Source organism: Phragmites australis, chromosome 6 (genome assembly GCF_958298935.1).
Source record: "Phragmites australis chromosome 6, lpPhrAust1.1, whole genome shotgun sequence".
Taxonomy (NCBI): domain Eukaryota; kingdom Viridiplantae; phylum Streptophyta; class Magnoliopsida; order Poales; family Poaceae; genus Phragmites; species Phragmites australis.
In genome coordinates, this window is record NC_084926.1 from 32966449 (window position 1) to 33038537 (window position 72089).

Genomic DNA, 72089 nt, shown 5'->3' on the forward strand with positions numbered 1-72089 from the left:
CATCAGACTTTGAACACTTAGTAGCTGAATTATCCTCCTCCGGCTGCTGCTGTAATTCCTCTTGTCGTCGGCACCCATAGAAGAGGGCTGGGCTGAAGCAGGGGCCGAATTGCATGTAATATGGGCCTAAATTCTACTATGTACTAACTGATAACCAATATTTTTTTGTTGGGCCACAACATACGGTTGTTCGTCGTTGTTAGTGGTTGTTGGTCGCAGGTAGTTGTTGTCTCTTTTTCTTTTTTTATTATAATCTTTTAAGCTATATTTTTGTATTTTTTTTCTTGCTATATCAATAGAAACGGATATCATCTGGTGTGTCTTTTGTCATAACAAGCTCTACCATTGGGATTACTTTTGTCATAACAACTGACCCTGTGTCTTCCATTCCCATGACATAATAAGAGTTAACTATGCATAACATAGTTGGTTAAATGAAGTATTACAAAACAAGAAAATTGTGTTCGCTGGGTTTAAGGACAGGAGTAGAGAACAACATGTCGACAATACAAGCACATCACATGCATGGGGTGAGTGAAACATGTCACCTTTCGTGGCGCCCGCCCGCCCACGGTCAAAGCACGGTTGGACTCCAAAATTATTTCCTTTTGTTTCTGACTCGAATACTGCGTCATCTTCGTGCTCCCCATATCCATAAATCAACTACTACTCAATGTTCCGAATGATATTGCTCTTGTTCAATCCTTTGCAGACCGGTGATAATGGCAAAGCACACGCGAGCGCTCATGGATCATTTCTTCCCCATTCTCCTCCTCTTTTTCTCTTCTTCCTCTTCCATGCCTAAAAATTACAAGAGCGGCTTGAGGGCTCTCAAGAGTTCCCAAGGGTAGAGGGGCTGAAGTCCCCCTGGATCCACCGCTGGCGAAAAGCACATGCCTTCGGCCACTCCATGGATGAGACAATTACTCAATGGCCAATGGTCCATCTGATCATTCCCAGTTTATGTGCATCACATGATAAATCTCTATCTGGAACGGGGTCCGTGATAGCGTCGACATTGGCCCGAGGAAGCTACCAGTGCATCCCAAAGGTCGATCGGCTGGTGGGATGTTTGGCATCCATTAGTCCCTTCTCCCTCCCTGTCGCTCCACAAGCAAACAAAGTTCACAATCACTGCAAGTAACAGAACAGAGTTGAGCAGAGCAGAAAACACTGACATCCTAGGACACACACAGAGCCCTCAGAGCTAACTCTACAACCACCTCCTCCCGGGAAGCCACCCATGCAGCGTGCCGAAAGCTCGCATCACCATCGCCCTCATCCTTTTCGCCCCATCAAGCAGTGTGTCCAACCGCAAAAGTGGCCAGAAACCAACTTCATCTGCATTATGATTGTCTGCATGTTCACATCCCGTCACTACGGCGCTACACGGAGGACGAGGAACTGGGGAAGAGTCTACGCCTGTGCCATCGCCCCAGTTGAAGAAGCACTGGTGGTCCACAGCGTCCCAGACCAGCTCCGTCCAGATGGAGCCGCTGCGGCGCAACGTCGCCGCATTGCCCAGGACCCAGAGGCAATGCATGCAGCCGAACAGAGGCAGCAGAACAGGCGTAATCGAGAAGGTGAATTCTGCTCTTCTTTTGTCTCGTCTTCCCGACCTGAAATCGTGGCGTCGTACCTTTCCCTTGTTTAAGGCGACGTTGGCGCGCCGGCGATCGGAGTGGAAGCCGACCGATCCTGCGACGTTGGACCTGATGATAGACAGGATGATGATGTCCTCTTCACTGCCCTGTAACCCATCGACAGAGTTGATGTGCAGAGCCAGAGGGCGCATCGCGATCACATCCCCGATCGCACGCTGAATCGCCTCCACCTGTGCAGCATACGGGAATATGATGCTGTCAGGGCGACTGTATCAGCTCCGGCAAAGAGTGAAGATCAGGAAGGGTTGGTCCTATGGGCCAGCGCAGAGTACCAGAAGCGGACGTCCTAACATACGGATGATTGGGCCTGAATGGCTCTGTAATAGCCGAGTGTGCCTAGCCCGTGAGTGAGGAGGGAGCGAGTGCTCTGGCGGATAAATGCTGGCGCTGAGTTGTAACAGATCAGAAAATGACTATCACCTGAACTGAGTTCTTCCTCCTCTCGGCTCCGACGATCTCGCCGTCAAGAGAACAATATATCCGGCTACCACCTATACTCTCGAATTCTTTTTCTCTCCTTATCCCATTGCTAACAATTCCGGTATCAGAGACACCGACCCTGGCAAATCCAAAACCCCACCCCCATTTCACCTGCTTCCAGAAGCAACACGGCGCCATGGATCCTCAAGTCAAGATTCTCAGCGACCGGATGTCCGCCCTGCTCACCGAGATGCAAAATCTCAACGATCGGTTCGACTCCGTCGCGAAGCACGTGGATGGCGTCGAATCAACACTGGAGGTCAAGGCCAAAGTGTTCGATGACCTCACCAGTGGCATCCAGGAGTGGAGGCCGCAGATCGACGCCTCCGTGGAGGGTCTGCGCTCGGAGATCGGTGTCCTGCGCAAGTACGTGGAGAGGACGATCCCTGACGCCACCCTTGTCACTCCAGGCATCTGGACGACTCCGGAGATGGCGGCCGCGTGCCCACCTGCCGGCGACACAGCCATCGGCCCAATTTGGCACCGCATCGACATCGTCACCGGGAGACTGGTTTTGGGTCGGTCACGACCTCGACCTCTCTCCCGGTCAAGGGTACGCATGATTTCCCTCTCCATAAGCCTGGCGGTGTTGATTTGCATTCGGGTTTTCGCATGGCGGGTCATTCGTCGCAGAGTCCACCGATCCCATCCCCTTATCATCATGGCAAGATTCCCAAAATTCACTTTCCTCAATTTGACGGTAGCCAGCCTAAATTGTGGAAATCTCGCTGTGAGGATTCTTTTGAGCTATACTCTGTAGAACCTACCATTTGGGTCAAGGTGGCTTCAATGCACTTTTCTGGTGCCGTTGCAAGGTGGTTGCAAGCACTGGAGCGTCGCATTAGGCATATTAGTTGGAATGACTTCTGCGACATGTTGCATGAGAGATTTGGTAGAGACCAACTTGATATTCTCATTAGACAACTCTTTCATATCAAGCAAGTTGGTTCTGTGTCCGAGTACATAGAGCAGTTTTCAGAATTGGTTGATCAATTGACTACTTATGAATCGATCACTGATTCGCGATATTATATCATGCACTTTATTGATGGACTTAAAGATGAAATCAAGTCAGTAGTCTTAGTTCAGCGTCCTCAAGATCTAGATACTGCTTGTGTGCTTGCTTCGTTGCAGGAGGAGCTGCTGGAATCCTCTCGCCAGAAGGAGTACAAGAAGCCTGATTATTACTCACCAAGACCAAGCTCCAAGGGAGCTTATCCCTTACCTTCGCCTCCCCCTTCCAATCAAGGAATGACCAAATCAGTGGCTCCAACTGAAGATAAAAGAGGTCTTGAGGCGGCACGATCTTCTTCAGTGGAAGAAAAGATGTCCACTCTGCGAGCTTATCGCAAGGCTAAAGGGCTTTGTCACAGATGTGGTGAAAAATGGAATAGGGGGCATCGATGTTCACCTACTGTGCAGTTACATGTCTTGCAGGAGCTTTGGGAACTCCTGTCAGATGAAGAGAATAGTGCCATGGAACAACAACATCAAATGCATGTTGAAGCTCAGCTCTCTATGACATTGTCTAAAGCTGTTGTGTCTGGTCAGGAGGCTCCTTGCACCTTGAGGCTTATTGGATCTATTCAGCAAATTTCATTATTGATTCTGGTAGATTCGGGTAGCTCACACTCATTCTTAAGTGCCAAGATAGCTTCTAATCTCCAAGGAGTTTCAGTTATGCCACAGTCTCTGAAGGTTAAGGTGGCCAATGGGGATATTTTGCAGTGTTCTAGAGAATTGTGTCAAGCTGACTGGTATGTGCATAAATATCATTTTAAGTCCACACTTAAGATTCTGCCACTACACACTTATGATTTGATCTTGGGAATGGATTGGTTGGAGTCTTACTCTCCCATGAAGGTGCATTGGTCTGATAAATGGATGTCCATCCCATATAAAGGTTCAACAGTGGTCTTGCAAGGAATTTTATCGGTGTTGCTTGCTGTGACCTTGATTGAGTTTCTGCATATTACTGAAGAAATGCCAAGCCAAGCTGATTCAGCAATGCCCCAATCCATTCAACAACTATTACAAGAATTTGCTTCTGTGTTTGCAACCCCAACTGAACTTCCACCTACAAGATCTTGTGACCACCACATACCTTTAATTCCAGTGCAAACCCAGTTAATATCAGACCATATAGATATGCTTCAGCCTTGAAAGATGAAATTGAAAGGCAAGTGGCTGAAATGCTTCAAACTGGTATCATTCAACCTAGCTCTAGTGCTTTTTCTTCTCCTGTCTTACTTGTCAAAAAGAAGGATGGTACTTGGGGCTTTTGTGTTGATTATAGACATTTAAATGCCTTGATAGTCAAGGAAAATTTTCCTTTACCAGTGATAGATGAGTTTATGGATGAGTTGGCAAAAGCTAGTTGGTTTTCTACATTAGATCTTCGAGCTGGTTATCATCAGATTAGACTAGTCCCCGGAGAGGAGTATAAAACTGCATTTCAAACTCATTTTGGACATTTTAAGTTTAGAGTCATGGCATTTGGTCTAACTGGAGCTACAAAGACCTTTCAAGGTGCTATGAACAAAACATTGCAGCCTTTGTTAAGAAAGTGTGTTTTAGTATTCTTTGATGACATACTAGTATATAGCAAAATCCTTAGAAGAACATGTCCAACATCTAAGGCAGGTCTTGCAGCTCTTGTTGAAAGATCAGTGGCAAGTCAAATATTCCAAGTGCTCTTTTGCTCAGAGAGAAATCTCTTATGTGGGGCATGTCATATCACAGCATGGTGTCACTACTGATCCTGCAAAAATCCAAGCCATCAAAGATTGGGTTACACCATGCAATGTCAAGCAGTTGAGAAGTTTCTTAGGATTAGCTGGTTATTATAGAAAATTTGTGAAGCATTTTCCTATAATAAGCAAACCACTAACTGAACTTCTCAAGAACATGCTATTTTTCAGTGGACTGCTTGTCATGATACAGCATTTGCAACACTGAAGCAAGCCTTAATAGATGCACCAGTACTAGCTCTACCAGATTTTACTCAACAATTCCAAGTAGAAACTGATGCCAGTGACAAGGGAGTGGGTGCTGTGCTGCTCCAAGGTGGTCATCCTCTTGCTTTCATTAGTAAGGCACTTGGACCTAAAACTACTGGTCTATCCACTTATGAGAAAGAATATTTAGCCATTTTGGTAGCTATTGAGCAGTGGAGATCTTATTTATAGTTAGCTGAATTTATCATATATAATGATCAAAAGAGTCTTACTCATTTGACTGACCAAAGATTACATACTCATTGGCAACATAAAGTTTTTACCAAATTGGTTGGTTTGCAGTACAGGATTGTATACAAGAAAGGTACAGAAAATAGAGTTGCTGATGCCCTTTCAAGGCACCCCAATCCTCCTGCACAGTTGTTGGCTATTTCAGGTAGCACTCCTCTTTGGTTGGAATCTGTAAGACATGAATATCAAGCTGACCCAAAAACTCAACAGATCATTTCAGCTCTAGCGCTGGATTCTCAAGATGTCCCTCATTTTATTTTCAAAGATGGTATTCTCAGATACAAGAACAGAATTTGGCTTGGTAATAATCCTTCTTTGCAGTTGCAAGTGCTGTCTGCAATTCATTCTTCAGCTGTTGTGGGGCACTCAGGATTTCCTGTAACATATAGGAGATTGAAACAACTTTTTGCTTGGCAAGGTATGAAATCTACCACTCAAACATTTGTGCAATCTTGCTTGACATGCCAGCAAGCTAAACCAGACAGGACCAAGTCTCCAGGGCTCTTAAATCCTTTACCTATTCCCCAAGGAGCTTGGCAAATGATATCTATGGACTTAATCAAAGGTTTACCTCTCTCAGGTACTGCTAATTGCATTATGGTGGTAATTGACAAGTTCTCTAAATATGGTCATTTTATTCCTTTATCACACCCTTTCACGGCTGTCAAGGTAGCTCAAGTGTTTGTGGACAATGTGTACAAATTGCATGGTTTGCCTCTTTCCATTGTTTCTGATAGGGACCCAATCTTTACAAGCAAGTTTTGGTAACAATTGTTCACTTTAACTGATGTCCAACTCCGAATGAGCTCTGCATACCACCCTCAGTCTGATGGCCAGACTGAGAGAGTTAACCAGTGTGTTGAAACCGTTCTGAGATGCTTTATACACTCTTGTCCCAAACAATGGATTAAGTGGTTACCTCTTTCAGAGTTTTGGTATAATACTAACTATCATTCTGCCTTGAAGCTGTCTCCTTTTGAGGTGTTGTATGGCCATCCACCAAGGTAGATGGGTCTGGATTCTCTATCTGCAGCACCAGTCTCAGATGTGCAGCAATGGCTCACTGACCGCAAGCTAATGCAATCAGTGATAAGTCAACATCTATCTCGTGCTCAAACTCGAATGAAATCACAGGCTGACAAGAACAGAACAGAGAGATCGTTTGACGTGGGAGATGAAGTTTCTCTGAAACTCGAACCATATGTTCAATCCTCTGTATCTCCTCGTTCTTGTCAGAAATTATCATTCAAGTTCTTCGGATCTTATCGTATTGTGGATCGGATTGGACAAGTAGCTTATAAACTTGAACTACTAGTCAACTCTTCTATCCATCCAGTGTTTCACGTATCTCAATTGAAGAAATCCATTGGTAACCGACATGTACTTTCTTCTTTGCCTCACTCTGATGTCCAGTTTCAGGTGCCGGAGGCTATCTTACAGAGGCGTGTGGTGCGTCGGGGTGACAAATCAATCTCTCAAGTTCTTGTCAAGTGGAACCGCATGCCTTCGGAGCTGACGACTTGGGAAGACACTGAAGCTCTCCAACAAGCTTTCCCGGATGCACCTGCTTGGGGGCAAGCAGGCTCTCAAGACCGGGGGATTGTCAGGGCGACTGTACCAGCTCCGGCAAAGAGTGAAAATCAGGAAGGGTTGGTTCCTATGGGCCAGCGCAAGAGTACCAGAAGCGGACGTCCTAACATACGGATGACTGGGCCTGAATGGCTCTATAATAGCCGAGTGGGCCTAGCCCGTGAGTGAGGCAGGAGCGAGTGCTCTGGCGGATAAACGCTGGCGCTGAGTTGTAACAGATCAGAAAATGACTATCACTTGAACTGAGTTCTTTCTCCTCTCGGCTCTGGCGATCTCGCCATCCGGAGAACAATATATCCGGCTACCACCTATACTCTCGAATTCTTCTTCTCTCCTTATCCCCTTGCTAATAGATGCCGACAGAAACTCCTTCTCCCTTGTCAGTACAGGCTGAGTATAGGGCAAAGAAATGGCATGAATTGTGGGTAGACCATGATCTTACATCACCAAGGTATGACGCAGTTATATGGGAAGTTTTTTTGTAGCGAAGACCTTGTTTGAGTCTAGACAGAAAGCTCAGCCATGTTCCACTTGCCCTGTCCAGGATCTTCTCTTCCTTCAATATTGATGAATGAGCATGGCCCAAATATTGCACCCTCAAGGTAACTACGCTCGTGCCCGCTCTTCGTGACATTCGGGCAAGTATTTTATTGCTGTAGAAACTTGTGTAAACGGGAAGGTGCTTATGGAAGGGTGCATCCTGTACTAAATGTTGAGAAGGTGCTTCTCATGTCCCAGCAAACTTAACCTCTCAAAGAGGCTCCTACCCAGTAATGCACTCCCTGCAACCTGCAACAAACAAGACGGCTAATGATTTGTCCGAAAGAAACTACCTGCTTGGGAGGAGAACAAATTGTACCTTGCTTTCGACAGTTGCTGGCACTTGGCACTCATCTTCAATGAGAACAGCGTGCTTCAGCCCATGGAGCTGCAATGGGATGAGGGACTCGCATTCCTTCAGCTGCGTGGCCTCGTCGATGAGAAGCAAATCCATTCTCTGACCATTGAGCTTCGCTGATCCGGACACGGTGCAGAAAACAAGGGACGTGCTTTCAAGGAGGAATTCCTTGATCCGTGCCTCTGATCATGTCAGTGGAAGCTTCAGGTCTCGGTTAAGAGCTCTCGTGATGAATAGAATATCCACCTTATTTTGCCGAAGATTTTGAAGAGTCCACCATGTTTAAGCTCATCTCGGCTCGCATCTCCTCCATCAGCAGGAGCCTGAACGTGTGCTTGGTCCACGCTGAGAACTGTTAGCTGAATATTAGGCATGATAGCTGCATGTTAGGAGAGTGGTGAGTGGATCTTGCTAGTGGAGTCATGGCTTAGATGTAGGGGCAATTTGGTTCGCACTTTGCATAATAAAAGGAAGAGAAAACCCCAAAAAAATTCTGTGAACTCATTGCGTCACAAATCCTCTCCCGAGTGTTCTCTGAACCTCTATTGTTCACCATCTGAAAAAAGCCTGAACTTCGTCAATCTTGCAGAATCAAGAGCAGAAAGAGTGAGCGAGAGTTGAGAGAGTGAGTTTCTTCCGACAATTGGCATCAGAGCCAGGTTTCACATCTGATGTAGAGACCCTGCGATGGCAGGCTCCTTTCAATCCTCGTCGCACTGACGCTCGTCATCGCTAGCGCGTCCCAGGTTCTGCGAAAACTGAGTATGAGGCAATGGAGGCCACGACCTAGTGGTACACAAGGTGGTGAGGGAGGTCAGCGGCTCTGCGGTGTACCCGACCCTAACCTGCACCAATTATGGTAATTGGTCCACGATGATGAAGGTGATGTTGCAGGCAAGAGGTCTCTGGGATGCTGTGGATCGTGGTAGCGTTGAGCTGTAGGAGGACAGGATGGCGCTCGAGGCCATCCCGTGAGCTGTGCCGCCGGACATGATCTCAGCCCTCGCCAATAAGCCCGGTACCAAGTAGGCGTGGGATTCCATCAAGACGATGCGGGTCGGCACTGATTGAGTCTGGAAGGCCAAGGCGCAATAGCTGCGGTGAGAGTTCGAGGACTTTGCATTCTGTGATGGTGAGACTATTGAACATTTCATGATGTGTTTATCAGGTCTCGTCAGCTCCCTCAAAGTTCTTGGTGTTGACATCGAGGAGGCGAGGGTGGTTCAAATGATGCTTCGCGCTATGCCACCACAATTGATCAGATTGCATTGTCAATTGAGACTTCTATCGATGTGGAAGCACTGTCATTGGAGGAGATTGCTGGACGATTAAAGGCAGTGGAGGAACGATGCGGCGAACATGGTGATGGCACACGTGCCAACACCGGAGGCAAGCTTCTTCTCACCAAAGAGGAATGGGTCACTCGGTACAATGAGCGGCTGTGAAGGGGAGATTCATCCTTGAACTCCAGAGGTGGTGGCAGAAACCGGTAGTGTGGGCGTGCTGATCGCAAGCACGGCGACAATAACGCACGGGGCAACAACGATGGCCGCGGTAACAGTGGCGGCCGCGATGGCAAAGATCGCTCACATCGCGATGACAAGTGTAGGAACTATGGCAAACTCGTCCATTGGGATAGAGAATGCTAGTGGCCAAAGTGCAGGGACGAGGCGCTGTTGGCTCAGAATGATGACAATGAGCTTGAGCTTCTCATGGCGCATTTCTGTGTTGTGTTCACGTGAACTGCAGCGAGGCACAAGGAGGTACCAACGACAACACCTACAACATATCGACCATGACCATGCGAGTGGCGGCACTGACATTAGTGTCTAAGCAGATGCTGCATGGGATGGACAGAGCCGACCAGGATCATACCTGGTATGTGGACACAAGCACCACGAACCATATGACAGGGCGTAGAGCCTTCTTCACCGAGCTCGACACCAGTGTGGAGGGCGCCGCCAAGTTTGGAGATGGCTCGCTCGTCGACATCAAGGGCTGCAAGACGATCATGCTTGCCGGACATGAGGGAGAACATAAGGCACTCATCAGTGTCTACTTCATCCCCGATCTATGCACCAACATCCTCAGTGTAGGCCTACTCGACAAGCACGACGCAAAAGTGGAGATAGAAGATGGGGTCCTGCAGATATGGGACCTCCATCGCTGTCCATTAGCTGAGGTAAAGTGAAGCTTGAATCATTATACGTTCTGAATCTCCAGAACGCTCTGTTGGTGTGCTTGATGGCGTAGCACAACGACGTAGCTTTGTGGTGGCATGCAAGATACAGCCACCTCAACTTCGATGGGCTGCACAAGTTGGCGTGCCATAGCATTGTCCATGGGCTACCCATCCTCAAGCACCCTGACCTGTTGTGTGACATGTGATTGGCTAGAAAGTATAGGAGAAATTCATTCCCTCAGAAGGCACGCTTCCGCGCAAAGGATCAACCGGACCTGATCCATGGTGACATATGTGGTCCAATCTCGTCGGCAACCAATGGTGGTTGACGTTACTTTCTACTATTGGTTGATGACTTCAGCTGCTATATGTGGCTGGAACTGCTAACTCAGAAAGATAAAGTACCGACGGTGATGAAGTGCGTACATGCGGCGGTCGAGAACAAAACAAGAAGGAAGCTATGTGTGCTGCGCACTGATCAAGGGGGTGAGTTACCTTTGGTCAGTTTGAGCAGTACTGTGAGAACTTTGGCATTGCACGACACTACTCCTTGCGTTATACACCGCAACATAATGGCATGATGGAGAGGCAAAACCACATGGTAGTCGGAACGGCGAGATGCCTCCTGAAGATGATGGCTATACTGTCAGAGTTTTGGGGGAGGTCATCGCCACGACGGTCTTCCTTCTCAACCAATCCCCATCACGGAGCCTTGACGGCCTAACCCTACCACATCCCAATTTCATAAACCTATCATTAAGCATAATCATGCATCATGTTTAATTGTTAAGCATTGAGGAGTGCTTGTTATTTCTAATGGGTGTTTAAACAAATTTCTTTGAGTTAGGAAAATACCTAACGTTAGAATTTTCTTCAGTTTAATCTCCGCTTATGTGTTGTAGATGAATCCAATTAATAAGGTTTCATCTCATTTTGTAATCATGTCACAAAAATTCCTAGAATTTTTGGAGCTTAAATCTTTTTGTTTGGACTAATAGGGGAGAGAAGGAATAGAAATTCTGCTGAAATACTTATCTCTCTTGCAAATGGGACCCACTGGCCAGCCCCACACCTCACCCCTCCCTCTCTCTTAGCTGCAGCCCCACCCCCTCCTCTCTCCCACCTCACTCTCTCTCTCTCTCTCTCTCTCTCTCTCTCTCTCTCAGCTGGACAGAGCAAAGGCAGCGGCCCCTATCTTCTCCCTCAAGCACTCTCTCCATTCTTTCCCTAAATCCCCACCTCAAGAGCAAGAATCAAGGTATGCCATTGAGTTCCTCACCTCTCTAGCTCTCTATCCATCTAATTCTTGTTCCCATGCATGAAGGTTTGGAGGTTTTCCAATTCAAATTTGTCACCCTTGTTGTGCTGCAACTTTCAACAAGTTTGCTCTCCCTTCTCCAAGAGTTTTCCTTCGGTTTTCCCCCAAATCGACGTCCTCAAACCTTGGCAAAGGACTTTGGGTAAGTACCTTAGGGTTTCCTTGATAGCATCACAAGTTTTAGCTCGGATTTGGTTGAATTTGTGGACATAAATGGAAGATTAGCAAAGCAATGTCGTGTTCTTGAGGCATTAAAGATGAAAAGAAGGTTTTGATGAGATAGCTTGTAAATCAAGGGTGTAGAGTGAGTGTATTAGGTTTTAACCAATGTATTAGTGCCATTGCATGTTTATGTGGTTTATATTTTAACATGCAAGTCAATTCGATCAACAAATCATCGCAAACAATTATTCTGTAGAACTCTGGAGATCCGAAGAATTATGCGGAGACTCTAGAAAAATCCGAAGAGTCCGGAGAATTATGCGGAGACTATGGACTCCTGTTACTTTCTGACGATGTTTAGACTACAAACTTTCGTTGTTTGTATGTATGTTTTGTACTTTTAGCTTGATGTTAGGATACATCCACTACTGATATGCCATGCAACACATTTCATTGCATCTCTTTCATGCTCATCATTGCACGCGTTCTTCTTTAGTGAATGAAGGACCAAAGGGTGATATGGGCGTGATCGAGGGCGATCCAGAGGTTGTTTCCATTGCTTGTGAAGCTAATCAATAAGGCAAACATCTAAGCATTTTCATCCTATTACTTTGGAACATATATTGTTTCAATTGATAAGTTATGCCTTATGTATGTTTGCATGTTAATGAGTCTTATGTCGGGTTTTGGGTTAGATCCTATTTGTTACATTACCCTCCTTGACATTGTCTATCGTTTGATCTTTTGTAATCTGGGTTGTTCATGTCAAGTAATGTTGTAACTTAAAATGAATGTGTTATACTTGGCAAGCCTTAGGTCGCTGGTAGAAGTCGAGCGGTGGTTCGGCTATCGTTCGCGAGCTTAGAACTTACTATATTTCACAAAGATAATAATGATGGAGGATGATGGGAAGTGTGAGATCATGAGGATGAGGGGAGGTTCGGGCGGGCAATAGGGATGGCTCGAGAAGGGAATTTTGGAGGCTATAGGCCCGCTTAAACCGATTAAGCATCGTCTATTATTGCAATTGGCTCTAGCACTTGTTCGTACTTACCACGTATCTGTATATAGGACGGATGAGCCGAATACCTTATGTAGCTATGACCTTTTGGTGTGCTAGTCTTGGGTGTTGTAGGTATAATAGGCTTGGAAGGGGTATCTAGTTTGCTCCAGGAGTAGTTCTAGATAACACCCGCATGTTGAGGCGTATGTCCAAACAATTGGGGCTTATTTGGGAAAGGTTGACATGAGTACCCCTTGTGTGGAACTGTGTGGTCACACAAAACCGTATGGTCCTCAAGTCGTGTGGGTAAAGAGGTACTCTATTGCAGGGCATATACAACAATTCAAATTGCCGCGCTCTCAGTTATAAACACGGTTTTGTCCATTTGCAGCAGTCGTAGAGTTTCCGTTTGTGATCTTGATGGTATGATGGGAGATAGATAGCGATGTTGATGGTGGGCGGTATGGTTCGTATTACAGTTACAATTATATTGATGATCTTAGGATAAAAGGTTGCTCATGGTTAGATGTAGGTGCATACACTTGAGTCAAAATTGCATTTGCTTAAGAACTTACTTAATCTTGAGGCCAAGTTCTTGCTAATTATCCAAATTGCATTTTTCTTGGAGTCATGCTATTTATAAGTGCCCACTATCGATTAAGTCTTGTGAGTATCTTCGTACTCACATGCATTGTTTGCTTTTCAAGTGAGGAAGAATTAGTTTTTGGCTACTTTATGCTCGTCAATGTTGACAACGAGCAGGAGTAGTGCCTACTACTCGGGTGTGGATATTTTGGGGTGGCGCCTTAGGGTAAACGGCGCTACCCACCTTTTGTAGTTATGCACTTTTTGTTGTGTAGATACTCTATCAGTGTTTGGATCATGTATTTTATCGTAAAGTTTAATTTGCTTAAAGACTTATAACTTATTTTTAATTACTTGCTCTTTATTAAATCTTGTGATGATGTGCTTGTTGCAAAGGCGTGTGTTCCAATCCTGAAAGAAAAACACATGCCGGGACTACTGAAGTGATATTCCGGTTAGTCATGAGAGTTGTCACTACACAAATGATTGACTTAATGACTAATTGAAATATTATCTGCACAGTTCCCCACAGACCCCATACGAAGCGTTGCACGGGCGAAAGCCAGCAGTGCACTTCTTCAAAGTTTTCGGCTGTGTCGTGCACGTGAAGAACACCAAACCAAAACAGGCCAAGCTCGAGGGTCGGAGTACACCAATGGCCTTCATTGGGTACTCGACAGATGTCAAGGCATACTATGTCTTTGATCCCGCAACAAATCGCATTCATGTCACATGCGATGTGGTGTTCGATGAGAGTCATGGCTGGGATTGGACTGTGGTGTCCACGGAGAAGATTTAGTTCACCGCTGGTGATTTTGTCATCCAGTACAAGGTGGATCCTGAGCAGGATGCGGGGACTACCACTCAAGCTATCCCTGGGGTTGCTTCTGCTCCGAATGACCCCAGCACGTTGGATCACAGGGCCCAGAGTATAGCACCCACAACGACTGGTGTGGAGTTTGTGTCTTCGACAACCGAAGCATTGGCCACACTTGGTGCCGATGATGACGAAGAGATGCTACCATGATTCCACTTGGTGGACAACATGCTGGGCACCTCACACCCTATGGACGAGCTACATCTGTCTCTAACTAAGGAACCCTCTTCATTCATTGAAGCCTGGAAGCATTTGCATTGGAGAAAAGCAATGGAGGAGGAAATGGAGTCCATTAGAAGCAATCAAACCTAGGAACTGGTGGATCTTCCTCAAGGACACATACCGATTGGTCTGAAATTGGTGTTTAAGATAAAGCTTGATGACAGTGGCAATGTGGTGAAGCACAAAGCTCGCCTCGTCACAAAGGGTTATGTGCAGCAACAAGGTATTGATTTCGACAAAGTTCTCTCCAGTTGCTCAAATGGAAACAGTGCGGCTGCTGTTGGCAATGGTTGCATAGGAGCGATGGTCAGTATATCATATGGATGTTAAATCAGCTTTTCTGAATGGAGAATTGGAAGAAGTGTATGTGGTTCAACCTCGCGGCTTCATCGACAACAAGCATCCACATAGTGTTTTGCATCTTTGTGAAGCTCTGTATGGACTTCTCCAAGCTCCCAAAACCTAGAATGCCAAGCTTGACATAAGCCTTACTTCTCTTGGGTTCACACGGAGTGTGTCAGAACATGGAGTCTACACTCGTGGAGTCAGAGGTAATTGCTTATAGATGGTATCTATGTGGATGATTTAGTGATTACAAGATCAGATCCTTCATGAATGAACAAGTTCAAGGGTGAAATGAAGAAACTATTCAAGATGAGGGATCTTGGATCACTGAGCTTACCTTGGTGTTGAAGTGCAGCAAGGCGAAGACGGGATCATACTGAATTAAAGTGCCTGTGCAAGGAGATTGCTTGAGAAGGTCGGGCTGGGTGATTGCAACCCCTGTGCAGTTCCCCAGTTCCCCTGGAACCCCACCTGAAATTGACTCGAGCAAGTGACTGAGCCAAGGTGGATGCCACACTGTACCAAAGCATTGTGGGGAGCCTCAGGTATCTTGTCCACACAAGACCAAATATTGTTCGCAGTTGAATATGCAAGTAGGTTCATGGAAGATCCCAGAGAAGATCATTTGATTACAGTCAAACATATACTTAGATATGTAGCATGGACATTGAACTATGGTTGTCACTTTGTCAGACAGGAGGGAGAAAGCCCAAGTCTGAATGGGTATTGCGACAATGATCTTGCAGGGGGACATTGACGATCGGAAGAGCACCACTGGTGTAATCTATTTCTTTGGAAAGAGTCCAGTTGAGTGGCAATCTCATAAACAGAAAGTAGTAGTGTTGTCCTCATGTGAAGCTGAGTACATCGCATCTACTACGGCTGCCTGTCAGGGAATTTTGTTCAGTTGCCTTATCGGAGAACTGAAGAATGAAGAGCAAGTATCAGTTCTGCTGAAGATGGACAACAAATTGGCATTGGCCCTTGGCAGGAATCCAGTATTTCATGACAGGAGCAAGTGTTGTATTTTCTTGAAAATTTTAATGGGCTCATTCTGTCGGGCCTTCCTCTTCTATTTGGGCCGAGCTTCTTGGCTGGCCGGCTATAGGAGGTGCCTAGGTTTTCTTGTGCTCGGTGCATCCCTGGGAAAGCGGGGCGCTCTGGAGAGGAGCTGGCGGCTGCTGTGCTCTGGCGGCGGCCGGCGCAACTGCCTCCGTTTCCTTCGGGAACGGGGGCTGGAAGGCGCCGGTGCGCAGCTGCTATTTGGGGACACCGGCCTCCTCTGCTGCGGAAGAGTTTTTCTTCCCCTCTTACTTCTGTTCTTCCTCACTGGTTTCTTCGGTGGTTCTGGGAATCATCGGCTAGTCCACCTGTGCAGGGCTTGGGCTGTGATTTGATTCAGGAAGGAATCCGTGAGGGAGTCCTGGTTTTGGAGCTTTTGGTGCTGCGATTGTCTAGGCTCGCCCGCACGCGCCGTCAGCGGTGTGGTGAGGATTTGTACCTCCGTCTTCCACATCGGCGTCAACGACGGCGAATTGGATTTCTGGGGCAGCGGCTTCATCGCCGTGCTTATCCTCTGTGACTGATTCACTTGCTTCACTCTCTCTGTGAGTTTCCCTCTCTGATCTGAACTGTAGAATGCTCTTATACCATGCTCTGTGATGATCCAATTTGATGAGATTAAATTAGAATGTTGAGTACAATAGATGCATTCTTGATGCTCTGTTTAGTTTAGGCAGTGACCTGGTTTTGAACTTGTTCGGCAAGATCACTATCAGTTTTTGGATCTAGCATTATTCTTTTGCTGTCACTGTCTGGAGCACTATACTTGGGCAGGAACATCATGCTGTGATCTATTTGTGCTATGAGAATTGAAGACCTGATTTATACCGCAGCATGCCATGGGGATGTTTCTGTCTCTGAGATGTTTCAGTCATCTTTGGATTGTGCTGTTGATAGACATTTTGGTTCATCTGCTGTGTATTCATCTGTTTATACAGGTGCTGTTCCTTTGCCCAAGTATATGCCATGTTCAGAGCACACTAGATCAAGAATGCTATCTAGGTGTGATCTCATATTCTAATTTAATTAATGATATGTTAATTAGATCAGTTATGGTACAAATTCTTGAAGGTTTGAGGCCAACTGATATTAGTGATCTGAGAGCCATTGCAATAATACATCCAGTCCAGTTCAGTTTCAGATGCAATTTTATTAGGTTCTGTTATTTCAGTATTACAGAACTTTTTGCTAGATTTTTGTATTTGCTCAGAAGTTCCTTCTGCTCATTGTATTTGTTATCTGGGATATATATATATATATATATATATGCTCATTATATCGCAAATTATACAACAGCAAGCACATTAACATTTGTTTTCATTTTATCTGCGATTGCATCGACCAGGGGAAGATAGCAACTGACTTTGTCAGAACTGAAGATCAGCTAGCTGATATCCTGACCAAGGCACTAGGACGAGTGCAATTTCAGGACCTCCGTGGAAGGATAGACGTTGAAGAGATCAATTGCAGCAAGGATTAAGGGGAGAATTGATGAACTAATCTTGTGCGTAGTGATCTTATCATTTGTTTTGTACCTAAATTAGTTTGTGAGTTGAGCATGAATTAGACCGTGAGTCTGTTAGGAAGTTCAGATGTGTGCTTGGTCCACGCTAAGAACTGTTAGATGAATATTAGGTACGATAGCTGCATGTTAGGAGAGTGGTGAGTGAATCTCGCTAGTGGAGTCGTGGCTTAGATGTAGGAGCAATTTGGCTAGCACTTTGCATAATAGAAAGAAGAGAAAACCCCAGAAAACGCCGCGGACTCATTGCGGCACAAATCCTCTCCCGAGTGTTGTCTGAACTTCTACTGTTCGCCATCTGAAAAAAGCCTGAACAACGTCAGTCTTGCAGAATCGGGAGCAGAAAGAGTGAGCAAGAGCTGAGAGAGTGAGTTTCTTCCGACAGATGTCTTGGAGGGACCAGGAGAAGATGAGGCTGACGAGCTCGTCGTCTGGGTCGGCCGCCTTGCTCTCACTCCTCTCCCTTCGTTTCCCTTCCACATCCTGCCTTCGCCGGCCACCGCGAGGTTCTACCCCATGCTTCATGTCTACACGCTCGGGCTCTTCAGTCTGGAATCTGAAAATGGAGCATGGCGTAACTCTGAACCACTGAACACGCTTGGCACGGAGCTCGCTGGAGTAAATATATGGCATCGGCCGGACTGGCTGTCTAGGATACGGCGCCGCCCGGCGAATCCACCTCGTCACCTCAGCACTTAGGTTTGGAAGGCCAATAAAATGAGTACTTTTATAATCTCAAGGTAAATTTCGTTTATAAGGGAATCTCCGTAGCCTCGTCATAAAATTCAGGTCCAATAAATATGGGCACCAAGCCCCTCCTAACACTCTCCTTATAAAAGTAAGTTTTACTTTGGACAATGATCTCTAGTTACTCTACCTACAAAAGTTCTTCGAATAATGACCAGTAATTCTATTTTTTTTAACCGACCGAGCCAGTAATTATATTGTTTGGTCTCGAAAACCACAACAAAGGTTATGCATAACCTTCAATAGTTAATTATGCATAAATTTACAACGTAAATTATTTACTAGCCACGGGAAATAGTGAAGTGCTAAGCTTTTTTGAACAAGATTTTAGTCAAGATAATTTCGATTAGCGAACGTAGTGCATATTCATATCTACCAAAAAAAAAAGGACGTAGCAGTATGTTTCCCGTGTGTTTTGACTAATGGCCGTGATTCGAGTCCCACTAATGAACATTTTGAGGTGGGTCTCTTTTGTGTACTTATCTTTATTGAGATGTATGTACTAATTAATTTAACCAAAAGACGAAGCTATTGAAAAAATAGACAATTAACTTATACTTCTAACATTCCCCTCATATGAAGACACTCTCAAGCCTCAGACGTGGAAGTAGAAGTCGACTATAATTTTTTATTTAATTGCACCCACGAGTACTCGAACTTGAGACATCTGACCATGATACCAATTGAGCTAGATGTATTAACCAATTTATCAAAAAAAACTAAGCTAATGAGAAAAAATAGATAATTTACAGGATAATTGCTCAGTTGTCACCCTTACAAAATAACAATTGCTACTGAAGATAACATACGAGCCACCCTGAGTCTATGTATGTGGGGTAAGGTGGCAAATGAGATGCTATCCGAAGGTCACCAGTGGAAAAAAACGAATGCCCCATAATTTACTTAAACTTCAACAATCTTGTCATAGATTCGACCTAGTTATTTGGTTTGGGGAAATACTAGGTGCAAACGGACTATCTAGTACAAAGGTACAAACAGCAAACTCCCACCCCCAAATTCTGATCTAAAAGGTAATGTTCATCCTATCATCCCACTTAGACACAAATGTCTACTTTATTAGATGAGGCAATCCTGCCCACCTAGACGTAATCTGCTAGATAGTTGTCATCCATTGTTTGCACATTTACACCATGATAATCTATTTGCACCTAATATATCTCCATTCAATTTGGGGTCTCCTGAACCCCTCGAAATGAGAAGAAAAATGGGGGATCGTGTAGTCACGTAGTAAGAGTGTATATTAGTCCACAAAGAGTATGCATTTTCTTTTCTGATGTGTCAGCAAAGAGTAGGTTAGCCGCTTCCAAATTTGAATGGGCGTGCCAAGACTTGAACCAGTCTCAGCACCGGCCCCACTGCTCATATATAGTCCCTAAGGCCGGTCCCACAGCACCTCACCCGTTATAAAGGGTCAAACCATTGTTTGACATCAAAATCCCCTTATTTTAAGTCGCAAAAAAAAAACCCTTCTTTTATTCGAACTCGAATACCGCGTCGTCTTCGTGTTCCCCTGTCAATCGACTGGTATAAATCCAGCTCGTGCCTCCGTTCCTCCGTCTCCGTGTCCGCCTCGCTCCAGCATTCAGTTATCCGATTGGTCGAGGCGGCCGGGCGAGTCGCTACAAATAAAGCCTCGTCTTGTTCTCCTCCGATTCCGAGTTCTGGTTGATGATGATATCGGCGGAGTGATCGAGGAAGGCACCAGCGAGAGGAGAGGAAGGTAGTCCCGGCTACTGCTGCTGTTCTTGTTGTTTTCTGGAGCGAGGAGGAGGATGCCGTACTGCGTGGTGACAGCGGCCGCCGCCGGCGACGAGGAAGTGCGGATCTTCTACCAGCGCTACGGCCACGGCGCCACCAAGGTCCTCCTCATCATCGGTACGCCGCCACTTGCTCATTCTTGTCTTCTCTTTTTACCCCCTTCCTTCGTTTGTACAATGTTTCGAGCAAAATCATTTTCACAATCTTTCGAGCAAACAAATTTGAGATTCGTATTGTAGCATTCCGAATTTTTATTCCTGCTTTCCCCCCTGATTCTCTCAACCTGAACAAGGAAAAAAAGTTTGAGATTTGATTTTTCTCCCCCCCCCCCCCCTGCACGGCGGCGGCGATTCAATTGATCAATTCTGGCGTTGTGAGTCGCCGGTCAAAAAGGATGGAACTGCTTTCCTAACCAGGAGGAATGTGTGGAACGCAGGATTCGCGGGCACGTACGAGTCGTGGGCCCCGCAGGTGAAGGGCCTGACGGGCGCCGTGGACCCCGTCGACGAGGAGTCTCCGGCCGACGACTCCGGCAGCGACGGCGCGTCGGAGGGCGTTGAGGTGTGCTGCTTCGATAACCGCGGCATGGGCCGCAGCTCTGTGCCGGCACAAAAGTCGCAGTACACGTGCGAACATAACCTTTCCATCTTTTATCCTTCTCCACTCGTTCTGTTTGCTTGGTTCCCTTTCCCAAGCCCAATATTCCTAACGACATTGTTCTGTTCAATCCTTTGCAGGACAGTGATCATGGCGAGAGACGCGCTAGCGCTCATGGATCACCTGGGATGGCGAAAGGCGCATGTCTTCGGGCACTCCATGGGTGAGACAGTCTGTCTTCAATGGTCATTGGTCTTGCTGATGATTCTGAGCTTATGAGCATCGCCTGACAAACTGTATCTGAAACAGGATCCATGATAGCGTCAAAATTGGCCGCGATTGCACCGGACCGGATCGCATCGCTGGCGTTGCTCAGCACCACCGGAGGAGGCTACCAGTGCATCCCAAAGGTAGGCGTGGTCGCCCAGTCATACAGATACCGCAAATCGTATCACCTTTTAGCCTTTTTCTGTACCGGTTCAGAAAAGCTCCATTTGTCTGAGACTTCAGTCACAATCAGATGGACGTGTATTTCAACAGTTTTTGTTGCATGTCAACCGTTGCTTTTTGATTCTCCAGCTTCTGGATGGCCAATTATTGGGTCGAAAAAATCGGCCGAAACATGATAAATTAAAAAATTAATCAAACTCTGCAAGCAGACGTCGACTGGAACAAAGAGGAAGAGTCAAAATTGGCTAGAATCAACAATTGGTACTAACTTTGCCATGTGGAAGGGAAACAAGGGAGAAATTTCTTGTTGACAGCTTTAATTTCAGTGGTACAATGCGGACTTCTCTGCTAGACAAACAACAAATTTGATTTACCTTTTTATTTCGAGCTATTGATATTTGGTGGGAGAATAGGATATTTTCGAACATGAGAGTGACATCTTTAGCTACACTAAATTTGAGAAAACTATGTTGATAGAAAATGGATAAAGCTCGTTGCCTTCTTGTACATACATATCTACAAGTTATAATGATTTGTTGGGTTCTTTAAGCTGGGTTAGAATTCAGAACACTACATACATGAACATAATCTTGCCTTCGTTAGGCATTTTTCCTCGAAGTTTAGATCGTAATTGAGGTCTGACATTGTGTATTTTAGAACTTATAAAAACAGTTAACGTTCTTTGTAACAAGTTTGCATTGAACTCTTCAATATCATTTAGACATTGTCAAAGGTAATGTTTGGTGAACAACTACTTTCTTTGTCTCACCCCTTTTTATTTATAGATAGAACAAATAATAAAGCAACCTGCTCCTAATGTCAAATGATATTTTCCTTTCCAGGTTGATTGGCACACGATATCTCTCGCATGCCGTTTCCTAAGAGCAAGAACTCCTGAGCAGAGAGCTATTGTCGATCTTGAAGTCCATTATACGAGGGTTGGTGATCACTGATTTTTTTTCTTTGAAAGTATGGCCTGCTTATATGCAAAAGAAAACTAATTTACAAATCATATCACGCTGTAGGAATACCTTGAGGAAGCTATTGGATCAAGTACCAGACGGCAAATGCTTTACCAGGTAAGAAGTTATGAACCCTTGTAGCCTTGTAGGACAAGGTAGCATGCATTCATAGTTGTGGTTGTCACAGTGAAGGGAGTGAACTCGAACCCATATTTGTTGACATAATTAATTTCTGTCGTAAATAATGAGCATGGGATTCTTGATCTGTAGTATGAGACTAGATTCAGTTGTAACGAAAATGAGACAGCTGAAGTAGTAGCCTGAAAAAGAATGCCTAGAAGCTAGAGATGCAAAACAACCCAAAGATCTTGAACATGCCATTTGTCGTATACGCATATCTGACTGAGTATGACTTCTTCTCAGGACTATGTGAAAGGTTTGTCATCAGGTGGCATGCAATCCAAACAAGGATTTGAGGGGCAAATGAATGCTTGCTGGACACATAAGCTCTCACCGAAAGAATTAGACAGGATTCGATCAGCAGGTTTCCTTGTTTTAATTATTCATGGCAGGTAACTGAATGATCAGCTAATCCATTATTTTCCATTGATTCACACGATGTACTGATCTCCTATATGGTGACATTTCATTAGGGATGATGTTGTTGCTCAGTTGTATCATGCAAGGAGGCTTTCAGAGAAGCTCCAGCCTGCTGCCAAGCTGGTTGAGCTCCATGGAGGCCACCTAGTGAGCCATGAAAGACCGACTGAGGTAAACATAGCATTTGTCAGAGTTCCCTATTTGTTGATTTTCTCACTATACTTCTCCAGATTATCCTGAAAAATATTGTGATTTATGTAGCTACAGAGCTAGTGTAGCTTAAGTTTTAACTGACAAGGTCCCTTGCAGGTTAATATGTCCCTCATGGAGATGATAAAGGCATCAAAATCAAACACAGAGCTAGGGGAGTGGTCAAACCTTCCTAAGAAGTCCGATGGTATGTACTAGTAAATCTCATCTTGAATGGAGCCTATAAGAATACCAAGACTTCAAATATGAAATCTTTTTCCTTAGCTAGATAACTGAAGTAATTTCTGATCTCTTGTGAAAACCAGGTCCACTTTTGACTGGATCAGCTTGTTCTCTTGTGAAACGAGATGATAACAGCGTGAATTACCTCGTGTTTACATATAATCTACTCGGAAAGCTGCACCTTATCTTGCTCTTCTTCTTTGGAGCATTCTATATTATTCTTGAGCATGCAAGGAGAGTCCTAAGAATTTTAAAGCCTGTGAGGGTCTCAGATTTCACCTTATAGGTAAATGTGTGACGCCCTCTATTCTGATTGATCTCCTTGTTGTCTTTATTTAAGTTCTAAAGTTGCTATTGGTAGACGAGCTGACTAGGAAACCTTTTCTGCAGATCAATTAGTTGGTGAACGATTACAATCCCATTCATTCATTCCTCGGGAAGTGTGCATTGAAAGAGATAGAGTCATATGATACTTTCGGCAAGATTGTTATTGCGAAGGTTAGAGACTTCAGACTGTCCTCCAAGGAATTGTTTTCTATCTTGTCCCCTGGTTTTGTCAGTGTGGGAGACAAGTCATTTTCTGCAATCCAGTGAGGATGTGTATTGTAGTGCCATACAAATGAAGTGCACTTGTCTCGTCAGATGCTCTGTGTTTCCTGCTTGCACAAAAAGATGAAAGCAGAAAGGGCACACCTGATTATTCAAAGGCGGTAAAAGAGTTATTCACTTGCAATGGTTGGTAAATACAATATTATTTGGGCTTCTATGAACTCCGGTGACAGCAATGCTTCCTCGGTTGCATATATTCTACACATCTGAACTCTGAACTGGTAAACAATATCAGTAGCGGATAGACGTATAAATGGCAGTAAATAAGCATTTCCAAATTCCCACTTAAAAGGAATGGTTGAACCGAAGCTTCATACACCATTGGATCAAAATCAACATCTAATCAGATATCATTGCAGTATCCAAACAAATTGAAAGGTCACCACAATTAGTTTGGACTTCAGAAAAAATATACCAGGCAACATACAAATAGCAAAACACAATTTGTCAAACGAATGTGATAAGCTTTCGATCTTATTTCAGCCATAACATAACATAGCTGAAATTCTCAACTTATTATTCTCAATCGTTTTGAACCAGTATTCAGAACTTTTACAGAAGACATCGGTCACACACATACACAAGCACGCAAGCTATACAATATCAAAAACAAACATTGCAAAATTAGTCAAGAAGCACCTTAACAACATACACAGCGCACTCCACGGAGATGCCAGACATTGCCTTGGATGCCATACTCAAGTATAGGTCACCCTGCCGGGCCGCACGCCGACGCCGAGCCGTGGCGGCGTCCACTCCCCTGTGCAGCTCGAGTCCGGGCTGTACTCGGCGAGTGCACCGCCGTTATGGCTCGCGCTCTGGCCCGAGCTCAACGTGTCCCCGGCAAGCAGACCGCCGGAATGGGTCCTGACGTGCGTCGGTGTATCCGACGGCTGCGCCGTGCGCGCCTTGGCACGCGCCGACCGCGTCGCGGCCATGTAGCCTGGGATCGTCGGTGGCCGCCCGTGCGTCGTGGCGACCGGGTTCAGTGGGCTCCGGAACGACGTGTCCATCTCCACAGCCTTCTCGGACATACCGCCGGCCAAAGCAACAGCTGCCGTCACGTCGGACGTCGTCCTGGTGGCAGCGCCGTTGTACGTCTTGGCGTGGTCCGACGCGTTCTGCTGCTGCGCCTGCGTCGCTGCCATCCAGCGCTCCAGCCAGTGGAAACCGAGGCCGGCCTTTCCGTCCTCTTGCCGCAGCCACTGCCGCTGTTCAATCATGCAAAAGTTCGTCAGATCGAAGCAAACGCAAATTCATCCATGTCAACATCGGCGCCATCACGCCGCAGATGACGCACCTGCTTGTAGGCGTAGGCGTAAGCGAGCGCCCGCTCCCGTCGTGCGGCGGCGTCGTGCCGGCGCGCGCCTTCGGCCCTGGCGTCCTCCAGGGTGCGGCTGCTCCCGTCCCAGCCCGCTGAAGGGCTCCTTCCGCCGCCGTTGTCGTAGCCGCTGCCAAAACCAAGCCTGCCCCTGCTCCCGCTTCGCTGCTGCTGCAGCACGTCCGCCACCACGCCGTCGTCACTGACATCTTGGTCGCCTGCCAATGCCAACTCGAGGAAAGGGTAGTGTCCTCCTCGTCCGGCTCCTAGTGGGGAGGAGCCATTGGCTGCAGGGGTCGACGGCGGGAGGAGGAGAAGCGGGAGTTGGGTGATGCGGCGCGCGCGGACGCGGGCCTGGGCTCGGACGAGGGCCTGCATGCAGCGCATGGTGAGGTGCACCTGCCGCCGCACCTGGTGACCGCGCACCAGCGCTTGCAGACGCACCAGGCCGCGCAGCGCACGAAGGGCCCGCCGGGCCTGAAACGAACGAACAGGGAAAGCATGAAATTTGAGTACAGTTCATGGAGATGCTTAGATAGCTCAACTGCGGATTTTCACGACATAACATGTACCCAATACATACAAAATACATAGTTTTCTTCGAGGGAGGAATCACTACTAGCTAATGCAACTTCCAGTTGACTAAATTGTTCATTAATGTTTCATAGATAAATAGTTTGTCAAAATCGTAGATCCTGAATAAGATAGGAGATGTTCCGGTAGGATCGCGAATCAAAATATTCCATGTAGAATATGAAATTGTATCTTCTGATCCTACCAGTGAGTCAATATTACAATCTGGCATGTATCTTACCGCTAATATATTATAAAGTTGGCAAAGTTATCTCCAGGACACCTAAAATGTGTGGTTTGGTCTCTAGAACACCCTAACTCTAGATGTTGTGTGCTGGACACTGAGAATGTGTGATTTAGCCTCCAAGACATTATGCCTCTATCTTCACACTTCATGATTTTTTGTCTCCATGCATAGATTATGATCAATCCTAAATTTTGCAAAATGATGCAATGCTCTATTCCCCATGCCTGCAATTTTTGTTAGATTTTTCACAGAAAAATTGCAGAATGAAACTGAGGACATAATGGTCTATTTCCCCTCCTCTAGTGTCCTCCCTGACGCACACCTCTTTCTTTCTATATTTGGGTGCTTGCACTCTCCCCAGACACCACCTTCCCATTTTGGCTCAAGCGCTTCGAACTCCTTGCGTGCAGCAGGCGAACCCATGGGCAAGCACGCAATGTATTCCTTTCATGGACTAGTCTAGCGTGGGCGGTGACGGTTCTGGAGGTAGAAGAGAAGTTATAATCGAAAAGCAAATTACATCATTTGAAAAATATATATATATGTTTGAGAGAAATTTAGAACAGATTTAAAGGCAAATTCGTATCGCTCCTTAGGAAAAAAGTTCGCCAGAAATGTGGTATGAAATTTGGGAACAAACATTGTAGCAAAAAATTACAGTGATTTTTGACTGAACCAGCATAATTTCCCGAGAAAAATGAGATAAAAATCAAAAAAGCAAATTGATCTTAATTTGTGAGCAACCTGATGCAAATACGAGACTAAATTCAAAACTAGATTAAATTTCAAAGAAGAAAATTGTGGGCAAATTTGGAAGCGAATTGAGACAAATCCATGTGCAAAGTCATGCCAAATACGGAAAAAATTGAGGAGCAAAGTTAGTATAAAATTCAAAGAGCAACTCTATGCACGGTCCAGAGCAAATTTATGCAAAATTTAAGAGGAAATATTTGTACATTTGAGAGCAAATCGAGATAAACAAATAAAAAACCCAAACAGGGGTGCTCCATCAAGCCACCGATAGCTGATATGGGCAGAAGCAGCCATGCGTCACTCAAGCGGAGGAAGACGAGCGTGGAGCATATATTGGCGGCGGCGGGGTCTGTCATGCTTGCCGTTGCAAGTGGGGGTGGTTGTCGAGGCTACCGCTAAGAGGAACATGCTAATGAGCACCCAAGCTCAGAGAGACGGGAGGGGAAAATGATGTGTTTGTGGCGGGATCACTGGTGTGTGCATCGATCTCGGTGGCCGTAGTGGCGGCGGCGGTCCCCTGCTGCACTAACTCCACGTCCACCCCTGTTCATAGCCGCAGAGCTTCCCCTAGCACCATGTGCTTCACACTCCTTCAGCACCGTTATTACAGGAAGTTCATCTGTATCTTTTTCACTACTACTTAAAAATAACCGTTAATGATAAAGTATCACTATCAATTCACAAACTCTAACGACCATTAATCATTGAGCCTGCTAAGAACAGATAGTGACACGTACTATCACCATCAATTTTTGTTACAAACCGATAGTGTTATAGTTGGTGTTATGGACCGAAAGTAATATTAGAAGTATAACTATCGGTTAGTTCCTAAAACTGCCAGTGATATGTCATGGTATATAACCACTTGTCTGGGCTCCAAGCCCGAGCAGAACGGATGAGCTCTATTCTACTCAACGGCTCTTTGTGACAACCTTGTGTGGTGAGGTTTCAAAATTTAGAGAAATCCACGTGACGTAGTTTATCTAAGGTTAGTAAATTTATCTATATTTTATTTATACTTAGATTTACTTGCTAGATTGCTCTAGATTTTAAAAATCAGTGTTTGTTCTATGATGATAAATTTTGAAGGAGCTAGAGCTCCAACTAACTTAGTGAATTTAAGATAAACGATTTTAGTATACATTATATATGTTAGTAAGTTCATCTATATTTTATTTGTACTTAGATTTACTTGCTAGATTACTCTAGATTTTGAAAATATATGCTTGTTCCATGATGATGAATTTTGAAAGAGCTTGAGTTTCAATAGACTTAGTGAATTTAAGATAATCGATTTTAGATTTTCATATTCTAGGTATGAATTTAATTATCATTATTTAGCAATATGGATGTACAATATTGTTCGTAGTGGCCCTGAGTTTTTAAATGGTATAGAAGCTTTTTTTAGCATTCTCGTGGCATATAAGTCAAATAATTATGATGACTATATATGTTGTCCACGCACTGTTGCAATAATGAGAAGCAGTTTTCAAACATAGAGCATATCCGTACACACTTGCTTCGAAGGAGTTTCAAGCCTGGCTATATCTGTTAGACCAAGCACGGTGAAGATGAGGATAGTGAACATGAAGGGCAGCCCACTGTCGAAGAAGACGAAGGTAACGATATGATGACTGATGAAGACAACGATATGCTGACGTTCGATGATACTTTGGTCCATGATGATGAACATGACATATATCAGATGTTATGTAATGGAGAGGGAGACTTCACCAGTGGGAGATAACATCAAAACTTTTAGCGTATGATAGAGCATTATAAAACACCCTTGTTCCTAAACTATAAGGATGAGCACATAAAGTTACATACAGTACTAACATTACTGCAATTGAATGCTAGCAATGGTTGATCAGATAAGAGTTTAACTAAGTTGTTACAATTCTTGGGTAACTTGCTACCAGAGGGAAATGTGTCCAAACAACTACATACTGTATTGCAAAGATTTTGTAGAATTGGATGCATGTCCAGTGTGCAAAGCAGCATGGTACAAGCAGCACAACAATGATGATGAAGTGGGGATGAACCATAAAAGAAAGACCCTCCGCTAAGGTGGTGTGGTATTTTCCTATAATCCTCCATTTGAAGCGATTGTCTGTGAACAAAAGGTATACCCAGTTGATGCAATATGCGACGAACATGGCCTTTTAAGGCATGCATATATGTGACTTTAGTGATTAATGACAATATAGTCAATGAGGCTAATAAATTTGTTAAGTATATGATTTAGTAGGTCTTATGAATGCAACACATGAAAAAGCCACCAAAGTGGAACAAAGATTAGATTGAATTGGACAAGTCACAAGACAATTGTACACGTCAGATGGTCCGACGCAAAGGCGTTGGTACACATCGAAGCATTCTTTTCGGCTGCTTTGTAAATGTCGGATGGTCCGATGATAAAGAGTTGGCTATGCCGGAGCATTTTTCAGAAGTTAGTTTCAAGTGATGAAGAGTTGGTTGTACACGCCGGATGGTCCGGCAATCAGAGGCTTGTACATGCTGGACAAATGCACAAGAGACGTGGCTCAGTTTGCTCAAGTCTAAACATCGGATAGCTCGGTGATGGAATTAAAGGTAACACCGGAACATCCAGTGTTCTCAATAAGTTTAAGTGGAGTTTCAATAGCTAGTTTCTACTGCTCTACACGCTGGATATTTTGGTGTTTGTACTCCTATTAACACCGGAACATCCAGTGTTCACAGTCTTTTTGATCGTTGGAGCAACGGTTAGTTCACGGGTTTGAGGCTATAAATACCACTCACTCGGTCATTTGAGTGTGCTGGAGTCCAGAGAAGCTCACATACATCTGAGAAGATATCTAAGCCACCAAAAAAGTGCTAAAAGTGATCCTTCAAGGAAATTAGTACAAGATTAGGAAGTGATTAGTGATATTAGGCTTAGAGAGAGTTGTTGCTATGTATTGCAACCTAGAGAGGGGATTAAGAAGTGGTCCTACCTCGTACCAAGTGGTACGCTAGCGCCATGGAGTCTTGGTGACTCGATGGCATGTGAGCATTGGTGGCTCAAGCTTATCAACCATCTGACTTGGTGTGGAGCGGTAGCAAGAAGTTTGTACGGGGATATGGAGACACTTATCTTGGTGGCTTAAGCTACGAAATGAAGATGGCGGCAAGTGACCAGAAGAGTGACCAGAAGAGAGGTATGTGGTGAGCCTTGCCTTTGTGGCTTGGTCGCTCAACCTACTTGAGGCCTAGATGGCTCAAGGGTCATGATCGGGTGCCAACCTGGAGCAATAGCCTAGGTGCCTAGTCTAACATAGATTAGGAGTGGCATTTATGCCATCAATACCATGGGATAAAAATCATTTGTGTCGAGTTTGCTCTCTCTACCTTCTTTATGTTTTTGCATTTCCATACTTACTATTTACCTCTGCATATTTACCTTCCTAAGTAGTTTGTTAGGATTGGCTATAGGGTACAAACCCTTTTTGAGCTGTAGAGTAGACATACTAGATAAACCTAGAGCACATGTAAGAGAAATTGATATATGTTTATCATGTGATATTTTTTGGAGCCGATAAGTTTTAAGTGTCCTAATTCACCATCCCCTCTTAGAACGTCACTGATCCTTACAATTGATATCGGAGCAAGGGCTCACACCTTTCAAAAGGATACGTCCCACAGCTAGGCTTTTGATCAGCTAATCACATCTCCTTTTGATCAGTTAGGCTTCACCGTCTAGTGAGTTGTGACGTCTAGGGTAGGGATGGATATCAGCAGTGCTCCACATTTTGATGACACTTCCCTCGGTGAAAAATTCTAATAACTTGTTTTATTCAAGCCAGATGTTTAGATGTTTGGAGAGTCACTAAGAAGGGGATGAAGGAGCGTCCCACAAATAAGGAGGGACAATTCGATACCTTGGGGAAGAGTATCTTTTTATCTTCTCTATCCATCTATGCATTCAATCGAGTATATTTTCTTACCAATGCATATGATATTTAGACTAACCTCATTAAAATATATGAAAGCACAAAGGATGTGCACAATGAGAAATATCATGTTCTAGTCTCTAAGCTCAATAGTATTAAATAACTTGCCCATAAAAATGCTAATGACATATACTCACGTTTGAATATTCTTGTCAATGAGATCAATGGGCTATGTTTAACGCCAATTGAAGATGGTCAAGTGGTGAGAAGAATATTTCAGGCTCTTCTTCCAAAGTACAAGTTAATTGTCTCCATCTTCTACGACAACAATAACATTAGCAAGATGACTTCAAACCAAGTACTCAGCAAGATCATTACCCATAGGATGACAATAAACATGGGGGTTGAAACTTGTTCCTCATCTGATATCAAGAACCTTGTCATCACAAGCAAGCAAGCTCCTTGCCCACACATAAAAGAGAAGATGAGAAGGTAAGAGCAAAAATCAAGCTCAAACAAAGATGATAGTGATTAAGATGAAGAGAGGGATGAAGAAGATGAGCAAAACACATCAAATGACGAAGACATGGACCCTAAGATCACCAAGCTCATCTTAATATTGGAGAAGGACATCAAGAGGATCAATGCTAAGATCAATTATTCATTGTCCACTAAAGACTTGGTCAACACATTTGATCATATCAAAAGGAGGAAGAAGATCAAGAACAAGAGGAAGACAAAGAGAAGAGTCAAATCATTTGCAAGTCTCAAATCGGTGAGTAAAGATGAAGATTCAAGTTCAAGTGATGAGAGCTTCATCATTCACTCCTCTATCATCACGTAAGTTATCATCACATAAGTGCCTTATGGGCAAAGGTAGGAAAAACGATGTAAATGATGATGAATCCGATTAGGATTCACCCTCGTAAGAAGAATTTCTTGAATTGATCAATAAGCAACAAAGGGTCTTAAAGAAATAAACTAAAGAACTAAGAAATTTAATACCCTTAATGACATGCATGCTACCTTTATTTCTAATTATAAACAGTTATTGAGCAAATTTTAATGACTAAATAAGGAACATGAAGAGCTTAAGGTAAAACTTGAGAGCATTGAATCTCAACCTAAGACCCATTTGAAGCAATCTGTCTCTCTCTTTAATTTAAATTCTAAGGTAGATGCTTTCACTTATTGTAATGATTTGATTGATCTATCTACCTCATCCCTTTACAATGAGACATATGTTGAAAATGTTATTATAGAATTATGTAATGATCTCATTACATAAGAGAATGATGAGCTCAAACAAGAAGTGGAGAAGCTCAAAGACGACTTAGAAAGATTAAAGGGCAAGAACCATATCCAATCTCATCAAGATAACTGTGATAATATGGTGAAGAAGCTTACGGATGGATCTACCGTGACATGCTTCAAGTGTCATCAAGAATGTCACAAGTCATTCCAAAATAAGCAAGTTAAGAATGAGACCAAGGAGAAGAAGAATACGATGAACCTATCAAATAAAACCTCTAACATCTACACTAAAATCAACTATAAGGCCAAGAGCAACCACTACAAGCTCAAGAAGAAAGATAATAGAAAAGTGATTGGGCACATGGTTAGGCAAAAGGACCGAAGGTGAAACCAAACTATTTAGGTGCCTAAGGAAGTTATCATCAACATAAAGGGATCCCAATCGGTTTAGGTTCCAAAAAAGACTTGATGTCCATGGGTCAACTTGGGGGATTTGGAGACTTAACGCACAAGATAAAGTGAAGGTTAAAGCAAAGAAGTCAAGCGTACAAAATTGAACGCATTGATGAAGAACTTAATCATCATATACCCAAATCCCCCATTTAAAGGTAAAATAGGTAATTGTAGCTAGATTTTTGTTCATACTTTTTATTTTTCATTTAGTACCTTTATCTTGTCTAGGATTGCCTATCCTTATTTCATTTCCTTGCAATGTCTAGTGTAGTTTTTCATATGGTAGGTTGCTTGTGTTTCTCTCTAACCCATGAGCAACCTACATGGTTTATTAGCGGTTGGTTCTTTTCATGGTATGTTTCTACAACCGGTATCCTTTATATGTCATGAATCCAACATATAGGGTACCCTTTTCATTATTATCAATGACAAATACATGTCTCTTATAAGTATTCGACACTTGTATGCACACATTTAGGAGGAGCATTCTTATGGGTTGTGATTTTAAGACTAACATGTGTTTCAAGTAGTATCATTTATAGTCTCGTGAAGTATCTACAAGTCTCTGAAAGTATGCAATATTTATTCGTCAATTGATATTATTGTCAATTTATTTGTTCAATTAAGCTACCTCCATACATAATATGGCTTAAATTTTTTATCTCTATATATTTTCTAGTTGTGCTTATATTGTTATATACCTACAAGTGATTCATCACAAGTAGGTCTTATCATATGTATGCATACATATCAGGGAAGTTTAGATCATATTATGTGATTTTCATTAATTGTGATCCATATTTTTTATTTCAAATGCTATCCACATAATCCTTTCAATTGGATTCCTACAAGTGGTATAATCTAATTAGATCATGGTTCATGAAGATCTCTCCCGTGTATTCTGATGTTTTTTCTTGAGTTTAACATGTGTTTATAGCCTTTTTGAGATTGTTGACAAATGGAGAGAATTTTGATGACCAAATTAAAATACAAGATTGTTGATAAAGAAAGAAGCATGATGCAAGAAGCACGCATGGAAGTATTACAAGTCATATCAAGGCAAGAAGTGCGCAAAGTAACCAGCTCTTGCATGGGTCGATTAAGGGAGATAGTAGTGATGAAGAAAGGGGGGAATTGTCTCCATGGCAGTCAAAACAAAAGGAGGACAAAGTGAAAGTAAAAATAAGGTGTGATAAAGATGGGGTCTTCCCTTATAAGTAGTATTATTGGTTTTCTTACCATGCATCCAAGCAAAGTGGTAAGACCTTGTGAACTTTACAATTGTTGCCATTCATTATTTATGCAATTTACAATTTGTATCATTTATTATTTACCACTTGCTTTGGTTGTATTGTAATCAATCACAAAAAGGGGGAGATTGTAGCAAACATGTCACTTTTAGGGTATGCATGTGATTTTAGTGATTAATGACAACATAGTCAACATAACTAACATATTTGCCAAGTATATATTTTAGTAGGTCTTATGGATGTAACATATGAAGAATTCATCGAAGTGGGTCAAAGATTGGATTGAATTAGACAAGTCCTAGGATAATTGTACACACTGTATGGTCTGACACAGAGGCGTTGGTACATGTTGGAGCATTCTGATCCAACGATGAAGAGTTGACTACGCCAAAGTATTTCCCAGAAGTTGATTTGAAGTGATGAGGAGTTGGTTGTACACGCTAGATGGTTCGAGGATCATAGGCTTATACACGTCGGATCAATGCACAAGAGAAGTGGCTAGGTTGGCTCAAGTCTACACACCAGATAGTCCGGTGATGAAGTTAAAAATAACACCAGAACATTTGGTGTTCTCAATGAGTTTGAGTGGAGTCCCAACGGCTAGTTTCTACTGCTGTACACACCGGATGTTTCGGTGTTTGTACTATTGTTAACGCCGGAACATCCAGTGTTCACCGTCTTTTTACTGTTGGTGCAACGACTAGTTCACATGTTTGAGGCTATAAATAACCCCCACGCACTTGGTCATTTGAGTGTGTTGGAGTCCAAAGAAGCTTACATACATCTGAGGAGACATCCAAGTCACCAAAGTTCTAACAGTGATCATCAAAGACAATTAGCACAAGATTAAGGAGTGATTAGTGATGTTAGCCTTAGACAGAGTTGTTACTAGGTATTCCTACCAAGAGAGGGTATCAAGGACTAGTCCCACTTTGTACCAAGTGTTATTCCGACGCCTTGAAGTCTTGGTGACTCGTTAGCACCATGAGCCTTGATAGCTCAAGCTTGTCAACCCTCTAACTTGGTGTGGAGCGACGACAAGAAGCTTGTACGGGGACACGGAAATCCTTATATTGGTGGCTCAAGCTCCGAAGTGAAGACAACAACAAGTGACCAGAAGAGAGGCTTGTGGTGAGCCTTGTCTTTGTGGCTTGGTGGCTCAACCTACTTGAGGCCTAGGTGGCTAAGGGTCGTGATCGAGTGTCGATCGGGAGCAATAGCTTAGGTGGCTACTCCAACATGGATTAGAGGTGGCTTTTTGCTGTCGATACCACAGGATAAAATTTATTTGTGCCGAGTTTGCTCTCTCTACATTCCTTAAGCTTCCGCATTTACATACTTGCTATTTACCTTTGCGTGTTTACCTTTCTAAGTAGTTTGCTAGGATATGTTATAGGTTGTAAACCATTTATAGCAGTAGAGTAGACACGCTAGATAAACTTAGAACATATTTAGATATAAACTGATATAGGTTTATCTTATAAAGTTTTTGGAGCTGATAAATTTGAAATGTCCTAATTCACCCTCTCTCTTAGAACATCATCTATCCCTACACGATGGCACACCAAAGAGCACAAGAAAAATAGAATGCTTAAACACCTTGCTTATGGCATGCAATGAAGGAACATTGATAGAATACAAGAAGACATTCGCACATGATGTAAGGAATATAAGGTTCGTGTTCAGTACAGATAGGATGAATTATTTTAGCAATATGAATAGTAGTCATAGCACTAGGCCCATGACTCTATGTATCTATAACCTTCCAACTTATATGTGTATGAAGTGGAAGTATCTTATGATATCGTTGCTGATCGAAGGTTCAAATCATCCTGGCAACGATATCGATGTGTACCTCAAACTAATGGTTGAAGATCTTCTTATAATATGGAACGATGGCATACGAGTATGAGATGAGTACAAACATGAGAATTACACCCTACGTGCAATGTTATTCGTAACAATCTAAGATTGGCCTGCTCTTGGTAACCTATCAAGACAGTCAATAAAAGAATACAATGGATATGTCTAGTGTTTGGAAGATATAATGGGTCGGTGGCTGAAGAACTCTCGTAATAGTTTGCATGCATCACTATAGGTTCCTTCATCGAGATCATCCATACGGTATCAAAGCAAGAGCTTTTGATGGGACAAGGGAGACTGGTCATGCTCCAAAGATTCGCGCAAGAAAATAGGTATTTGAGATGGTAAAAAGTATTAGAGTAGTCATTAGAAAAGTGCGACGCAGTACACAATTCCCGAGTAAAAAAGTAGCTCCTATGTGGAAAAATAGATCAATATTTTGAGACCTACTTTATTGGTAGGACCTGGAGGTTCGGCACACACTCGACGTCATGCACATCGAGAAGAACCTGTTTGATAACTTGATTGGTATCTTAATAGATATACCAGGTAAAACAAAAGATACACTCCAAACACGTATGTAACCAAAAGATATGAAATTCAAGAAAGACCTACATCCTCAAGAATTGGACACCTGGAAAAAGCGGCTTTCTACGACCTACTAAACTCTGAGCAAGGAAGAGAAACTCTACTTGTGTGATTGCTTGCATGAAGTTAAATTTTCGTCCAGTTACTCCACCAACTTATCGAGTTCATCAATAATGAAGTGGTAAGCCCAAAAGATAAGTTTTATGAGCCGGTATATAGAGCGCAACCTTCAATAATCATTCAGGACTTGCTGAGTTCTACAACTTCGGATAGTAAGAGAGGTTGAACCGCTTATTTGTTTCCTTTGCATGAATGTTTCATGTGAATCCTGAGGTTTCTAAATATCTGAAATACATTGTGAGTTAGAGAGTAAGCTCTGTCCCAACTAACCAAGCAATATTTGTGAATGGTATGTGAATTGTCTATGTATGTATGTGTATGTCTATATATATATATATATATATATATATATATATATATATATATATATATATAATTTGTGAATAAAATGTGTCGAGCTAGAATGATGAATTATGTATGTATATATGCTTGTGTATATATATTGTTCTCTGAATATATTTTTGTCGACAATAACTAAATTTTAGGGTAAGAGATTATTAATCTGCAGTGAGAATCCAATAATCACTATTAATTTATTATATAAAATGATAATAATAATTATCACTATCAATTCATATAATAAACTAGCAGTAATAATCATAAATTATTACTGCTATTTCAAAAACTAGCGATAAAGCAGATTTTAAATCGATAATATCTTTTTATAATCATGAACGTTACCATCGTCGTCGTCAAGGTCGAGCTGTGCCGCCGATGGCACCGACCAGGCGAGCACCAGGACCACCTCCACCACTATCGCACCATCGCAGTTTTCCTTTCCTTCACCAGGTGCTAGAATCAACAACGACGATGCTAGACCTATACTGCTGCAGCGGGGATTCTGTTGGGAAAGAGGATAAAACAGGTGGTGGGAAGGGAGAGAGATGCACGGGAGGGGGAAACAAGTCCCTCGACCGCTCCACGCGACGACTTGTCACTGTCCCAGTTCCTGTGCACGGTGCACAGGGCTGCCTTGCGCTCGTAGTTTGATTGCAATTGAACACTTATAGATTGGCGTGCATACTGCAGACAGCTAGACGAAATTGCATGGTCAAAATTTAGTCTTTACTTTAAAAGTAATTCATATTTTTCTTTTGAAGAAAAGGAATTTCTTTAAGCTAGATTACAAAAAAACACCCGCTTCAGGAAATTTCTAAGTTGCATCATTCTAGATTTTATTTCCACTTAGATCCATGTACCTACAACAAGACAATTATCCCCGTAATAACCGTACTACCAGTTCTTTACAGTGGCAGGTGAAGAGATCATCAGTCGTTCACTTCACAGCGATACTACAACGATTCAAATTAGCGGTTCGGTCTATATTGCTACAGTGGATCGAGGCATGTACTACCAGGATATATCCTAGATTTAATTAATTCTTTTTGTACAAGAGAAATTCAAAGTAATTTTTTGGATCGCCGAAATTCACAGTGCCGTAGATAGGACCGTGAATTTGGAATCAAAACTTGAATTATTTAAAACTAGCAATCAAACATGAACCGGATCCCAAAAATTACTAACGATCACAGGATGTTATGGGTCTGCCTTGCCTAGGAGAGGTCGAGTCGATGAGCTCTCCCAAATAGACACTGTATACCTACCCTGTTGAAGAGCAACATGTAAATATGCAGGATGTACATGTTGGCATTCTTACAGTCACACACCAGCATAACTGATCTACCTACAAATGGAACAGGCCGTGCACACCATAAAAGCGCACTTACTGACCTCGGTTGGTCTGGTTTGGTAGGTGGTGGATCCCAAAGACGTACACTCACCTAAACCTAATCACCGATGCAATTGATGCATGATTCCTCCCCAAGTCACCGTGTCATTCTCGGCAAATCTCTCTACTTGCGCTGTAAGCAAGCAGGCAATCTTGATGCCGGGGTCTCTAGCAATATTTTAGCTACCTAGACTCGTCACCTCAAAAGCAGCCACCGATTTTAACAGCAGATCTCTTGCCAATCATTGTGTCAGAAACAAGGGCTCACCACCTACTCACTGACCAGTCACCTTTAATTTCTCACCATTAATATTTGGGATAATTCTTTGTATCCTATCGAAAATTATTAAAATTCACGATCTGCCCAAAAAAAAATCAAATTCCCGTCCCTCATATGCCAATACATCAAAGATTTTGCCTTATGCCATTGAATAACGATGTTAATACCAATGGCATACCGGGATGAAAAAACTAAATTGCACTTCCCCTTAATTGGTACTGATCGATCAGTGCAAGGTAGCTAACTGAACATCTTAACAATGATGTATGCTTGCCATGCAGATGAACACATGATGCAAATTTAAGCATAACGTGGCATTGAGAAAAACTGGAGTTGTTTTGAGGAGCCCAGATGTGGCTGTATCTGATCTGAGCAGTCCGATTTCCGATGAGACGGCTCATACGCGTCAAATGTCGGCACCCGTTCAAACTAAAGACCAGGGATCAAAAACTCTGAAGCCATTCGACATTTAATTGTGATTTGTGATAATAAGAATGAGAATCCTATGTTCGGTTTGAATCTAAGATCGGTCAAGCACACAAGGTCTAAAGCAGATAAAGATTATTGCGAGGTAGAGTATGTTAATTCTGATGCACGTGAGACAATCAAGGAGACGTATGGCTAGCTGGTTGGGCACGCACGTACCAGGTATCCGCGGTAGTAGGCCTGGATGCGCACGGCGGCGCGCTCCTCCCGCGACGCGCGCCGGTGCACCGCCATCCTCACCACCCTCGCCGCTGCCTCAGCCGCAGCCACCGCTGCCTCGGCCGCGGCCGCCAGCGCTCTCGCGCGCTCCATGTCGCCGGCCACCTCCTCGTCGACGTCCTCCTCCTCCTCCTCCATCATCGCCACTGCTCCGCCCTCGTTGCTCACCTCCAGCGACGTCTCGGACGCCGGGAAGTGCTCCAGCAGCAGCACCTCCGGCTCCTCGGTTCCACTGGTAGTCTCCTCCTCGCTGGCCCCGTTCTGCCATGACCGCAACTCGCCATGAATGATCACCGCAACATGCCATGCCAACCGAGATGCAAAGAACTGCTATATAATGCCATCACATCGGTGGATGCCTACCTTTTTCCCGTTTTGCACGGTGTCCTTGTTCTTGGAGGAGGTGGCGGATGACGACGAGGACGGCCGGAACACCTTCCTAACGGCGGCGAACCAGCCGCCGCCGCCACCGCCGGCGTGCTTCTTGCCCATGGCTGCCTGCGCGATTACCCCGCTGGCGATAAGCTGGTAGAACTTGGGAGCGGTGAGGAAGGAGGAGGCAGTAGTAATGGTGGAGATGCACGCAACGCGCGCGATGGCGCCAATTTAACGTCGCCCACGGGGACCCCCCGCGCGTGCCCTGCTAGACTGCTATGCTCTGCTTTGGGGTGGGAGTGGGGCTGTGTGTCTGACTGTCTGAGGGACCGGGCTTCGCAGGTGAAGGACACAGACAGGAGCAAGGCACTACTTTGCTAGTACCTTCTTCCATTCTGGGATTGTGCCTGTGTCGTGGGCAGTAGTAAAACTGTATAGCCCATCACTACTGTAGTTTAGAAATCCTTGTAGGTGAGGTGTATGTCTATCCGTTGGCATCTAGGGACATTTGTAACGAGGGGCTACGTAGGTGAGGTGTCTGTGCTATGTAGGCATGGTAATTATTACTCGTTTATTTGTGGGTTAATATATGAATAGGGTAGGACATAGGTAGCATTTGATACTTGCGGGTATGTTCGTGGAAAAAATATATTATTTTAATGATTATACAGGTACGAATATGATAAAGTATATTCATACTCGTGACATTCATTTACCCGTATAAATCTATGACATGTGAGTCTTTTACTTTAAAATCTTAATATCTTCACATACATATGTACATATATGAGTATCTGACCCAACACCCGCCTACTCAAACCCCCGTAGCTCGACTCACCCTGCCACCAAGGGGCCGTCGCCCTACCCCTGCTCTCCTCACCGCTAGGACACCATCATCCTGCCTTGCTGCCTCGGCTTGCGCCACTACCCGTCCTTGCTCGCCCCACCGTCAGGACTCTACTGCCCCACCCCAGCTCGCCCCGTCGTCTTGCATCACCCTGCCGTCCTACCACCACCCTGCCCTAGCTCACCTCGCGCCGCTGTCCAGCACCGCCAAGATGCCACATTCCTGCCCTGCTCGTCCTGCTGCTAGGACTCCCCTGCCCCGCCCCGTCCCAGCTCGCCCTGTCGGCCTGCGCCACCCTGTCGCCCCATCGCCACCCCACCCCAGCTCACCCTACCGTTCCGCGTACCCCTCCCCTCCTTGGCCACCGCCTACGAGTATACCCGCATGTAATGGGTACTCACTGACAACATATTTGGTGTTAGCCTTTCGCTCGTGGAGATTCACGAATATACTCATCAGTGGATAAAAAATCAATAGATATGAGTATATATGAGCAGTGTCTATATCCAATTGCCATCCTTAATCCTGTAGGTTTCATCGGTTCGTAGTGTGCAGTACATGAGTACAGGGTAGGAGCTCACATGCAGGTGAATGGACCTCAGTTGAAGTGAAAAATATTGATGCGAGTCTATGGAACTGGACCGAGCTTGCTGAGTAGGATGACACAGATGGCGACCTTGAGCACCGTGCGAGACAATCTATGTCTAGCTTGGCTTGGATGCTACACAAAATTATGCGCCTAAATAATCTACAACTAAGTAACTACTAAGCATGTGTTTGAATGCATCAAAATAAAAACAAATTCTATAGGACTCTGTCCTATGAAAGACTTTTTTTTATGTGATGATACGTTTTTGCTCTCTCTTTTTTTTCTTTTAGCTTAGCTATTAAATTATAGAATAGATAGTGTGGATAGAATTTCATAAAAATCTTTCTAAACAGAGTCTTATAAAATTTGTTTATAGATAGGGACAAAACACCTCCTAAACCAGAGCATATGAAACCGGCCGAGTCTCTGTAAACCAGGGTAACCTTCCCCTTGTACATGGTCTAACAATAAACTTGCAAAGTTTCACATTTTCAAAATTAAGAGCCTTTTTTCTTTCGCGAATCAGGAGATCCAACTTCATTGATTAACAATTGGGTACAAGCTCGAATCAGACGGTCTCGGGTCTTTGGTGATCGCGCCAAGGGATGTCAAGCTCCAATCCGACATGCACGCCCGTCACCGGTGGCAATGGCAAGGGATGAATGCAAGAGGAGGGGGGAGAGAGAGCATCATTAATAAGGAGGCAAGAGGCTGCTTGTGCGCCTAAAGAGAGCTTCGTATACTAGATAGGGCCTAGGGCTATTTTGGTCCTTTCCCGTCCTTAGAGTTTTTCAAAATTTAATTATGATTTTTTTTCTGCGTGAAACAGATGACAAAGCCTAACAGAAAAAAGGCTACTTAGAGCACCTCTAACGGCGGCAAACCAGCCGCCGCCGGCACCGCCGGCGTGCTTCTTGCCCATGGCTGCCTGCGCGATTACCCCGCTGGCGATAAGCTGGTAGAACTTGGGAGCGGTGAGGAAGGAGGAGGCAGTAGTTACGGTGGAGATGCACGCAACGCGCGCGATGGCGCCAATTTAACGTCTCCCACGGGGACCCCCCGCGCGTGCCCTGCTAGACTGCTCTGCTCTGCTTTGGGGTGGGAGTGGGGCTGTGTGTCTTACTCTCTGAGGGACCGGGCTTCGCAGGTGAAGGACACAGACAGGAGTAAAGCACTACTGTAGTAGTACCAGACTTGCTAGTACCTTCTTCCATTCTGGGATTGTGCCTGTGTTGTGGCCTTGTGGGTAGTAGTAAAACTGTAGAGCCCTTCACTAGTGTAGTTTCAGAAATCCTTGTAGGTGAGGTGTCTGTCTATCCGTTGGCATCTAGGGACATTTGTAGCGAGGCTCTGTCGGTCTGGGCTGTGTAGGCATGGTAATTTATCTTAATTACTCGTTTATTTATAGATAAACATTTGAATAGGGTAAAATATAGGTAGCATTTGATACGGGTATGTTTGTGTACGCAAAATACTATCCAATGAGTATACGTGTATGGATATGGTAAAACATATTCATACTCGTGACATTCGTTTACCCGTATAAATCTATGATATGTGGGTCTTTTGCTCTAAAATCTTAATCTCTTCACATACATATGTACATATATGAGTATCTGATCCAACACCCGCCTACTCGAACCCCCATAGCTCGACTCACCTAGCCATCAGGGGACCATCGCCCTACCCCTGCTCTCCTCATCGCTAGGACGCCACTGCCCTGCCCTGTTGTCTCATCCCGCGCCACCGCTCGTCCCTGCTCCCCCTGCCGCTAGGACTCCCCCACCCCACCCCAGCTCGCCCCGCCGGCCCGCGTCGCCCTGCCGTCCTGCCACCACCCCGCCCCAGCTCACCTCGTGCCATCGTCCTGCGCTGTCAAGATGCCATTGTCCTGCTCGTGCTCGCCCTGCTGCCAGGACTCCCCCGCCCTAGCTCGCCCCGCCGGCCTGCGTCGCCCTGTCGCCCCACCGCCACCCCACCCCAGCTCACCCCGCCGTTCCGTGCAACCACCCTCCTTGGCCACCACCCACGTGTATACCCACAGGTAATGGGTACTCGCGGGCAACGGATTTGGTGTCAGCCTTTCACCTATAGGGATTCACGGATGTACCCATCAGTAGATAAAAAATCGATAAATACGAGTATATGTGAGTACTATCAACATCCGATTGCCATCCTTAGTCCTGTAGATTTCAACGGTTGGTAGGTGTGCAGTACATGAGTACAGGGTAGGAGCTCACATGCAGGTGAATGGACCTCAGTTGAAGTGAAAAATATTGATGCGAGTCCATGGAACTGGACCGAGCTTGCTGAGTAGGATGACACGGATGGCGACCTTGAGCACCGTGCGAGACAATCTATGTCTAGCTTGGCTTGGATGCTACACAAAATTATGCGCCTAAATAATCTACAACTAAGTAGCTACGAAGCAAGTGTTTGAATGCATCAAAATAGAAACATATTCTATAGGTTTTTGTCCTACGAAAGACTTTTTTTCTTGTGATGATACGTTTTTTTCTCTCTTTTTTCTTCAACTCAGCCATTAAATCACAGAATAGATATTGTGGATATGTTTCAAAAAATCTTTCTAAATAGAATTTTATAAAATTTACTTACCATTAAAATGATACATAATTGTCGCATCCAGATAGGGACAAAACACCTCCTAAACCAGAGCATATGAAACCAGCCGAGTCTGTGTAAACCAAGGTAACGTTCCCCTTGGTACATGGTCTAACAATGAACTTGCAAAGTTTCACATTTTCAAAATGTAAGAGCCTTTTTTCTTTCGCGAATCAGGAGATCCAACTTTATTGATTAACAATTTGGTACAAGCTCGAACTCAGACGGTCTCGGGCCTTTGACATGCACGCCCGTCACCGGTGGCAATGGCAAGCGGTGAATGCAGGGGGGGGGGGGGAGCATCATTAATAGGAGGCAAGAGGCTGTTTGTGTGCGTAAAGAGAGCTTGGTATACTTAGATAGGGCCCAGGGCTATTTTGGTCCTTTCCCGTCCTTAGAGTTTTCAAAATTTAATTATGATTTTTTTCTGCATGAATGACAAAGCCTAACAGGAAAAGGACTACTTAGAGCAACTCTAACCGGCTCACTATCCGACTCCCTATAGTCAAACATAGCGATAAAAAAAAAACTCTCCAACCGACTCTCCAACTGCCTCGCTATATTTAGGCGCTAGCTATCTGCTCCATCTCACTCGCCACATCCAGCGAGCAGGAGAGGCTCGCCATCTCTATTCTCTATTCACTACAAGATGATGACATGTGACCCATGTGAACAGTACTCATCGCCTCCAAATTTCTCCTCCTCTCTTCACTTAATTTTTTTTTACATATTCCATAATCCATGTGCAATCTATTTTAATTGGATTCACCCAAAAAGCCAATGTATAATTTAAACTAAAATTCTCCAAAAAGGGCTACTTTTATAATTTCTAATAATTTTTAGTGCCTCAAATATATTCCTAAAAATCTGAAAAATTCACTAATATTATTTTTATGTGATAAACTAATTTCTAAAATTATTTACATCCCTAGGTTATATAGTGAAAAAGTGATTATTTTGTAATGTTCCATTTATATGCATTTTTATCATTTCATGTGATATGCTTCTTTTAATTCAATTTGAATTCAAACATATACAAAATTTAGTGATTGGAAATATAGTTGTTTTAAATATTTTTCATTTATAGGATACTAATAAAATATAGGTGAGTGAAATTTAGAGAGTGAGATTTATAGAGTCGATTGGAGTGCGCTGACAAATAAGAAGTGGAATCTGGATAGGGAACTCCCTATGTATTAGCCAAATTTGAGGGATTCATTAGAGATGCTCTTACCTCAGTGGCAATTGCATCGCATACCTCATTTAAAGTAAAATTGTCACCAAAGGATTGTGAGGGCCTAAAACCCTAGCTTGTGAGGCTCCGGTCGAAGGTATGCCACCTAAGCAAAAGCACAAATCCAAACTGAGCTCTAAATTGTTCCATTTTCCTTCCACCTCACAACCAGGGGTAGGCACAAGTGAGGGTATAGGTGTACATGTGTACACCTAAATTGTTTCGAAAAAATTAAGTATATATCATATTTGTTTGAGGAATAATAATTGAATGTATTAATTATTGATGATAGCAATATATGTATTTATATGCTACAATTAAACAAAGCAACAGATGTAGTTTGTTAGTGATCCATCGCATGTAGTGGTTGTGACATGCCTTGTAGTAGAAGTGAACGTCTGGGGACTCGATGAAGTGGTAAACGTGACCATGTAGTCGGTTGAGGATGCCATGATGACTCGGTGAGGCTTGCAGTGGTTGAGGACGTGCCAAAAGATCTATGCAGCACTAGCTGGTACTGAGTCAATTGCTCTCATAATATTTTCCTTAGTCTCCTAGTCTTCTCAGCCTTTGCCTTTTTCTCACTACAACAAGCGTAGCTCCTAGTGGCCTAAGTGGCCAAACCCAATGCGACAACACGCAATGGCCCCAGCCCAATGTGGTAAATCATCAATGCCCAACAGTGGATGTCCAACGCTCAATCGACCAATCCCCAATTCCCCAAGTATGCAATGACATCCCAGGCCCAACACCTAAACAAACGTATGAGATGGAGGCGATAGCACCGAGCCTAGAGGCAGCGTGAGCACAGCGGGGAGGGGTGGCGAGAGCGCAGTAGGGTGCTACCATGGCGGCACAAGCACGAGCGTAACGGGAAAGGGATGTGCCAATATGGCAATGCGCTGCCATGACAACACAAGTAGGGCACTACAAAGTTTTTAGCTATGCCCACCTAATATTAAAATGTTACGCCTGCCACTGCTCACAACCTCTCCATGATATCTTCGACAGGCAGCCCTTATAAAAAATAAAATGCGAGCTTAAGTAGGAGCCTTGTGGATCCATGGTGGCAACGAACTTGAAGCCAGTGGGTATCTGCACGGCAAATGTTGGAAACCGCCACGCGACATCTGTTTCACTAAAGCTCTTTCACGGGCGAGCATGACAGTCGTGTCAACAAACTCCAGATGTGAGCACAACAGATGCTATTATCCAAGATGCATATATTGCTAAAAATTTATTTATTAATCATGATTTATCTCGTGTTCCACTTTCTTCTCTTGTTGTGCAGCCTACACATCATTCTATTGCCGTTGACAGGCCTCAAAGTCAAATTATTCCACCCAAGAGGTTGATTAAAGAGTGTAATATTGTTGATTATGGCTATAGTTGTGCAGAAGAGGTAGAAGGTAAAGTAGAACCTTATAATTATAATAAGACTATTACTTCTGCTGATTGAAATAATTAGATGACTTCTATACAAGATGAGATAGAATCACTTAAAAAATAGTACTTAGGATTTAATCAAATTACCAAAATAGAAGAAACTTACAGGAAGAGTTGGCAAAAGAGATGTGTTGCAGTTGAGTGACCTCTTTGATTTGGTGAAGCGGAGGAGGTAGTAAAGTAGGAGAAGTATGTAGCAGGAGGAGTGGATACAAGCATGCAGTAGGAGGATTGGATACAACTACCAACCTTCGGTGCTGGTACCCCGGACACGTCCAGATAAGCAAACGAGCCGACCTGGAGCACAGACTTGGTAGTAATGACACGGTGCACGGAGGAGAAAAGCGCGGACCCCATGGGTTGGTCGCCCTTGAAATAGATCTTGGCGGCGGCGGCGGCACCACGTGCGCCGGGCACGGGTGGAGGTGGCCGGTGCCCCGGATGAGGTGACGGGCCTGCCATGGGAGGCCACTGCTGGTGGATCTTGGCACCCTTCCTGGAACCAGAGAGATAGAGGGTGGAACCAGAGAGATAGATGGTGGCAACAGGAGGTGGAAATGGATGGCATGAAATTCAAATTATCCGATTTCGTATATGTTAAAATACGAATATGGATATTCGTATCCGTATTCGTTTTTAAATAGATATATCTGAATTCGTTTTCGAGATTCGGATTCAAATGTGGATATCCGAATTCGAGATATATCCGATTCGTATCTGTATCCGCCAACTAGGGAACCAAATTTTGCTAAAGGTTTAGAAATTTCATATATGAACGAAATTCCAACCCAATCAAATTGGAACAAATTTTAGTCAAATTTCATCAAATTTTAGTTAAATTTGATAAAAAAATTTAAATTTCCAACATGAATTTTGAACAAAATTTCTAAAATTCCGGCCCAATCAAATTAGAACAAATTTCAGTCAAATTTTATTAAATTTCAGTTAATTTTTTTCAAAAAATTAAATTTCCGACTTGAATTTTGAAGATCGAGTAGATATCCGAATGCGGATTCGTATTCGAACTATCCGGTTCGTATTCGTATTCAAAGATATCCGAATTCGTATTCGCATTCGGATTAAAATATGGTAAATCGTACTATTCGAATTCGATTCCATACGTATTCGATCCGTTTCCATCCCTAGCAATAGGGAGAGGGAGAAAGAAGTGGCGCTCGAGAGGGAAGGAAGATGTGGTGATTAGGGCTAGGAATGTTTTGGGCCTGGAGGGAGAAGTTGGGATTGGTTTGGGCTTGGTTTCAAATTAGTCTGTTTCATTTTTCCAGTTAGTTTTCTTTTAGAACCAACTGAGAAATATGTCTATTTTATTATTGTTGGTTTGAGGCTAAAAACCGATTGAAATAAGTGCTTACTAACCGATTGTGATATCACGAGTCGTTTGTAGGAACAAAAATCGACTAGAAAAACCGTTTTTTTCAGTTGGTTTTCTATGGCAGTTATTTAAAAACCGACAGGAATTACTGTATTTGTAGTAGTGAAAGATTCTGTGAATTCCATGAGGACGCGGCCGTCCCGACAGTCCCAGATGCTCGACGCGAACTCGGCCACGGCGAAGTCGCCAAAGCCGAAGTTGGTGCGACGAACTGCGGGGCGGGGCGTCAGCATCGGGACGAACTCTGGGCGCGGGACGCCATCGCCGGGGCACGCGGAAGTGGCGGAGGAAGGCCCGGTCGGAAGCGTGGCGGAGCCAGCGCTTGGACACCAGAGGGCGCGGACGAGGCCAGTGGGAGAGTCGCTGCGGATGAGGATCTCCCCGAGGAGGTCGTCGTCGCCGACCACCTTGGAGGCAGACATGGCGTCCTCCGGCGGTGGCGAGGAAAACTTCGGTGCTTGGCGAGCATCTCTCTTTCCCCGTGATAGGGTTTTCTTCGATGCTCGATGTTTTTCCTTCGTTCTCCACGGTTGCACGTCCTAATCACATATTCTCATCTTCCTCCCCGCCGTCCAATCCCATGTTCTTGACTTCTTGCACAAAGTAATCCCCTATTAGTTCTATGGACAAATCATACAGTTGGCCATTCCCTATGCTTCGTTTTTCTAGTTCGATCTGCATGCTTTGCAACTAACGTGTTTATCCTGCTGCAATGGATGTGAAGCTCCACGCCATGAAAGGTTTACTTCAAAAGAATCTTTCTACAGGATAGATCAACTGCAGCGGCGGAAAACAGAAGAGGCGACCGAGTTCGATAATTATATTGGAACGTGAATGGACTGATGATTCCAAACTATTTACGAAAGATATGTTACAAGTACTACGTAAGAAATTATCAAAGAAGATATGTTATTAATGATGGCTCCTCAATACTTATCACTAGTGTACTATTAACGACAGTTTCAGTACCGACCCGTTACTAATGTGTGTCTCGAGCTGGAATCTACCACAACCCATCACTAATGAGGATTCATTAATGACGGTAAGCGAACGATCCTTTACTAAAGATATTAGTGACGGATCACATTAATATCCATCACTAATAATTCAGTCATTAGTGATGGGTATATAGGACACACGTCACCAAATATAGCCTACTTATTAGTGACGGGTCGTTATAAAGTAGTTAGTAATGGGTCATAATTATGACAGTCACTAATGACTGACTCATTAATGACGGGTGTTCTTATCATCCGTCACTAATTTCTGCCACTCCAATCTGCTCGACTACTCTTATCCGTCTATTTCTCTCTCGACCACTCTCATCTCCGCTCATGTCCGCTCGCCTCCTCCTCCCACTGTCGCCGCCGTTCGTAGCTCGCCACCGACGTTGCTGCCATCCTCCCCCCTCCACCATAGCCTGACATACGCCGCCGCCACCCTCTACCCACTAGGATTAGGGCAATGAATCAAGGTAGTGATGGGGGCCGTTGCCGTCGCCGTGGCGGATTTGGATGTATCCTCACAAGTCCTCCATCAGCTCATGCACCAAGCGTACACTACCCTCCAAGCGTTCCCCCACCGGCGTTCCCCCACCGACCACGATCGAGACCAATAATAGTAACCTCTTTTCTTTTTCTTCCTCATTGTTAGACTCATAGTAACACTCATTAGAACACAACAGTTTAATTGAGTTTATATCATCATATCATATAGGTGTTAAAACCGATCCTATGACTTAAAGAGGTAATCCCATAGGTGGTACTGTACCTTTGGTGCAATCTATTCTAGATGGAAGGAATTTTGTGAAGCTATCTATCACTTTTGACATACATTCAAGGAGAGAAGGTAGTGAGGATATCACTATTAGGGTCTATGGCAAGGCATCACCGATTTCGTTACATTCCAAAAAACTGTCGTTGAAGGGTGCCTAAAAGTGCTTGAGGAGAATGTGTTTTTTTTGCCCGACTATAACTATTTTTGAATAAAATTGCTTGAGGATGGTGAAGAGGATTTAGCTTCGATCAGTGAGAGCTTGCTCAGTTTGATGAATATGATATGGTACAATAATATGTAATCCAATTGTTTTGATATACATGACTGTTAGCATGTATTATTTTTATAATTTTATTTTCTTTGCTTGTAGGATAGTTTTGGTGACACCTTTGCGGTAATTAGCTTTCATGCTATCTTAGATCAAGCCATGGAGCATCTCGGGTTAAGGTTTTATGGCCCTGGAATGGACTTCACTGTTGAAGGCAACCTTCAGGCTGATATAAGGTTTCAATTAAGTGGAAATGAATCAGTTAATAAGACCTTGTTTACTGTCTATGGTAAAGCATTGAGTTGTTCATGTCCAGCGAATGAGAGTGCACTAATTCATGCGCTAATGTATACCGATGAAGTATTAGGATACTGTATTGTAGATTTCAACTATGTTAAATATCAGAGGTCATGTGCTCCGGTAAATGCTCAAGTGTAATGATGTATGGATATTTGCATAAGTACGTAATGTTTAGATAACCATATTGTATGACTGACTTGAGTTAAATTCAAGTTTCTATATCTATATCTGTGTTCTTGAATGTGAAGACGGTTGCCAAATCCTGACATTACTTTAGGATGTCGTCCATCGAAGTTCAATTCTGTTCTGTTGAATGGGATGTTGATATACTCTCTACTTGCATGCATGCCTCTATTCTGAAAGTCGATCTCTTCTTGTAGAAGTCATCACTGATGGGTCTTAGTTTTCACCTGTCACTAATGTGTTATTAGTGATGGGTATCCTTATCACCCATCATTAATATCAAATAATTAGTGATGGGTGTCCTTATAACTCATCACTAATGTAAAGTCATTAGTGATGGGTGTCTTTATAATCCGTCACTAAATGTAATCTTGACGGCTCCCTGCTGGGGCCACTCATTAGTGACGGGTTGTTATGAGACCAGTCACTAATGGCTCACTCATTAGTGACGGGTGTCGTTATAATCAGTCACTAATGAGTGATGTTTACTGTTATTTTATTTACCGAGCAGTACGATCAAACAATGTCTGTCCGTCGTGACTGCTCGGCAAAGGGTGATTTTTTGGTGATTCTGTTGAGCCCAAATTAAATCTCAGTGATTTGAAGTTGGTGTCTGTCCCTGGACTTTGAAGGTTTGCCTCCTCCCTCTCCTCCTCTTGCTCATATATGCATGGTGGATTCTAGGGTTTGAGTTGAAATCAATAATTTTACTCTTTCTCCCAGATCTTGATATATGTAGATTGTCCCCCTTAATTAGTGTACATGTGTAACCTACGTCTCTCATTCGGGAGTGTTTAATTATAAATATGACTTGGCAACTCTTCATATTTATAAGAAGATACTCCCGAATTGTCCACATACTTTGGACAGCTCAAGGATATATGGCCCGAGTAATAGATTTCTGTGCTTTTGTCTGGTTCTAGAGAGAATTTTGGTGGTGTCCCTATTGTTCTCTGTATACACACCCTCTCGGCTCGTTGTCAAGACGTGTATTTAGAGAATAGTGGGGAGGTACTACTGAAATTTTATCCAGAATCGTACAAGAGCATAGAAATCTACTTGGGCCACATATCCTCAAATGGGATTAGAACCTATCTTTGCCTATTAGAAATTAGCTAGGATCTTTCGCCATAGATAACATGTATCATATTTAGATGTTAAGCGTTCTCTTGAATATCACTAGAACATATGTACTCACTTAATTTAGTTAAATTGAGTTAGAATTTTTATACTTATTCTATCTTCTCTATCGTTTCTATTTAGAATTAATATTTTTTCAATTTGTAGATGATTGGCATGTGATGTTGATGTAGATGATTGCAGTTGGAATTAGAAACATGTTGCCAATTGGTATTCAAGAGGCTATCATGAGCCTGTGCCTTTTTTTTCAATGCAATTGGTCAGAAGGTACTCGATCTGGAAGCGCTAGATGACCTAGAAAAAAGACACTTCGAGACTCTACAGAGGAGGTAATGAAGTGGTGCGTTAATTACAAGGACCCAGATAACCCAACTAGTGTTCCTCATTCTCGCTTCAAGGGTAGGCTTGCAGAGCAAGGAATCCTGAGGAAACATGCAATTACTCCTGAACCGAAGGCATACGACCAAGCTCATTTCCTCATGTTGCAACAAATGAGCAAAGTTTCCCCATATATTAACGAGCATAAGCAGTTGCTTCTTCAAGAGAATCCAGGGAGGACCGAAGCTTGGCTTGCGAAGCAACATATGCAAAGGTTCAACCCTTGGTTTTGAGATTGAATCAATCAATTGAGTTCTCCTACAAGTGATTTGATCAGTAAACTAGCAGCAGACTCTATATACACAATTACAACATATCAAGGGTATGATATAAACGGTTACATATTTTACACAGTTGCCCAAGATCAGAAAAGCATATACCAGAATAATGGTATTCGTATAGATGCTTATGATAACAACATGTACAGGAGCACATACTATGGTCAGATAGAGGACATCTGAGAACTAGATTACTTGGGATTCAAGGTACCTGTGCTTCGGTGCCGTTGGGTACACGGGACAAAGGGCGTTACGAAAGACAAGTACGGGTTCACTAGCGTTAATTTCAAACTTGTCGAATATAAGGATGAACCTTTCATACTCACTAAACAAGTTGCCGAGGTGTTTTATGTGACTAACACGACAGATAAGATACTTCGTGTGGTTCTCGCTGGGAAAAGACGGATCGTCGGAGTTGAAAACGTGGTTGATGAGGATGAGTACAATCAATTTGATGAAACCCACCCTTTTTCTACTGCAATCATGTCGCATGTTGCACAGAACGAGAAGACTCCATACCTACGTTCCGACCATGACGAAGGGATCCATGTCAAGAAAACATAAAAACGGCTGCCACATGCCAAATAATACATGAATCAATGTACAAATTTGTATTATTTGTAATATCTAGTTAAGTCTGAATTTCAATGTAACACCAAATTTGTAATATTCAGCTAAGTCTGAATTTCAATTTAACTTCAAATTTGTAATATATGTAATATTTAGTTAAGTCTGAATTTCAATGTAACCTCAAATTTGTGATATGTTTGCAGGAGAAGACGGCTGCCAAATCCTGACTTAGCTTCAGGATGCAACCAGTATACAGGTAAATCCCTTAGAGGGATGAGCACATTAGTGACGAGTGAGAACATCACGCGTCAGTAAAGATATAGATAGTGACGGGTTAATTTACGACCTGTCACTAATGATCGAATCCCAGGACAGAGAGACCCGGTCATTAGTGATGGGTCATATCTATATTCCGTCACTAATTATATGATTATAAATAACGGGCCCAAGAACCCTAGCCTCCGATTTACACATCTGAATTACCAAACCCGTCACTGTGACCCGATCATTAGTGATGCGTGGTAAATTCAACCGTCACTAATGGTATGTTTATAAATAATAGGCGCAGGAACCCTAGCCTCTGATTTTGCCTAAGTCCCGTCATGCCCACCGCCCATTCCTCCTCGCCACCTTCTCTCGGTCGTCCCTAAGGCCGCCGCTGCCTCCCTTCCGTCCCCCTCCCCCTCCCCGATGCCGTCTTCTCCTGTGGCATCGTCCGCGACTACCCCGACGACAAGGAGTCCACACAGTCGTTGCCTCCTCCCCGACAAGCACCCCAACGCCGAGGAGCCCGCACCACCGTGCTCTACGCTGTTGTAGCGAAAATGGCCCTTTTAGGCTATGATTGTGATTTTAGTGATTAATGACAACATAACCAATGGGACTAACATGTTTTGTCAACAATATATGTTAGTAAGTCTCATGGATGCAATACATGAAGAAGCCATATCAGTCGGGATAAAGTTTGAGTGAATTAAAGAAGTCCCAGGAGATTTGTTCTCACCGGATGGTCCGGTGTTAAGGAAATTGTACTCACTCGACTATTTAACAGAAGCTTGGTATTTTCAAAGGAAAATAGATTATAAGCCACCGAATGGTCTGGTGACCAGAAGTGATGCATACCGGGGCCTTCACCGGAGCATTTAACAGAGTGTGTGGAAAACCCAGAAAAGAAGAAGTTCTACACACCGGAAGGTCCAGTGATGAAGACAAGTGCACACCCGAGTATTTTGGCAGAGAAAAAGTTTGGCGTGGTCTGGCTCAGGAAAACTCATCGGATAGTCCGGTGATGGATTGAAGATTACACCGGACAATCCGGTGTTCAAAAGAATTTTGAGTGGAGTTCCAATGGCTAGTTTTTAGAGAGTACACATCAGATAGTCCGGTGCTTGTAATGTTGCACACACCGGACCATCCGATGACTAAAAAAGAATGTGACCGTTGGAACAACGACTAGTTCACAGAGTTGAGCCTATTTATACCCCTCCACTTAGTCATTTGAAGGTGCTGGAGTCCAGAGAAACCCTTGTACACCTAAGAAGACATCCAAGCCATCCAAGAGCATAAAATGTTCATCCAAGGTGATTAAGCACACCATTAGTGAGTGATTAGTTCTTATAGGCCTAGAGAGAAGAGTTGCTAGGTGCTGCAACCTATAGTGTGGATCAAGGAGTGATCCAAAAGTGTACCGGGAGGTACGCCGGTGCCTTGGAGTCTTTGTGACCCGCTGGTAACTTGTTGACCCTCTTACTTGGTGTGGAGCGGTGACAAGAGGATTGTGTTGGGACGCGGAGGCCCTTGTCTTTGTGACTAAAGCTCCGAAGTGAAGACGGCGTACAAGTGACTGGAAGAGAGGTTAGTGGTGAGATCTCGCCTTGGTGTCTTGGTGGCTTATCGTGCTTGAGGCCTTGTCTTGGTGACTTCGTATCTCAAGAGTCGTGACCGGAAGAGATTTGGCGACCGGGAGCATATCCTTTGTGGAGCTCCAATGTGGACTAGGCGTCGCTTGTGTGCCACCGATACCACAGGATAAAAATCCCTTGTGCCGAGTTTGTCTCTCTACGTCATTTACATTTTCGCATTTACATTCTTGCTTTACCTTGCAATCCTTATGAGTTGTAGAAGTAGACACACTAGATAAGTCTAGAGCACATTTAGATAGAAATTGAGATAGACTTATCTTGTGAAAGTTTTGGAGCTAATAGCTTTAAATTTCCTAATTCACCCCCCTCTTAGGACGTCCTCGATTCCCTTCAATTGGTATCAGAGCCTCATGCTTTTCAATTGGGCTTAACCGCCTAGAGTTTTGATGTCTGAGGTTAGGGATGGATATTAGTAGTGCTCCACACTTTGATGGCACTAATTTCCCCCGTTGGAAAATTCTTATGACATGTTTTTTGGAACCAAAAGGTCTAGATGTTTGGAAGGTCACCGAAGAGGGGATGGAAGAATGCATCACCAAAGCGGAGAAACAATTTGATGCTTTATCATCTTTATCATCTTTATGTATTGTTCCAAGAGCCAGCAGTGATACACAGTATCAGTGCCTGTTCAACTCGGCTCGATTGTTAATTGAGTGTGGAAAGTTATGAACCGGTACTGATACTTCATCAATATCGGTTTTATCATAATTGGTACTGATGAGACGGTACAGATGACTATTTCTGTTGTAGTACTTGCAAGCCCAAAGTCACCTAGGTGCCCATTCATCTCACCGTCGAGGAGGACACGTTTCTTGCTTTGACATCTTGATGTACCACAACTTTCTCCCATTCCTCGTGAAGGCAAGCAAGATGCAACGCCCTTGATAATATGAAACCTCTGAGCCCAATTAAGTGCAGGCTTGTCATCATGGCCGTACAAATACTTCTCAAGACTATCATTCGGCATATAATCATAGACCAAAAGAAGTTCATCTTTGAGCCGGCAACATCCAAGCAATTGTACAAGGTTGCAGTGCGAGAGACGACCAATACTAGCTACCTCAGCAACAAACTCCTTCATCCCCTGCCTCGATTCATGCGACACCATCTTCACTGCTACCTCCATGCTGGAGGTCGGGAGCACTCCCTTGTACACCCTCCCAAATCCTCCAGTGCCAAGCGAGCTCCTATTCATGAATCTGTCGGTGGCATGAAACAAATCCTTCTACAAAAGCCAGTGCATGCGCCCCAAACTTGACCTCCCAATCTTCCTACAATTCGGTGTATCTGTACCTACGCCTCATGAGCAGAATAACACATGCAACCATGGTGAGCGTGAGCACGCCAAAGACAACTGGTAGAGCTATCACCAAGGTCTTGAACCAGGACTTGGAGCTTTTGGAAGCTAACTTGAGCTGTTTGGCCATATCAATGTCCGGAGTCGGACCACCAACGTCGAAGCTCCAGCCGAGCACGTAGTGGTGCATGCTCGGCATGCCCGTCGACGATGAGAGGCCGATCGACGTATGCTTCATCAGTGATCACCGTCGAGAGGTCGACCCTAACCGAGACCAGTGGCTTCCTCTGCTTCTTTATCCCAACCGAAGCCAGCGTTAAGTTGATTCATGTGGCGCTGCCGTCGTAGTCCACCCATGCTTCCATGACCTCACTGCTGACCAGTATCAGGTTCCTGAATTCACAGGTTCAGTCATCCTAGTAGCCGGCGCTGGCGGCCTTGACAGACGTGAGGCTGTTGATGTCGACGCTGATGTGGTTGTTGTCGATGTTGTGGAACTCGGGGCTTTGGGTGGTGTCGAGCTCTACAGTGAAGATGTGGTTGATGTGCGGTCGTTGCTGGTGATGTTGAGGATGTTGGACTTAATCCTAGCATGGGTGTAGAACGAGATTGGTGACTACAGTGGGTGAATAGGCGCCTTAGTTTTCTCCTATTTGGATCACCCAACGCACCTCGGCACCTTAAAACTCAAGCGGAAGTAAAAATAGAGAGAAGTTTTAACAAGAGAAAATCGAAGTAACATGACTCTACGGATGGTATATGAACCATAGGTTCCATTTAAGATCAATCCATATGTTTTAGCACTCGAAAGATCACAACTTCCAAAAAAAATAAAATAAAAAGATAAACACCGAACAATGAAACTCTCCAATTTGATTGTTTAGAGGCAAGGGAATTTAAGACTCCATCACACAAGCATGTGTATGTGAATTTTATGCCTCTAGCAACAAAAAAAAAATGACCTCACAAGGTGTTGATATTTCAGCACAAAAACCAAAATCAAAATAAAAACTAGAAACCGAAAAACTTGCAAACTTTCAAGGGAACCAATAGAGGGAAACAATGAAGGGAATTCAAGTATATGAAAAAACATAAACTTCATTACTCAAAGGGATCTGCCCTATTTTAAGCGGATTACAAAGATTTATCTCTCAAAACTCTTACCTATTACATAGGCTAAGCAATCATCTTTCTCTCCTCTAAAATCCTAGCTCTAAACTCCCAAATGGGTGGTACAAGGAGACTCAAGTGGTTGGTTCAAACTCTCTCATAGCCATACCCTTCTATTTATAGGTCTAAGAAACTTGACCTCTAAGTTTCATAGCTTTTTTCTAAAATACTCCTCTCTTGTAGTACACTCATACCTACCACTAAGGATATTTTGGTCCATTTTCTTCTCCATTCATCGAACGGCTGTGGCACCTTCACAACTTAGCTTCTCCTCGATGCAAGCTTCACGATGGTACCATGTACTCCTCTAGTACTCCCACGGTTTTGAGGCCAAACCACAAAACCACCTGCATGCTTCTCAAAGCGTGACTCGCCGCCTTACTTACACCTTAATCAAGCGCTTCGATGTCGACATGTCTACTCTGTCATGCGATCCTGACCGCCGGCAAGTCTCTCCTGCTCCCGATCCCTCAGGCCACCTTGTCACTTGCACCGGCATCCCCTTCACTTGACTTTATCAACACGCCGTCTTGAAAGTGCATCTAGGCCCCCTAAGTGGGTTTTGGCTTATTGATGACAAAACGATTAAGGATCTAATATGTTTATCTAAGTTATGAATAGGTTTAAGTCTTAGTTGAGAAGACATATGACGTTTGACGCCCGTCGAAAAGAAAGGAGAAGCAACTAGGAGTACTCAACAGGATTTAAATTCTTTTATTTTTGAAATTGAGTCTAGGATAGCCGCTCTATTAAGAGGGTTGCATTTGATTGCTTGATTAGTGTCTCAATGCTCAAGATATCCTTTAGAACCAACATGTTGAGAGACACACTCACCCACGGACATCGGGTTTGTTCTGCAAAGTTCACTGAGTCTGGATACTTTGGTGTTCACCGGATACTCCGGTACTCAGTATTTAGTCCGGAGTCTCCGAGGTAGACTCCGGCAGAGGGTGCTCGGTTCCGATTTATTTTTGTTGAAAAAGACCGGAGTCTCCGGTGTTCACCGGATACTCCGGTAGTTGGTGGGTTTTAAGGGCGGAGTCTCCGAGAGGTCAATCGGTTAAGTCTTTATTTTTATTGAAAAAGACCGGAGTCTCCGGTGTTCACCGGATACTCCGGTAGGAGAAAAATGTTTTAACCGGAGTTTTCAAGGGAGACTCCGGCAGGGGTGTCTCAATTAGCATTTATTCTTTTTTGATAAAAGACCGGAGTCTCCGGTGTTCACCGGATACTCCGGTACTTGGAGAGGCCGGAGGGTCCGGCAAGTCTCCGGACTTAGTTTTTTTTGAAAGCCCTGTCAGGACCGGAGACTCCGGTGTTCACCGGAGACTCTGGTAACTTAATAGAATTGTAACGGCTAGTTCTGACACGTTCTGTGACCGTTCTGACGCTGTTTTTGTATTTTGGGCCGAATACTCTGGTGTTCACCGGATAGTCCGATTAGGTCCGATAGAACAGTAACGGCTAGTTTTTGAGAGAGGGCTATAAATACTCACACACCCCATAGCATTAAAGGCTTGCTGTTGCTGGTGAACTCTAGACTCCTTGAGCACTTTAAGAGCATTCAAAGTCCCTCCAACCACCTCTAGTGCAAAGTTTGCAAAATTTAGTGAGTTTGGGTTTGGAGTGAGATTAAGCCACTTGAGCATTGAGTTCTTCCTCGAGCATTCGCTGTGATCTTTACTCTTGAAGCTTTGTGCTTCTAGACGGCAAGGCGTCGCCCGTAGAGCACCCAATTTTTGTGGAGTGCCACGGGAAGTTTGTAATCGACTTCAAATTGAGTAAGGGAATTCTAGCTTGATCTTTGTGGTCGCTAGAAGAGGACAGGGTTGGAAAAGACCCGGCTCTTTATGAGCTCCTCAACGGAGATGTAGGCACTTCTTTGTGAGGTGGCCGAACTCCGGGATAAATCTCTCGCGTTCATATTTGTGCAATTTACTTAATCGTGCGAATTTGTGAATTTACTTATAAGTTGCCTTAGTGATCAACTTGCTAGTTTTAATTGTTGTTTTAGCTCTGTGATATCTAGTAGACGTAGCTACATCTTTAGATTCTAGCTGCTCGCTTTAATTCATAGTTGTTCTTGATTTCCTATATAGACCGGATACTCCGGACTAGACCGGAGTATCCGACCTTCACCGGAGTATCCGGCAGTTTTAATCCGCTGTTTTAGTTTTAATTTTCAGAAAAGTCTATTCGCCCCCCCTCTAGGCACTTTCACGTCTCCATCCGCCTTCCATGCCCTGCTTGACTTCTACGTGTTCAGCTAGAATCATCCTTAACTCCACCCGACCTCCTTGATCATCCGGCACCAAGCACCCCGCTTGGCCTTGATCATCCTGCCGTCGACTTCCAAGTTGCATTCATCACCTGCACACTATGAGACAAGCAAACACATATCTCCAACTCTAATTCCAGTTAGTCCATAATCAATATGCTTAAATAAAATCCCAAATCAATTTGAATCACATCAATGCTCATACAAAACCAAAGATCATCAAACCAAATAAATACCAATGTTAATCACTCATCACAAGTAAACCAAGGCACATTTCAACTTGGTTTCTCAATCTCCCCATTGATGAGTGCATTGACAACCCTCATAGCACAAAGATTTTGATTTGAAGAAATTAAAACAAGATAAGCTCATCCAAGTGACTAAAAACTCAAGAAAGAATAAAATGTGTCACTTAGCATAAGAAAGGTTGCAAAAGCCCTAAGAGATGCAAAGACGAGCCAAAAACCTCAAAAGAGCAAGAAAAACTCAAAAACCCAAAAACACATGCTCCTCCTTGATGATTGCACATGTTCCATTTTTTCATTTCAAGATAAATGCAATTTTCTCCCCCCTTTGTTGAATATTTATGCTAATATGTTTGGGTATATTTTCTCCCTCTTTGGCAATGCAAACATCAAGGATACAAAAGTATGCAAAAGATGTGCAAATGAAAAACAAGCCTACAAAGCTTCACATATAGATCACAAAATACTTGTAAGGACTAGAGATGTCAAAGTACTATAAGGAGTAAACAGTATAACTCAAAGGCCCACAAAGTCTCGAAGTGAGTTCATGTCACAAGCACCAGAAGTAAAACAAGTTTTGATCATGTTATTCAATTATCCTAAAGATGTCACCATAAAAACATCCATAATTTTATGATCAGTGCAAATATTAGAGAAACTAGTGCTATGTCAAGTTCAAACTAGGCAACCAAATTCAACTACACGGGCTATGCAAACACCCACATATCAATCCAAACCTTAGTTTGACAATATAAAAAACAACATTCCTAGCACATTAAAAAGCACAAGTCAACTTTCTCATTTGATCATTTAGCTATCCTCAAGTGAGCTTTAAGCAACCATGTGTTCACTTCTTTGCAAACCACATGAAGCCTTAAGCTACCGTATTGGATTCAATTTTAGCTCAAACTTGATCATTTATTTTATTAACTCAATGTAGCATTCAAGATATGCAGTTTTTCACAAAGCAAAAGCAAGTTATGCCTTCGCGACACAAAAGAGCATATGCTCTCCCAATGGTTAATCATGGGCTAAATATATACATAGACAAAGATCAAAGACTCCCAATCCGTTGAACTGAACAAAATGGCCTAGCACAAGCTTTTCACAGAACTAGTCCTAATTTAAGCACTGATCAAGCTAAAAAAAATACTCAAAGGTGACAAGAGATTATATTCACATTTCAAGTTCATTCTTAGAAAAGACAAGCTTGCTCAACAAATTTTATGTCATATTTTAGTAAGAGCCTAAGCTTGCACAAATTGTTATACATCCCCTACACTTAGCACAAATTCGCAACTAGTACAAGTAAGTGCAAATAACATATAAGTGAAGCTTGCTAACATGATTATCTTACAAAAATGTTATGCAATGCAAATACAATAAAAATAAGATAGAGTATGTACAAAGGTAACTCTCCCTCACATAATGTCTAGGGATGGAACACACCAAGCTCTTCCCTTAAAAAGCCAAACCTTGTTGCATCTAGAGGTTTGGTAAAGATGTTGGCTAGCTGGTGTTGGGTATCTATGTGGCTCAACTTAATGTCTCCTTTCTCATTGTGGTCTCTCAGGAAGTGGAATCTCACATCTATTTGTTTGGTTCTGAAGTATTGAACAGGGTTATTGTCTAAGCTTATGGCACTAGTGAAATCTAACCCAAAGTCCCTCAAGGTAGCAACCATTCACAAAATCTGTGAGTAATAGTTGGCAGCAACTACACATTCAGCTTCAGCAGTAGACTGCACAATACTAGACTGCTTGCGAGAAGACCAACACACAAGAGAAGTACCAAGAAATGATAAGTAGCAGATGTACTCTTCCTATCAATTCTAGAACCAACAAAATCCACGTCTGAAAAGCCACAAAGAGAAAGCGAAGAGAATGCAGAAAACCAAAGGCCATACTCGAGAGTGTGCTTAAGATACCTCAGAATATGTTTTACCTCTTGGCGGTGAGACGTCCTCGGTAAACCCTGGAATCGAGCACGCAAGCAGACAACGAAGTGGATGCTGGGTCTTGTCGCTGTCAGGTACAAGAGGGAGCTGATCATGTTCCTGTACTCTCGCTGGTCCACCTCCTCACCATCTTTATCTGGATCAAGCATGGTCGAGGTAGCCATCGGTATCGCCAATGGCTTTACATCACTCATGTTGAACTTCTTCAGCAAATCCTTAGTGTACTTCGTTTGGTGGACGAATGTACCTTGCTTGTATTACTTGATTTCTATCCCAAGGAAGATGTTGAGCTCACCCATCATCGACATCTCGAACTCTCTGCTCATAGTTTCTGCAAACTTAGTCACAAGTGTATAAGAAGAGCCACCAAAAATGGTATCATCCATGTAAATCTGAAAAATAAGAAATCATTGCCACGCTTGAGAGTGAACAAAGTTTTATAGCTGACCCCATCACATACCCATACCCTAGCAAGAAAGACCTAAGCCTATCATACCAAGCCCTAGGTGCCTGCTTAAGCCCATACAAAGCTTTTTGAAGCTTGTATACTCTATGCAGGAATTTGGGATGCTCAAAGCCTGGAGGTTGCTTGACATAGACCTCTTCCTCTATGAAACCATTTAGAAAAGTACTCTTCACATTCATTTGATACAACTTAAAACTTCGGGATGCCGCAAATACAAGGAGGAACCTAATATCTTCTAGCCTAGCTACTGGTACAAAGGTCTCTCCAAAGTCTATCTCCTCTACCTGAGTGAAACCCTGAGCTACTAGTCTAGCCTTGTTTCTTACTATAGACCCATCCTCTCCCTGTTTGTTTTTGAAAACTCATTTGGTGCCTTTGGTGTGAACATTTGGCGGTGGCTCTACTAGGACCCAAACTTGGTTTCTTTCAAAGTTTTTAAGCTCTTCATGCATGGCATTGACCTAACTCGAATCAGATAAAGCATGTCCAATATCATAGGGCTCAAAAGAAGCAACAAATGCAGAATCAGTGAAATGAGTATCAGAAACTGATTTGGACCTCGTTACCCTCTCACCAAGGTCACTGATCATCAGTTGTGGGGGATGTCATCGCTGATTGTGTTGAGGGGCTTCACGTTGTGAGATGACCTCCCCCTAAAACAATGTTGGTGTAGATTCGAAAATAGCTGAAGTGGAAGTAGAGGTTGCAGTACCCTCTACCGGTGTCGTGGAAGCAGGAACCAACTCAGGAGCGAGTGTAGTACTAGGAAGTAGTGGATCATCCTCATCATCCTTGAAAGTTGGAAGGTCACTGTCTACAAAAAATGATTTCGCTCATCTTCTGATCACCTGCACACTCAAATACAGGGCTAGCACAAGGGGTTAATTCATCAAAGGTCACAGCACAGGACTCCATGATGGTGTTAGTGTCAAGATTAAAGATCCTGTAAGAATGACTATGAAGAGAATACCCCAAGAAAATGCCATCGGAAGAACGCAATTTAAAATTGTCAAGATTGTCATGCTCTAGGATGAAGCACTGATACCCAAAAACTCCTAAATGTGAAACCTTCAGCTTCCTCCCAAAACGCAACTCATAAGAAATCAAATTCAAGATCGAGCGCAAGAAAATTCGATTGGAGATGTAGCACGCCGTGCCAATGGCCTCAGCCTAAAACTTCCTAGGATTCATATGCTCATAGAGCATCGTCCTAGCCATCTCCACCAAAGTGAGATTCTTCCTCTCAACCACGCCATTCTGCTAAGGAATGTGTGGTGCAGAAAATTAATGCTCAATGTCAGGCTCAAGATAGAAAGCATTAAATAGATAGTTCTTGAACTCGGTGCTATTATCATTGCGAATTGCTTTCAATGCACTAGGGAGTTCTTTGAACAATCTCAAATCTAAGCTCCGAAAGTGTGAAAACACTTCATCCTTGCTCACAAGAAAGAAAACCCAAGAGTAGCGAGAGAAATCATCAACAATGACAAATACATACCACTTTCCACCCGTCGAACGAACTCGGAAAGGACCAATAGTGTTCATAGGGAGAAGTTCTCCTGGTCGTTCAGTCATCACTAGATTGACTACTGGGTGAGAGGCGGCAACTATCTTACCATGCTGACAAGGAGCACAAATGAGGTTCTTCTCAAACTTAAGCTTGGGCAATCCTCGGATCAAACCTAGAGTACTCAAACAAGTAAGCAAGTCAACACTCATATACCCTAGTCTCCTATGCCACATCCAAAGCTCAGAAGAAGGTTGAGTAATCAAACAACGAGAAGAATCAAGAGACTAAGAAAAATTAGTTCCAAAAACTCTCCCAACTCTGAAAATCTGGCAAATCAAAGCGTCTAAAGAATCAAGAACTTGAGAAGTATCGCGTTTGAAAAGCACTTCCAAGTCCTCATCTAACAACTAAGATATATAAAGCAAATTATATCCCAGATGCTCCACCAAAGCCACATCCTTAAGAGTAAAACTCTCATTCACCCTTATCATACCTTTAGCTTTCACCCTTCCTTTTTGATCATCCTCGAAAGCGATGTACTCATGCCACTTTGTCAGGGTGAGGCTGGAGAACCATGATGTATCTCCAGTAATATGGCACAAACAACCGGAGTCCATGAGCAACTTGTTCTCCAAGCCTCCGCCTGCCACTTTGGAGGGATCAAGCTCGGGGTCATTGTCGTTGTTGTTGTCCACCATGAAGCAGAGACCAGTGAGATCCTTGGCCTTCTTCTTACTCTTCACTTACGGTTCATCCTCCTCTGAGCTCTCCTCCTCACTTGAAGAGGTGTCGATGTCGCTGAGAGCTGCCATGAACGCCCTAGAAGCTGTATTGGCCATCTTCTTGGCCATCTTATTGCAGTTCTTCTTGAAGAAGGGCTTCTTGTTCTTCTTCTTGTGCTTATCATAGTCGTGGTCGTGGTCTTCCTTCTTCTTGAGCTTGGGGCAGTCCGCCTTGAAGTGGGTGATGTCACCACACTCAAAGCAGGCATGAGAACTGCCCCTTCTTCGGTCTCAGTGGTTGTTGTAGAAGCGGGTGAATTTCTTCACGATCAGTGCAAGATCCTTATCATCAAGCACATCCACTTGCTCCTCTATGATAGAGATCAAGGAAGACAAAGCAAATCCACCAAATAAAGTGTTAGCACAAGAAACATAAACTTCAGACTGGTTGCCACCGTTAGGTCCGGAAACCAACGCCATGTTCTGAGACAGGGGGTTTCCGAGACCAATCCAAGCCGCCTTGGCTATCTCGATAGACTTGAGCTTGCTGAAGAGTTCATTACAAGTTAACATGTCGTAACTTGATGACTCTTCAATGCTCGAGATCTTTCACTTCCCATATGCTATGATCCAGAGCATAGAGAAGCTTGATCGCTCTCTCGTGGTCAGAATAAGGCAAAACACCAGTTGATCGAAGATTGCTAACAATTCCATCAAAGCAAGCAAACATGGCATTCAAAGGCCCTCCGGGACCTTGCATAAATATTTGATATTCTTGGTTTTATGTGCTTTGGCTTCAATCCATGTGTATTAGCACTTGAAGAAACAAGAAAAGATAAACACCGAGCAACGAAACTCTCCAAGTTGATTGTCTAAAGGCAAGGGAATTCAGACCCTATCACACAAGTGTGTGTATGTGAATTTTATGCCTCTAGCAACAAGAAAAATGACCTCACAAGGTGCTGATATTTTAGCCCAAAAACCAAAATCAAAATCAAAATCAGAAACCGAAAAACTTGCAAACTTGTAAGGGAACCAATAGAGGGAAACAAGAAGAAGGGGAATTCAAGCATATGCAAAAACATGTTACTCAAAGAGATCAGCCCTATTTTAGGCTGATTACAAAGATTTATCTCTCAAAACTCTCACATATTACATATGCTAAGCACTCATCCTTCTCTCCTCTAAAATCCTAACTCTAAACTCCCAAATGGGTGGCACAAGGAGGCTCAAGTGGCTGGTTCAAACTCTCTCATAGCCCTATCCCTCTATTTATAGGCCTAGGAAATATAACCTCTAAATTTTCTAGCTTTTTCCCAAAATACTCCTCTCTTGTAGTACACTCCTACCTACCATTAAGGGTATTTTGGTCCATTTTCTTCTCCATTCATCGGACGGTCGCGGCGTCTTCACGACTTAGCTTCTCCTCGATGCAAGCTTCACGATGGTGCCATATACTCCTCTAGTCCTCCCACGGTTTTGAGGCCAAACCGTGAAACTGTATGCACGCTTCTCAAAGCATGACTCACCGCCTTACTTACACCTTAAGCAAGCACTTCGATGTCAAAGCGTGTACTCCGTTATGCAATCCTGACCGTCAGCAAGTCTTTCCCGCTCCCGATCCCTCGAGCCGCCTTGCCACTTGCACCGGTATCCCCTTCGCTTGACTTTGTTAACACGCCGTCTCCATCCACCTTCCATTCACGTGTTCAGCTAGAATCACCCTTGACTCCGCCCGAACTCCTTGATCATTCGACACCAAGCACTCCGCTTGGCCCCGATCATCTCGCAGTCGACTGCCAAGGTTCATCCATCACCTGTACACCATAAGACAAGTAAACACAGATCTCCAACTCCAATTCCAGTTAGTCCATAATCAATATGCTCAAATGAAATCCCAAATCAATTTAAATCACATCAACGCTCATGCAAAACCGAAGATCATCAAACCAAATAAATATCAATATCAATCACTCATCACAAGTAAACCAAGGCACATTTCAACTTGGTTTCTCAGTGGGTGTCAGAGATTCATTTCACACGGTGCGGAAGCAAGGAGTACGTATTTGGTCCATATACAGCTGGAGCATCGTTTAGGACTTTGTAACGTGCGTTATGCATGGGTCTAGTTTGAGTCAGAATATGAATCGTGGGATGGCATGATTCGTGTTAGGATTTGGAGTTAGCAGGTACTATAAATATGAGTTATAATCTCTAGTTTTGTAAGTTGGAAGTCAAGTTGCAAGTTGAATAGAGTCATAAATTATTCTCTAGAGAGTTTTCATCTTGCTTCTTCTGTTTTGTTGTTCTCGTCAAGAAACTAGTTCTCGTCAAGTATCAGGTACTTCTCACCAAGTAGTACGCGACTCGCACGTAACTGGTCGGTCAACGTGATCAAAGAGTAGCACACATGAGGCGAATGCGTGTTTGAGTAGAGCTCGCACTAGCTGGTCGTTTTGCATGGCCTGAACTAGCTGGTCACTCTCATGGTCAGAACTAGCTAATTAGGTGTGTGGTTGAGGGAGCGTGAGCTGGTCACTGCATGGTCACGGTTCAGCGAACTGGTCATGCTCGTGATCCTGGGAGTCGTAACCAACATTTGGTATAAGAGCCGAAAGGGCGCAGCACCAACTCATGAAGATGTCGATCGTTCCTTAGTACGAGGTAAAAGTGGGAGAGCGGCGGTGGCCCATTTCAGTACTCATAGTTGACGATGACAATGAACTACACGAGCTGGGTGATTCATGTGCAAGCGATGATGGATGGTCAAGGCATCTGGGAAGTAGTCGAGCCGGTGGCCAGTGCATCCATCAACAAGAAGAAGGACAAGAAGGCGAGGTCGCATCTCTTTCAAGCACTCCTAGAGGACCTCCTGATGCAGGTGGCGAGGAAGAAAACTGAAAAGGAGGTCTGGGACTATCTCAAGACAAGGTTTGTTGGTGAAGATCGTGCCAAGAACGCACGGCTGTAGATGTTGAAGAGTGAATTCAACACCATGCACATGTAGGAGGGAGAGACGTTAGACCAGTACACCAAAAAGCTCAACACCATGTCTGTCGGGTATGCCAGTCTGGTGGAGATGCTGGACGACATTGCATTAGTCAAGCAGTTCTACAACCTCGACAACATGCCATTCGAGGAAATTGTGGGGCGGCTAAAGGCTTTTGAAGAACGTGCTCGCCCACGTGCATCTGACAGCAACAGTAATAGCGACAGTCAGCTTCTGCTCACCCGGGCCGAGTGGCAGGTGTGGCAGAAGGACAGCGACGACTCCTCGTCAAGCAACAAGGGCAAATACCACCCTCCTTCAGATAGCAACCATGGTCAGGGTGGTCGTGGTTGCGGCAGAGGTGGTCACGGTGGTACGTCGCGTGATGACAAGGAGAGCGACTTGGGCGGTGGTCGCCGCAATAAGAGTCACATCAAGTGCTACAATTGCTACAAGATGGGGGACTACGTGAATGAATGCAAAGGAACCAAAGAAGAAGGAGGAAAAGAAAGGCGAGACACACCTCACACGTACTGATGACACCGAGCCGGCCTTATTGCTCGTAGTGTCAAAGGAAACTGCACCAGGGCTGCAGCAAAGGCGGGAGGTCATGTTGCTGAATAAGGAGAAGTTAAAGCCGAAACTGCACGACACCAAGGAGGGATGCTCCAGCTCTGTGGTCTGGTACCTAGATAGTGAATCTAGTAATCACATGAATGGCGATAAAGAAAATTTTAGAGAGCTGGACAAAGGTATCACTGGTAGGGTGAAGTTCGGGGATGGCTCCACAGTACAGATCATGGGCCTAGGGTTGTGTTCAGTTGCAAGAATGGCGACCAGTGGCTACTGCAGGAATTCTACTACATTCCAGGACTGTGCAGCAATATCATCAACTTAGGACAACTTACCGAAGTTAGTCACAAGGTGATCATGGATGATGAACATCTACATGTGTATGATGGAAGTCTTGCACGTTTGCTGATGAAAGTGAGGCAAACTCCAAATTGCCTCTACAAGATCGAGCTACATCTGAGGCGAACTCCAAATTGCCTCTACAAGATCGAGCTACACTTAGCGATGCCAGTCTGTCTCCTAGCTAGTCTTGAAGACCCGGTGTGGCTTTGGCAGAGGCTCAGACATGTCAACTTCACAGCGCTGAAGCTACTTGTTGGCAAGGAGATCGAAGTGGGCGTGCCACTGATCACACCCAAACTAGCTATGTCAAGGGTGTTTAGTGGCGAAGCAGGCAAGACAGTCGTTCCCAGTGGCTACAAGTTTCAGGACGGAGAAGCCACTCAAGCTTTTACATGCGGACCTGTGTGGTCCAATCACATCCTCGACCCTCACCGGTAATAACTACTTTAAGTTAATTGTTGATGGTTACTCATGGTGGATGTTGGTGTATGTGATCAAGATGAAGGATCAAGCCTGCTCTGTGTTCAGAAAGTTCAAGCTGCAAGCCGAGAGCATGAGTGGGCGGTGTGTCAAGATGTTGATAATAGATCGCGGTGGGTAGTTCTCTCTGGCGAGTTCACCCAACTCTATGAGGAGGTTGGGATTGAGCGGCACCTCACTGCGTTGTACACACCACAACAAAATGACACGGTAGAGTGGAGGAACCGGACAGTGATGGTGATGATGAGGTCCCTTTAAGAGCATGAATGTGCCTGGAAGATTTTGAGGGGAGGCAGTACGGCACACGGTGTATCTGATGAACCACTTGCCGACGAAGGCACTGCGCACTCCATTCGAGGCCTAGAACAGAAGGAAGCCGCATTTTGCGCACTTTCATGTGTTCGGCTGTACAGCACATGCGAAGGTGACAACGCCACACTTGAAGAAACTCGATAATTGATGCCAGGCAATGGTGTATCTTGGCATCGAGGACAGCTGCAAGGCGTACCGTCTCTTTGATCCATGGTGCAGGAAAGTTCATGTAAGTCGTGATGTCAAATTTGAAGAAAATATGAAGTGAAGTTGGAGTACAGGCGCAGGCGGCAGGGATCCATCGGACTTCATCGTCGAGGAGTAGTTCAACAACGAGCCAGTAGTTGGTGGCTCTGTGCCTCACGTGGGTGGCCCGACAGGCGTGCTAGCGCCCATGGCACAAGGCGATCTAGCTCCTTCATCGACTCTTCTAGCCAGCGAGGTGACACTAGGAGGGCCAGTAACCAGGGCACGTGCTACAGCACGCGCAGCAGCAACCTCCCCGATAACTCCCACCACTCTATTGATGTCACTGACTCCTGAAACACCAACAGATGATCTGTCCACACCGCTACCGAATGGGAGCAGTAGTACAGACGAACGGCTAGTTCGTTACAGGCACATTGACGACATCACGAGAGATACTCGAAGGGTGAAGCTTGACGAGGAGGACATGGAAGAAGAGGCTATGCTCATGGAGATAGAAGAGCCATCTTGCTACCTTGAGGCCGCTAGGCAATAGGTCTGGGAGGACGCCATGGCCAAGGACATCGAGTGCATAGAGAAGAATAACACATGGACTCTCATAGCACTAATGGATGAACATAAGCCCATTGGACTTAAATGGGTTTACAAACTGAAGAAGAACACAGAAGGAGACGTGATCAAGCACAAGGCAAGGCTGGTTGCGAAAGGATATGTGCAGTGGCAAATAATAGATTTCGAAGAAATGTTTGCGCCGGTGGTGAGGTTGGACACCGTGCGCATCATCTTTGCTGTTGCATCCAATCGAGGTTGGTAGGTTCATCACTTGGATGTCAAGTCAGCATTCTTAAATGGTGAGCTCGAAAAGAAAGTATACGTGGCCCAGCTAGAGGGTTTTGAAGTGAAGAATAAAGAGTGTCTTGTGCTCAAACTTAGCAAGGCGTTGTATGGACTTCGGCAGGTGCCACGGGCACGGAATATTCGGCTTGACAAGAGCTTGAAGCAGCTCAGATTTCTGAAGTGTGCTCAAGATCATGCCATATATAGAAGAGGATTAGGTCTTGCATGTGTGATAGTCGGAGTATATGTTGATGATCTCATTGTGACAGTCGAAGTATATGTTGATGATCTCATTGTGACAGGAGAAAGTCCAAAAGAGATCATGTGATTCAAGCAGTAGATGATGAGTGAATTCAAGATGATCAATCTCAAATTGCTCAATTACTATCTCAGGGTTGAGGTAGTGCAAGAAGATGGGCGAATTACAATCAAGCAAAAAGCATATGCGAAGAAGATCCTTGATCAATTAGGTATGATGGATTGCAACCCCACAAAATTCCCCATGGAACAAAGGGTGTAGCTGCATAAGGATCCAGATGGATAGTCGGTTGATGCAATTGAGTATCATCGCATCATTGGTTGTCTAAGGTGTTTGCTCCATACAAGACCTGATTTTTGTTTTGCTATTAGGGTGACAAGCAGATTCATGGAGAAGCCCACAATGATGCATCGTAAGGCAGTGAAGCAGATTCTTCGATATTTGAAGAGCACCATGCATTATGATCTTTTGTATACGAAAGGAGGAGAAATAGAGGAGATCGCCAGCTACATGGACAATGATCTGGCTGGTGACATGGATGACAGGAAGAGAACTAGAGGTATGAACTTCTATATCAATGATAGTCTAGTGTTATGAAACTCGCAGAAGCAGAAAACAATGGCGTTGTCTTCATGCGAGGTTGACTTCTTAGCGGCAACGACGGCAGCATACCAAGCACTATGGCTTAGATGTCTGCTAGTGGAGCTAACTAGAGAAGAGCTAAAAGCAATGAAATTGTTTATTGACAACAAATCAGCAATTGCATTGATGAAGAATCCAGTATTTCACGGCCGCAGTAAACACATTGATACCAAGTTTCACTTCATCCATGAGTGCGTTGAAGGAGGCCAGATTGAGGTAGAGTTCATCTGCACAGAGGAGTAGCAAACCGATGCTCTGACGAAAGCATTGCAGGAGGTGAAGCTGGCTGTCATGCACCATCTTCTAGGAGTTCGTGATCTTGGCTCATGTCAAGATTAGGGGGGTATGTTGGACTTAATCCTAGCGTGGGCGTCAGAGACTCGTTTCACGTGGTGCAGAAGCAACGACTACGTATATGGTTGGAGCGTCATTTAAGACTTTGTAATGTGCGATGTGCATGGGTCTAGTTCGATTCGGAGTCTGAATCGTGGAATGGCACGATTCGTATTAGGATTCGGAATAACGGGTGCTATAAATATGAGTTGTAATATCTAGTTTTGTAAGTTGGAAGTCAAGTCGCAAGTTCAATAGAGCTGTAAATTATTCTCCAGAGATTTTTTATCTTGTTTCTTCTGTTTTGTTGTTCTCATCGAGAAACTAATTCTTGTTAGGTACTTCTCACCGAGTAGTATGCGACTCGCATGTAACTGGTTGATCAACATGATCAAAGAGTAGCACGTACGAGATGGACGCGTGTTCGAGTACAGCTTGTGCTAGCTGGTCGTTCGCATGGCCTGAACTAGCTCGTCACTCTCGGGGTCGAAACTAGCTAGTCAGGCATGTGGTCGAGGGAGTGTGAGTTGGTCGCTCGTGTGGTCGAGGTTCGGCGGACTGGTCGTGCTCGTGATCTTAGGAGTCATAACCAACAAAGGAAGCCTATGTACGTGTTGGGGAGGAGAGGTCCTTGGTTGGGGCAACAACGAGGGCGATGCCATGGCCACCCATGTCGGGTATGGCTGGGACGCTGCCGAACACGAAGGAGGAAGAGAAGGACTGGACCGCCACCGTCGTCCTTTTGCTCACAGAGGCGTAGCAGCGTCAAGTGGAACGTGTGGCCTTTGCGTGTCACTGTGCCGTTGGTCAGTTTGAGGAGGCCGCTCGGGGTGACCGTGGTCGTACAGTCAAGGGTGAGTTTGGCACCCGCCAAGCTGGAGTAGACAAACTTGTTGGCTGTCGCCCGAGATAGCGACGACTGTAAGGTGGAGGTCATAGAAGAAGAGAAGTTGCCACAAGGACACGAACTTGGCGTCGAGCATGTCGAACTGAGTGTGATCAGAATTCAAGTAACTTGTTACAGCTACGAATTCAAAGTTGTTGGTGTATATAAAGCTATCAGCTAGATTGCAATCTTGCTCATCAGTTGCCGTGTTATCTTCGGAGTTTTTTTTACAGTGTTATCTTCAGAGATGAGTTTTTTCTTGGTGTGATTTAATAATGAGTGATCGAAACAGGGAATAGAAATGGGAACTGTCGGTCGTGTGTGTCCATCAACCCATGGATCTTGGACCTGACTTCAGATCCTAGGATAAATTGGCCGACTTTGAGTACTAGCTGCTGATGGAGTGAGTGTTGATGTAGAAACTTGTGGAGAAATGGAGCCAATTGGGTTCGATTGATCGAGATCCCACAGTGAAGTCAGTATTTTTTTAAGATGTTCGTCAGGCTCGGTCTATAGAAGAAAGTCAAGAAATTCGTGCGCTGTGTGTTTACAAACTAATTAAGGCGTTAATATCCATAAGGAAAGCAGAGTATATAGCAATTGCAGCCACCGCTTGCTCGACATGAGAAATGATGTCTACAATTCGTATCACCTTTTTTTAGGGCAATTTCATAGCACTCTTTTAAAGTTGCTACTTCAAACTCAAAATGCGTTAGAAAAAATTATCAGTAAGTACGAAAAGCTTCCAGGAACCTATAGAAAAGATAATTGCCAAAAAATAGTGTCATTTATGTTTCTATGTATGAGAGTTTTTTTACTGGTGTTTTCCCAAAAAAGAGTTTTTCAGACTGATGATTCATCTTTTAAGAATTTGTTGAT

At 44.0% G+C, this 72089-nt stretch overlaps 4 protein-coding genes across 4 annotated transcripts; 2 read left to right on the top strand and 2 right to left on the bottom strand.

The window, feature by feature from the left end:
* The first annotated feature begins 19439 nt into the window (after positions 1–19439).
* On the top strand, positions 19440–23489 carry LOC133922247 (uncharacterized). Its single transcript, XM_062367487.1, has 11 exons — positions 19440–19801; positions 20121–20310; positions 20422–20504; positions 20591–20691; positions 21574–21669; positions 21757–21810; positions 22117–22265; positions 22347–22464; positions 22603–22690; positions 22809–23011; positions 23116–23489. The coding sequence occupies exons 1-10, from the start codon at positions 19699–19701 to the stop codon at positions 23009–23011; spliced, it is 1185 nt and encodes a 394-aa protein (XP_062223471.1). The 5' UTR covers positions 19440–19698; the 3' UTR covers positions 23116–23489.
* Positions 23490–23795: 306 nt separating this feature from the next.
* Positions 23796–39009, bottom strand: LOC133922246 (protein IQ-DOMAIN 21-like). Its single transcript, XM_062367486.1, has 4 exons — positions 38748–39009; positions 38325–38645; positions 24635–25132; positions 23796–24545 (listed from the first exon to the last, which is right to left on the bottom strand). Exons 1-4 carry the CDS (start codon positions 38874–38876, stop codon positions 24033–24035), a joined length of 1461 nt encoding a protein of 486 aa, XP_062223470.1. The 5' UTR covers positions 38877–39009; the 3' UTR covers positions 23796–24032.
* Positions 39010–54333: 15324 nt separating this feature from the next.
* LOC133923136 (L-type lectin-domain containing receptor kinase SIT2-like) lies at positions 54334–55201 on the bottom strand. The gene is made up of 2 exons (XM_062368578.1): positions 54999–55201; positions 54334–54904 (listed from the first exon to the last, which is right to left on the bottom strand). Exons 1-2 carry the CDS (start codon positions 55199–55201, stop codon positions 54334–54336), a joined length of 774 nt encoding a protein of 257 aa, XP_062224562.1.
* Positions 55202–66063: 10862 nt separating this feature from the next.
* On the top strand, positions 66064–66876 carry LOC133923137 (uncharacterized). The gene is made up of 2 exons (XM_062368579.1): positions 66064–66258; positions 66358–66876. Exons 1-2 carry the CDS (start codon positions 66064–66066, stop codon positions 66874–66876), a joined length of 714 nt encoding a protein of 237 aa, XP_062224563.1.
* Positions 66877–72089: the final 5213 nt, after the last annotated feature.

Bases quoted from the DNA above. Each gene is read 5' to 3' on its own strand.
- LOC133922247 (XM_062367487.1), top strand. From the start codon at position 19,699: ATGCCGTACTGCGTGGTGACAGCGGCCGCCGCCGGCGACGAGGAAGTG. The intron at 21,811-22,116 runs GTAAGAAGTTAT...ACTTCTTCTCAG, and splicing joins GACGGCAAATGCTTTACCAG to GACTATGTGAAAGGTTTGTC. The intron at 22,691-22,808 runs GTATGTACTAGT...TGTGAAAACCAG, and splicing joins CCTTCCTAAGAAGTCCGATG to GTCCACTTTTGACTGGATCA.
- LOC133923137 (XM_062368579.1), top strand. From the start codon at position 66,064: ATGACAATGAACTACACGAGCTGGGTGATTCATGTGCAAGCGATGATG. The intron at 66,259-66,357 runs GTCTGGGACTAT...ATGCACATGTAG, and splicing joins GGAAGAAAACTGAAAAGGAG to GAGGGAGAGACGTTAGACCA.
- LOC133922246 (XM_062367486.1), bottom strand. From the start codon at position 38,876: ATGGGCAAGAAGCACGCCGGCGGTGGCGGCGGCGGCTGGTTCGCCGCC. The intron at 38,646-38,747 runs GTAGGCATCCAC...CGGTCATGGCAG, and splicing joins CCGTGCAAAACGGGAAAAAG to AACGGGGCCAGCGAGGAGGA. The intron at 24,546-24,634 runs GTGCGTCATCTG...ATGATTGAACAG, and splicing joins ACGCCTACGCCTACAAGCAG to CGGCAGTGGCTGCGGCAAGA.
- LOC133923136 (XM_062368578.1), bottom strand. From the start codon at position 55,201: ATGCCGAGCATGCACCACTACGTGCTCGGCTGGAGCTTCGACGTTGGT. The intron at 54,905-54,998 runs GTACAGATACAC...TGCCACCGACAG, and splicing joins ATTCTGCTCATGAGGCGTAG to ATTCATGAATAGGAGCTCGC.